The sequence below is a fragment of the Lactuca sativa genome, chromosome 9 (assembly GCF_002870075.4).
Source record: "Lactuca sativa cultivar Salinas chromosome 9, Lsat_Salinas_v11, whole genome shotgun sequence".
Classification (NCBI taxonomy): Eukaryota; Viridiplantae; Streptophyta; class Magnoliopsida; order Asterales; family Asteraceae; genus Lactuca; species Lactuca sativa.
Window position 1 is genome coordinate 193,691,178 of NC_056631.2, and position 72,089 is coordinate 193,763,266.

Genomic DNA, 72,089 nt, shown 5'->3' on the forward strand with positions numbered 1-72,089 from the left:
GTGTTTGTTTTTGGAAAACTGTTATTTGTTCTTTCGAAAAGTGCGTTATATTCCTCCAGAAAATCCAATATTTTCTTATGTAAAGCGTGATTAACCCATTCCTTCTGTGACTTCTTAGTTCATACTAGTTACGTATAAACCAATATTGGAGAGATAGTTAATTTTGTGGATCTGCCCTAAACCCACAACCAAACAAGGAACGGAGAATGAGGCGGAAACCACACATTCCACAGTCTATCAGATATTCTTCATACGTAACCCAAATACATAAACTAAGGAGTCATGGAATTAATAATGAATATTTGTTAGTTGAATAATGAATCATTCGGTTGTAAAGTACTGATGTTTATCTTGGAAAATCCTATATTTTCCCTAAGTATAAGTTGTTGAATTATCTGTTCCTATTCATAGAGTATAAGTATCTACCATACTTATGTTGTTTAAGTATTGTTATGTTCGAAAACATTTGTATGAAAACCCTGGCTACCCCCAGTAATGTATAGTAATGTTATTACAAAAATAAAACCAGTTGAAAACGTGTTGTACGGTATACTGAAAGTGTTGTTAATACCCTCCTGTGATCACTTAGTACATACGAGTTATAGAAATCTAGATCGTACAGACAGTCGATTGGATGATTCCGCCCTAAGCCCATAAATAAACAAGGAACAGGAAATGAGGCGAAGTTCACACATCCCATTGCATGTCAGATGTTAATGTCATATTACCCTAATGTATATACTAAGTCATCACATAGTTACTAACCATGTTGACTGTTTGTTAAGTATATTATTACGTGAACGATTCGTTGTTTCACCTATGGATTCTTATAACCATATTGATGGACGAATACCAAAACGACGTACTTCGAACGTCGAAAACTGAACAGACTTTTGTCACCCTCGGTTGATTGTAGCTTAGAGTCAGGGTGCGGGATTGTCAGTCCCGTATAGATCTATACACAAACTCACGCTCTCCCTCCGGGAGACTCTGGTTACAAGGCATCTCACACCGTAGTTCTCTCAATGAATCCACGAATAATACTAAGAAAACCCTTTTTGTTATTAACACGAATCCTTATAAAATAATATCTTTTATTTTATAATTCATAAGTTTGTTTCCTTTGTTCTGAAATCTGCGTTTGCAACGTTTATATCTTAACATGTTTATAAAGCTGTCCGCAAATCTAGTAGTACTATGTTCATCATGTTTAGTAAGTTCTATGTCCATTGTATACTAATAATAAACCAAATTATATTTTTAAACACAAGATTACTTGTATCCCCCCTGAAAGCATTAAAAACTCAGAAACATATAGGGGTATGAACTTACCTGTAGTAAGCGTTTCAAATGAAGGTTTGTGTAAGGATGAGAAGTTACACGAATGAATTCCCGAGACACAAACGAGTCTTAAATGACATATAATGGCATATATAGGCATGTAATTAGTGTTTTGGACAACTAACATGCAAGGAAACACCCTTAGGGACTAGGAAACACTTGAAACTAAGTGTTACAATCACATGTGATTGACTAAAAGGGGTTTGCGGCCACACAAGAGAGTGTACGGTCATACACCCATGGAAGAAACATGAAAAAGGGTGATTTGATCCACGGGGAAACTAGTGGGTCTAATGTTTAAACGAGTAGATGGGCAAAACACTTGATTTGGATCCCTTTTAGGGTATGTACGGCCAACCTATGAAGGTTTTACGGCCGTACACCCTTCAAGGTCATGAAGGTGATGCTGAATCATGAAGAATCAAGGCATGTAGCTAGTGTTCTTCAAGTATAACGAGTTTAAGGTTGAAATACTTATGTTTTTTGAGCCTTGGGGTGTTCACGACCGATGATAGTTGAGAGAGAATGGGAGTGATCACGGTTGGGAGGAGGAGAAAGGAGGAGGAATTGAGCACTACATATATATATATATATATATATATATATATATATATATATATATATATATATATATATATGTATATATATATATACAGAGAGAGAGAGAGAGAGAGGGTGGTGTACGACCGTAGACCTGTATACGGCCGTACACACCTTGTGACTGGTTTTCCGGACCAAGTCAATCTCTCCAACCTCAAGTAAGCACTAAGGTTAGAAGCTCTTGAAGAGAAAGGAAGGAATATGATGCACATGGGGGTGAGTTCACGTCCACCTTGAGTGTAAGCGTTTGGCTTGAATGCAACTCGATGAACTTAAAATAACTCTTCCCCATACCCAAACCTTGGATATACTAGGCTTAGAACACTCGCACAGACTCTAAACAATGCTAAAAGATAGCAAAAATGAGTCTGACTTTCAATGATCGAAGTAACTTAGAGATAGAGATATTTCGATTGTCACATATGTCCTCTCCATACTCTCAGACTAAGGACGAATGACTAAGTCAAAACCATGCTCTCGGATCAATTATGAGTTTTAAAGTTCTACTCTCCATGTATAGCTCACTCGTACTTATAAGGAGATATTACTTAATATTCCTCTTAATTAATTTAGGTTAACTTTGTATCCTAAATCATCATATTTTATCATATATGCTCTTAACGTATTTCAGTAAACATCAAATATTTCACACAAAAACATATATATATATATATATATATATATATATATATATATATATATATAATACTTTAATCAATACTTGTATAAAAATCATGTTCATGAAAGGGACTATGCACTCACTTGTTAAAGTGATGATTCCAAACTCAGGCAGCGCTTCGCTTCTAACAATTCTATTTTCCTTCGACGAAACCTAGTATCATTACCTCGAGATTTTAGTCTAATATTTATAGCGACTATTTACAAGCGACATTGTTTTATAAGTGTTAAACAATAATTTTCAACCACTATGTACAAACAGGGGCCAAACATGAAACACTGGAGGGTGGGACCATTTTGGCATTATAATACTTCTGAAATCCAACAACCTTATGCAGCCCTTCAAACCAAATTTCTCATACCACGAGTATTTAGAAGATTTTGTAATAACTCTTTTATATTATATTTTATAATATATATTTTTTATAAGTTCATTATAACAATAATAACTTAAACATAAGCTATACTTAGAGTAAGGTAAGCATATCTCACTTACCGGGGGTTTGTCTAGGAATTGGGCTCTGCGGGGGCAGAACTTCCGAGCCGAAAAGCTATTCTTCTTGGAGCCTTCTTGCTCTTCGGGACTCGTCACTTAGCACTTGGGAAGTAATAAGGCTCTGGAGAGGTTTAGAGAGAAGTTAGAGAGAGGGGGGATTAAGGTTTGAAGAAAAGTGGCAGCCCTCGCATGCTATTTATAGGGGCCATCCTCGGCGTATGTTGGCCGTACTCCTCTGAGTACGTTGGGTGTACTTCGGTACGCAGAGCGTACAAGGGTATGTTGTGCGTACGAGGGACAGATGCCAGATATCGGATGGGGCAACGTTGACGTTTTGGAGCCAATTGTGCGAGACCCCGGGGCGTACTCTCCATCTATGCGGGGCGTACTCACCCTCAAACCAAACTCTTCCAACTTCTAAAGTCCATAAAGTTCGCATAAGAGCTCCTTTTTTGAAGTTCTATATATTCATGCATAGGTGGAGACGTACTCTACAACTTTCGTTTAGACTTTGTAAGCTAATTTTGACTTTATTTTTAAAGTTATATTTTAACAGACCAAGACAGGTAAAGTTCGTTAAAAATTCATAACGTTGTCATCCGATGTCTGTTTTCGTCTGTCTTTTTATCGTTTAGCTCTTATTAACGAGATATTCGATTCTCGTTTAGGTTGTATCGGCTAAAAATCGGTCGATCTAAAATTCGAACGTCAGGTTGTGCACTAGTATGTTAAATTTTAGAAAAATCATAACTTCCTCATACAAAATCAGATTTGGCGTTCTTTTTCTGCATGCTCTCAGTTTAACGTATACTACGAATTTCGTTTAGATTGATAAGGCTAGAAATTAGTTTATTGTAAACTCATTTTTTACGTCACACAACATCGTGCCGGTTTTGTCGCGAAACCTCGACATGTCATAACTTCTTTGTTATAACTTGGATTTCGGTGCTCTTTATATGTACGAACCCCTTGAGGAATATACTATAACTTAGTTAAGACTATTTATTCTAAATAATCTTCTATCAAAAACTCATTTTTTTACATTTATCATCTCTAAATTGACTAGCCCGAATATGCGGGCGTTTCAACTAACAACTAATCCATATGGAACTTTCATATATACTTCCTCATTCCATGCAAAAATGCATTAGTTACATCAAATTGATGTATTTCCATCCTATTTTCACTACTAAGGAAACCAATTCTCTTACTATATTAAACTTTACAACATGGGAAAAAATCTCATGGTAGTCAACTCCATGCTTTTGTGTAAATAGCTTTGCCTCAAGCCTGGCTTTGTGCATTTCAACAATACCATCTGATCTATATTTACTTTATAGACCCATATGAAAGAAATAGGATTCTTTCCTTTTGGTAATTTGACTATATCCCAAGTATTATTGGCTATTAAAGCATCATTTTTTTTTGCATTGCAGCTTCCTATGCAAGATTCCCTTTGGATTGATTATAGAAGGTTAGTTCAGGTTCATGAGTAGAAGCTTGAAAAGCAAACTAAGAATGAGTTGAAAGAGGTCATGTTCCAAAAATATTTATACACAAAATTGGTGATAGTATGAGAGCATGAAAAATGATTTGTAATTGTGTCTCTACAAATGTAATCTTTAAATCTTGATAGTGGTTGAACTATTCTGGTGGATCTTCTCAAAGGTGGAATGAATGTAGATATGGGTTCAGTAGGATCAAGATTATTGGTGGGATGGAATGAATGAGCATCATTAGAAACTGATTTAGGAAAATATGAAGAATCATTTGCATTAGAATGTTTATGATCCAAGGGTAATAATGGAAACCGAGGTTCAAAAAACTTTACATCCCTTGAAATGAAAATATGTTTGGTTTGCATGTTCAATACTTTGTAGCCTTTCCGAGCATACAAATATCCAACAAAAACACATGGATATGATCTTGACATAAACTTGTCCCTTATACAGGAGAATAAAAAGCATAATATAAGCAACAAAATGCATTAAGATAAGAAAGGTCTAGCTTATTTTTGAATAAAATTTCATATGAAGTTTTATTATGTAGAACTTTGGTTTATGTTCTATTTATCAAGTGAATGGCAGTTGTTGCACATTCTCCCTAATATTTAGAACCAACTCCTAATTGAAAATAGAGTCCTTTTGCAACCTCCAATATATGCTTGTGCTTCCTTTTAACCAATCCATTCTGTTATGAATATAAGGAAAAACGCTTGATGAATAATTCCATGTTGTTGAAAAAAATTGTAAACCTTATGTGCTTGATCCTAACTCATATGCATTGTCACTGCGAATGACTTTAATGATTGTCCTAAATTAAGTTTTAACAAGATTGGCAAACTCTTTTATTACGAAAAATTCATAACTATTCATCTTTAACAAATGTATCCAAATATATCGACTACAATCATCAATTGTTGTTAAGAAATATTGCCAACCATCATGGTTAGGATGTTTGTAAGGACCCCAGATATGAATATGAATAAAATGGTTTAAGAGACGCTTAAGTACTTTTTGGAAAAGGAAGTTTATTTTGTTTTGATTGAGAACATGTAAAAAATAAAATCAAGAGAATGATTATCAACATGAGATGGAACAAGCATTAAGTCTTTGAGTTTATTGATTGGTACATGCCCAATTCTATAATGCCAAAGTTTTATACTAGACAAAGAAATACAATCTGTATTATAGAACCTGAAAACTGAAAAACTCAAGCTAAATGAAAGATCATATTTAATGTATTGATGATCAAACACGTAAAGATCATCGAACCAATTTCCAAAAACTCCTAGAACAAGGTCATTCTTGGAAGGGTCCTGCATCAAACATTGATAATTAATGAATATAACAAATGTATTCAACTGTGCCGTGAGTTTTAGAATAGAAATGAAATTGTACTTCAAAAATGGTACATACAGAACATTTTTTAGAAGAATGGAATCATGAAGTTTAACATTACCATATTATGAAACAAGAGAACTATGGCCATTAGGCATACCAACCGAATGTGGTTGACAAAGTTTATGTAAAGAAGAGAAAAGGGGCTGGTTAGAACACATGTGGTCTGTGGCTACAAAATTCACAATCCAAGAGTTATGAAGTTTTAGGAGTGATGATGATTTGTAAACATTAGCAATGAAATGTTTAAAAGAGAATGGAATACCTACTCGATTCATAAAGTCTTCAATAACAATAGAATTGACTTGATTGACTTGACTTGGTTGAGAATGAATGCTATTGTTGTTCAAAATATTAATGAGTTGTTGATATTGATCTTGGGATATTAAGGGTGATATAGTGACATTGTGAACAACAGTCTTTGAATCTTCCTTCTTATCCGTGGTGAACATAAAATTTGAAGGAAAACCATTAAGACGGTAGCATGGAGATTTTGTGTGTCTAGAATTTTTGCAATGAGTACAATTCATCGATTTCTTGTTGTTGTATTGTTCTTTTTAGGCGAGCATATCAACAAATTCTAAATTCACCATAGACAAAGAATGAATTTCTCTTTGTCATATTTCTTGAAGTAATAGAGAATATGCAGTGGAAATTTTTGGAAGAGGCTTTATCGTCAATATTTGGCCTCGAGTGACTTTATAAGAGTCATTGAGTCCCATTAACAACTAAATTAATTGTTGTTCATCAATAATTTATGAATGCTTGCAACAACTCTATAAGAACAATTTGGCAAGACTGAACAATATGTAACTAATCCCAGATCTTTGACAATTTTGTAAAATACATGAAAAATCCATCAGTACCTTGAGAAATCGAATAAATCTGCTATTGAATTTGATAGATCATTACTCCATCTGGTTGAGAGTATCGTTGATTGAGTTCATTCCAGATGTCTTTTGGAGTAAAGAGAAAAAAGACACTATCTACAATATTCTTTTAAAAGAGCAATCGTCATTGACCGCTTCCATGATAAGAATCCAAATCCATTAAACACATTTGAAACGAGCATAGAACTTGGATTATCATATGAAATGAGAAAATATGGACTCGAATGATCAACAAAATTATTTTGAATTCCGTTGTTAGATTGTAGAATCGACATGATGAAGAATTAAACTTAGAAATCAAACCAATTTGAAAGAAAATGATGAACGGATTAAACCCGCTTTGATACCATATTACAAAAGAATGAGGAAGACGAAATGAGAAGAAAATTGTTTCATTGATTTGATTATCATAATTACAAATGAATCAATAGAAAACAACTTATATACAACTATCTAACCTCTCTCAATAACTAAAAACTTAACTTAATTGTTGCAACTAAGTTCTAATAAAATGTGTAACTAACATGACATGTGGAAAATATAACCAACAAAACTCATGAATCGTAAAACTGAAAAAATACCTAATAAATAGACTATTCATAGCCTAAAAATCACAACCAATAAAACCAAAACCCATGCACTATCAATATCAAAATCAAAATCAAGAACCTTTGTTTTTTAAAAAAAAACTATCATCACAAACTAAAGCATTGTGGTATTGTTTTTAATGTTGGGAAATATATATTAGAAAACCATCTCCACAGTTCATCATTATATATATAATATTAGTTATCAACATGCAAGGGGTTTTATGCAATTTTACTACAATCAGATGGCTTTGACTGATATCGAGTTGGTAAAGGTATGTGGTAAAACTGTCAGTTCTCCCGATACAATGATTGAAGATATTGATAAATATAAGGATGGGAAGATTGTGATTAGAACTTGAGGTATTGTTTATCCGGGAAAGATGATAAAGGGTAAATAGAGACATTTGTTTTTCGAGGTTGATCAAAAAGAGAAGCCAACTACCACCATTCAAAGTCTTATGATATGAATCTCATCTTGCAGTCTGAATTCTGAGAATGATATAAGAGAAATGAAGTAAATTCTTACATAGTAGTTGGTAGTGCAGGAGGCTTTGTTTAGTGTGACTCATATCTGCAAGTAACTTTAGTAATCCATTGACTCTTCACAAAGAGGGAGAATGTGGAGGTAAAGTTTTGTTGTGAAGCAGTTTGAAGGCACAAAGTAATTGATGTTGAAGACATGAAATTTTTAAAAGATGTTTTAATTACTTAAGTAGTCTGTAGAGATTATTAATTTCCTTTGGTATTTAGTTAACCATGTGGGCTATTATACTCCTAAAAATATGTGTATTTTAGTCTAAGCAGGGAAATCTCCTTAAATGTTTATCTCAACGTGTGTTTATGGTTGATTGTACCGAACCTCGTCTATCTTATATATAAGAGATGTTAGTCCTTATTACTTGGAAATGTTTTTAGTCTTTATGTACGTTCATAACATTCGTTATTTGAGCTAATATTGTAATAATGTTTTAGGTCCAGTCAAAGAGTTTACTTCGTTAATAGTTACATAAATATGTTCATTCTATTCATCTTTTCTAATTCGTCATTGATTTCTTGACTCTTCATTGTTCTAGGTGTTTTTCCATTGTTTCCCTTTTACTATTTATTGTTTTTGCATGTATTTCCTCAAAGTGTATTAGCGATTGTTTGTCCACGTCTAATGTGCTACTATTTGCGTATTGTTGAGTATCATACAATGCACACATTTTACCCTTAACTCTCTTTATTTCTAGCCTTATTGTATATACCTTTTTCATTCCCATGTAATTTATTTGGTTATTCATTTATTTTTATTGGTTGATGGTGGACTGATATTGAGTTACACAGAAGATCATATTCAATGAAAATATGTTTTGTCTTTACACCTTCATTTGTAACGCCTGGTTCCTGGTATGCATTTAATTATAGCTTATTCACTTTTGTAGAGCTACTCGACGAGTTGGGAGCACCAAACTCGTCGAGTAGAAAAAAGAATGGACGCGGGATTTTAGGTCTCCTACACAACGAGTTGAGAGCCTCGACTCAATGAGTAGGGCTGCCAGGATGAAACCCTAATTTCAGGGTTTTGCACCCTACTTAAGCATCTTAATCCCCACTTACTGGCCTCATTTCCATCCTCCTAGTCCCAAACCCTAGTTTCAGGAACCCTAATCCATTGTGAGCTTGTGTACTATTTTTGAGTGATCTTTGTGTGTCTTTGAAGCTTGTAGAAGAAGAAGCTAGAGGATTCAAGGAGAAGATAGTGTTGGAATATATGTCTAAGCCCATAACTATAATTGGTATGTACTTGACCCGATAGTAGCATGGTCCATTTTGGGTTGCCTTCACCAGAACAATTTGATAGATGGATATTTGAGAAAGATGTTATTTATGATTTATTAATATATTATAAGTATAATATATTAATTGAGAAATCATATTATTTAATTAGTATTGTTCAAGAATTAATTCGGAATTAATTTAGTGATCAAAAGAGACTGATTAAATAAACAAGGACTGATTATGTAAATCAGTGATACATATGATTTGGGATAATGATTCATGAATGATTTGTGATGAGCTTAGCTTACGAGTTAGTCCATAAAGTGTTAATCCAAATCATTTTTTGGGTCATAAGCTTAAGTATAAGAATTAGGGTTAAACATATGCCACTTGGAATTCTACACTATAAATGTGTACCCTAAGCTCTAAAATCAGTTACCACTTTCATTCCAAGAGAGCATATCTGATTTTGTGTCTCCTAAACCTCTCTCATATTCATCTAATTGTTTATTGGTGTTTGTGACTTGTTTGGGGCGTCACACTTGGGGTGCTAAGCTCTTATAAGACCAATATTCTATAAGCTACTACACAAGGTAATCTTCTAACTAGTTTTTATGATACATATATCAAAGTTGCATGCTAGTTCGGCTTCATGCTTTGGAAAATGAATGTTGCATGTATAATTAGAGAAAATTTAGATCCAAAGCATTAGGATTGTATATGCACCATAAGGATGTTAGAGTACATAAAACCCAACAGTGGTATCAGAGCCATGGGTGTTTTCTATTATATTGATGCAACTATGTGATTTTCAAAGTTGAAAAATTATGATTTTTGTTGTATGACTGTTGGACTCATCAAGTCCATCATGGAACACGACGAGTTGGATGATCTAACCATGAACTCGACGAGTCCATGGCCTGGCTCAATGAGTTGGATCATCAGTTAGCAGAATTTTCGAGGTTTTGGCCTATTTTAGATTAGGATCATTACCACAAACTGTATTGGTTCATAAAGTTCCTTTTTAATGAGATGGTAATGGTTATCATCATCCAATAACATGATTGTTGTCAAATTTTAAGATAATTACTTGATTTTGTGAAAAACTAATTATTTGTAGAATTTGAATTATCTTGCTATATGAGCAATATTAGGTCAAATTGGTAAATGGTAAATTGTATGATTATTTTTGCTCGTTAAATTTGATCTAAATGTTTCTTGAAGAGTTTCATAACTTGTCCTCAAGTTGTGCAATATGAAAAGTCTCATTCATGAAACTTTAAGTCTTTAAGTTATGGAATTGCAAAGGCCTTGAAGAGTTTCATAACTTGTCCTCAAGTTATGGAACTTGGAAAGTCTCTTTTATGTAACATAGATTATAAAACTCAAGAGGTTTTGAAGAATTTCAAAACTTGCCCTCAAGTTTTGAAATTTGAAGAGTCACATTTATGAAAATTTAATTCCAAACCCTATAATTTTAGAAGTTTAAAATCCAACCCTATACTGTTATAATATTGAAGTTTAATAATTATATAAAAGTATAAGTCAAGTCAGTCTTACCGTTAGTAGGCCTCATTCACGAAGCCGGTCTATAAGGGGGTATAAGGAAATTGCTTATAAAATGGCGATTGAATGGGTGTCCATTCTCACCCACCGTTTCCTTGACTGGTGGAGGGTCGTTAGCCGAACGGGTAAGATAGGACATTAATCCTCATTAATAAGTATAATGATATTATAAGGTGTCACACCCCAAAACCGGAACGGCGGAAATGTTCAGGGGTGGAGGACGTCATGTACAGTATCACAACAATGCATAGTAGTAAACAAGCAACAACATCATCCATTGCATTAATAATATAACTTTAATACAAGTGTGTTCTGTGGAGTTTATAATACACCAAAAATGTAAATCAAAATAAAAGATGAGTCTTGCATGAGCTCCATCTTCTCAAAATCTGGCACCGGTACCTGTCTACTGGTGACCTGAGAATACAAGTTATTTTGACAGAGTTGATCAGCTTTAAAGCTGGTGAGTTCATAAGTATTATAGTGTCATTGTTTGTATGAAAGTGTTTGTATGTACTTGATGTAAATGTTTGTATCTCCTAGAAAATCCTATATTTTCTACTAAACGTAGCCTTCTACCAAGGCATCAAATGAAATGTATGTTTTTTTCTTGTAAATGTGTGTATTTTCCCAAATATGACTATGATTAACCAAAAATATAGCTTTTACATTACCGTTCATTGTGTGAAGATCACAAAGTGAATGCAATGGGGAAATAATAAAATACTATAGTGTTGTATTAGGTAACTACTGTTGTACTAACTACCTTAAACCAATTGTTATTTAAAGTAACATGTGATATGCCTGTACCATACTACCGACTAAAAACATGACAATGAAAGACGTCGGAAAAAATGAGATTTGGCACCCGTAGACTTGGAAGTCCCAGTATAGCGAGCAGCAAGGTGTAGGATAGTCAATCCAGTATAGATCTATACACAAATTCAACACTCTCCAATTAAGGGGACTTTGGATACAAAATGAGCCATGACAGGTGATGTTATGCTCCATTACGTGGCTCACATAACTGTTGTAATGTTCTTGTACATGTATTGTATGTACTAGCTGTATTGTATGTTCTCTCTCTGTCTAGTATGTATGTATGTTCTCTCTGTTTCTCATAATAGTATGTTCTCTTGTATAATGTATAGTATGTATGTATGTATGTTCTCTTTGTATGTTAATGTTTGTTTCTCATCATAGTATTCTCTATCTATTTCTCGTTATAGTATGTATTGACTCATGTATGAACTGACTCATTGTATGTTTCGTTGTTATTGTAACAGTATTTGTAACTTCCTAAACCATACCTATTATAGTTTACTAGTAATGTTGTTTGTATGTATGAACATATTTGTGTATCTTTGCTACCCAAAGGTATTGAAATGAAAGAAGTAACTTTTATATCTATATACATATACATAATAGATAACTAGGATTCAAACGACCTTCAGACAAATAACCGATACCCTAAGTCTACAACCAAACAAGGAATAGGAAGCAAGGCGATCTATCAGTCCTAAGTCCTTTCAATCCTACTGATATAACTATATCTATATAGATACATATTTGAAAAAGTATAAGTTTAAAAGAGTTTAAGAAGAGTATTTAACATGTAAAAGAGTTTGCAAAACAGTTTGAAGTAGGTTGTTTGATAACATAGTTTGAAAAGTAAGCAAATCCATATGTTTGATAGTTAATAATCACATGTGATTGATATAATAACTATAATAGTTCAACTTGTATCCCCCCATAAAAGAATTTAAAATCATTTAAAAGGTTGATTAAGGGGTATGAACTCACATTTAGTGAGTGGTTTGGATGAAAGGATGGTATAGGATGCTAAGTGTCAAGTGAAGACTTGAACACACACATTGATCATATTTAATATATAATCACACATATATGTATCCAATTAGTCATTTAACAACTAATTAACCAAGTTGATGTTGGAATAATGTCTAAGGCTGCAACTATATTAGGCAAATATTTGACCCGATTGTGCATGGTCCTTTTGAGTTGCCTTCACCATAGCAACTTGACAGGATGATTTATTATGAGAGAATAAATATTATTAATATATTATGAGAATAATATAAGGTATAATAATATTATTATTTGGTTAATATATGTCATAAATTAATTAGGAATTAATTTGGTGACTTAAAGAAATTAATTAAATAAAGGGGTATAAACTGTCAATTGTTTGATAGTTTCACTTTGGGCTATATATCCTTTATGGATAAGGGGTGGACGATTTCTAGGGCTAAGGATAGCCATAAAATCGTCCAAGGCTTATCATGAAAGGGATTTGGATTGCTTAGGGCCTAAGTTATCCAATTAGGGTTTAAGGGTGAAACCCTAGGAGCCTTGCAAGTATAAATAGACCCTTAGGGTCAAGAGAAATTGGCACTTATGCTTGAAAAGAAACCCTGGCCAAATTTCTCTTCCCTCCTCTCTCTCAAATCATCCTCCTTGCTAGTTGGTGTTTGTAAGCCATTAGAGGAGTGACAATTGTGACTCTAAAGCCTCAAGGACAAGAAGATCAAGCAAGTGTTTCAAGGTAAACTTCTAATCTTTGATTTCATATTGTTATTATATTATATTAGAGAAACCTAGATCCAAGCATTAGGGTTGCATGTGCACACAGGAATGTTCATATGGCTAAAACCCATCAGTGGTATCAGAGCCATGTTGGATTCTATCGAATTGATACTTTGATTGCTTGTTTGTTGCTGAAAAAATCGTTTTTTTTGTCCTCTACCTGATGAACTCGGCGAGTCCCATGGTGGTACTCGGCGAGTAGGCTCAACTCGGCGAGTCCATCTGGGTACTCGGCGAGTTCGAGCGTCAGAAAGAGCAATATTCGGGATTTCTTGTTGTTTATCTTTGAGATACTTGCCTTAATCATATTAGATCAATATAAATCCGATTTTATGATATATATATGAGTATATTCTTGACCTAATTGAAGATATTTATCAATTAATAAAATATTTGTTTCCTTATGTGATAATAGATTAATTATTTTAATTAAATTGGTAAATTGTTTTGCAAGAAATCATTAAATAAATCAAATATGGATAATTATAGAATTAATTGTTAATTAAGATTATTTGTTATTTGATCCTCTATGTTTTTTAAAAGTTTAAAACTTGCCCTAAAGTTTTGAAATTTATGTTTTGTGATTAAAAGTTTAATTTCGACAAATTAAATTTCAAACCCTACATTTTACAAGTTTAAAATCTAACCCTATACTAATATAATATTACAAGATTAATATATATATATATATATATATATATATATATATATATATATATATATATATATATATATATATAATTAAAATGCTAGTATTATCGTTAGTAGGCCTCATTCATGAAGCCGGTCTATAAGGTGGGTATAAGGTTGCTGCCTATAAAATGGCGCTTAATGGGTGTACACTCACACCACCGCTTGCTTGATCAGTGGAGGGTCGTTAGCCAAACGGGTAGGATAGGGAAACCTCATATCTTCATTAAAAGTATAATATGAAATACAAAGTAACTACATGTTTTTCAAAATTTCCCAATCTTAGTTACTTTAGGAAAAGTGAATTGATGCAATCCCATGAAATTACACTTTGCACCCTTGCTAAGAAGTTGGTGGAGTGTGTGTGGTTTACTGGCACACTAATTGGTTCTAAGAAAAGGTGGCAAATGGTGATTCATTGTTTATCATAGTTCGATGGAGCGTGTGTGGTTTACCGGCACATCGAATAGGTGATCGTTACAATGAAGGCACCATGTAAATTTGCATGGTAATTCACACCCACTTTGTGATCCTCGGTATCCCAGTCACAAACGAGAGGGGCATATCGAGATTTAAACATGCCATTGAAAAGTTTTCAATGAATCTCATCCAAACCTAGGAATTCTCAATACATTTAGAACTTAAAGTTATGTTTTGTGGTGGAGAATTAGTAAATCGCCATTCACTTACCTTCAAATTGTTTGCATGTTAGATTACGGCATCCCTTTTCTAATATCTAAATATTGTTGTTGGATCCTAGCCCTAATTTTTCTTATTGGGTGATAATTAGGGATTCATATTCTAATCTATCTTTGTCTTTTCTATTTGTAGATGTCGAACGCAAACAACGCTGCTGCTAGTTCATTCACATTGATGAGCCTTTGTCAAAAGGTTACTTTCGATGGGACGAACTTTAGCGAATGGATAAGATACATTCGCACGATTGCTCGCTACGAGGACAAGGAGTATGTCCTAGATGAGAAGCTCGAGAATATCAACCCAGAAATCGCTACACCGGCTGAAATGACCGCTTTTGAAACTCACGAGCGTGATGCAACGAAGGTACATTGCATCATGATAGCCACCATGAATGCCGAATTCCAAAAGTCGTATGAGGACATGTATCCGTATGAAATGCACCACGACTTGTTGGAGAGATACCACCAGAACGCGAGGCAAGAGCGTTACGAGATTTTCACTAACATGATTTCCGCTAAAATGGGTCATGGAGAATCTCTTACCATGCACCTGCAAAAGATGCAAAGGTATGTCGATCGTCTTCGCAAGTTGAATGTTGACTTTGGGGAAGACTTGGCGATCGACATGGTGCTTCACTCTTTGCCTCTGTGTTACAATCAATTTAGGATGACCTACAACATAAACAAGAAAGAGGTCACCCTAAGCAAGCTCCAAGGTCTCCTTAGGGTTGCTGAAAGCAACCTCAAGGACAAGTTTGTTGCACCCACTCCCAATCCACCCGCTGCTCCTGTTTTGGCCATTGGGAAAGGAAGAGGCAAGAAGAGGAAGGCTCCGTCTAAGAGCCACCGCAAGGGAAAGTCCCGAGATGGTTCCTCTTCTAGTGGGACCAAAGTTGATCCTGCTAAACCCTGTCGTAACCCTAAGGAGGCAGAGTGCCATCATTGCCATAAAATAGGGCATTGGAAGAGAAGCTGCCCAGACTACCTGCAAGCCATAAGGGAAGGAAAGATCAAGCCATCTTTCGCAGGTATTTATACAATTAAATCTAATGATTCATCTCATGCTAATTCTTGGGTCCTTGATACCGGTTGTGGTTACCATATTTATTCCGATTTGCAGGGACTAAGAAGAAATAGGGATGTGGAGCATGGAAGAATAAATCTAATCATGGGGAATAGAAGATCGTTGCCTGTGACCAAGATTGGAGTGTATTCTTTAGTGCGTAGGAATGGTTTATCTTTAGATTTGAACAATTGTTGCTATTCGCCATAAATGGCTAGAAACATCATTTCATTTCATGGTTTGTTTAGACAAGGTTTTAGATTTTCTTTTAATAATGAGAATGGTGCTATTCTTGCTTATCTAAATGGTGTCTTATATTTTGAAGCTATACCATGTAATGGAATTTATGAAACTCTTATGATTGTAGATAACTTAGGAAATGATGTTTTATGCATGGATTCTTCCAATGGTGTGGATAGAGCATCCTTGTGGCATTGTCATCTTGGACATGTCAACAAGAAGCGCATAGCCCAACTCCAAAAGGATGGAGTGTTGGAGTCATTTGACCTTAGGGAAGATGACACATGCGAGTCTTGTTTACTTGGAAAGATGACTAAGTCACCCTTCACAAGTACATGTGAAAGGGGTGAGGGTCTATTGGACCTAATACATACCGATGTATGTGGACCGTTTAGATCAACCACGAAGGATGGGAACCGCTTCTATGTGACTTTTACCAATGACTATAGTAGATATGGGTATATCTACTTAATCAAGCAAAAGTCAGAAACATTTGAAAAGTTCAAAGAGTTCATGAATGAAGTGGAGAATCAATTGGGCAGGAAAATCAAGATGCTTTGATCCGATCGAGGAGGAGAGTACCTAAGTCTTGAATTCGACGACTATCTCAAGGAGTGTGGAATAGTTTCACAATTGACGCCACCTAGGAAACCGCAGTTGAATGGTGTGGCAGAAAGGCGTAATCGAACCTTGTTAGACATGGTTCGCTCTATGATGAGTCGTGCTTCACTACCTATCTCTTTTTGGGGGTATGCCTTAGAGACTGCCGCCCATATCCTTAACCGAGTCCCTACTAAGAAGGTTGCCAAAAACACCTCACGAGATGTGGACAGGGAAAGCTCCCTCGTTGGCACATATGAAGGTTTGGGGTTGCGAGGCTTTCGTAAGACGAGATACTCACGACAAGCTCGAACCTCGTAGTGAGCGATGTATTTTCATCGGCTACCCGCAGAAATCCTTTGGATATCTCTTCTATAGACCGAAGGACAATGTTGTCTTTGTTGCGAGGAGAGGAGTTTTTCGAGAGCGAGAACTCATAAGCCAAGGAGACAGTGGGAGGCAAATCGAACTTGAAGAGATTCAAGAGTCGATAGATGAAGGAACCTCTACCGCTGGCGCTCAACCCGAGGAGGAAACTCCGGTTGAACCGATTGACGAGTCCTTACCTCTTAGACGTTCCGAAAGAGTTAGAGTTCAACCCCAGTTTTATAGTTTTCATATTACTACCGAAGGGGTCACGTATATTAGTGATGGTACACTAATAAATCTAGATGAACCTAATAGCTATAAGGAAGCCATGGCAGGGCCGGAGTCTGCGAAATGGAAAGAGGCAATGGACAGCGAGATCCAATCCATGTATGACAACCAAGTTTGGAATTTGGTTGATAATGTGCCCGGACATAAAACCGTTGGGTGTAAATGGATCTTCAAGAAGAAGACCGACGTGGATGGAAACGTACACACATATAAAGCGCGATTGGTTGCGAAGGGCTTTACTCAAACTCCCGGAGTTGACTATGATGAGACCTTCTCACCAGTTGCGAAGATAAAATTTATTAGAGTGATGCTAGCTATTTCCGCATTTCATAATTATGAGATTTGGCAAATGGATGTCAAAACCGCTTTCCTTAATGAGAAGTTGGCTGAGGATGTTTACATGGATCAGCCAGAGGGTTTGGTCGATCCGAAGCATCCGAATAGAGTGTGTAAGCTTGAGAAGTCCATTTATGGACTTAAGCAAGCGTCTCGCAGATGGAATCTTTGCTTCGATGAGAAAGTCAAAGAATTTGGATTTGTACGAAGCGAAGATGAATCGTGTGTATATGTCAAAGCCAGTAGGAGTATAGTAAGCTTCCTCGTTCTGTATGTCGATGACATACTACTCATAGGAAACAACATCCCGACTCTGCAGGAAGTTAAGTCCTGGCTCGGGAAGTGCTTCGCTATGAAGGACCTCGGAGAGGCTTCCTATATTTTGGGAATAAGGATAGTGAGAGAAAGAAGTAAGAGACTAATAGGACTTAGTCAGAACACTTACTTAGATAAGGTACTAAAACGTTTTAGTATGGAAAACTCGAAGAAGGGAGAATTACCGATACAAAGTAATGCCAAGTTGAGTAAGAATCAAAGTCCGAGTACTGAAGCTGAAATAGCAGAAATGAGCCGAGTACCATACGCTTCCGCAGTTGGCTCAATCATGTATGCTATGACTTGTACTTGCCCTGATGTCGCCTTTGCTTTGAGCATGGTTAGCAGATATCAAGGGAACCCTGGCAAAGCCCATTGGATTGTGGTCAAGAATATCCTTAAGTACCTTCGAAGGATGAAGGAATGGTTCTTAGTCCTAGGAGGGAGTGATGACTTGAAGGTGCGAGGGTATAGTGACGCCAGCTTTCAGACCGACACGGACAACTACCGTTCGCAGTCAGGCTGGGTCTTTACCCTGAATGGAGGAGCAGTAACTTGGAAAAGTTCCAAGCAGGAAACCCTAGCTGATTCAACGTGCGAATCAGAGTATATTTGTAACAACCCGAAGTTGTTCATCGCCGAAAACCCATTTCTACCCGTATAACTCGTCGGAGATCGAAATGTCCCGATATCATTTTTGGGCTTAGTTAACTAAGATTATATGTTTATTATCATTCAATGAGGGTCCAAATCATTTAGGAACTCATGAATTTAGCCCAAAACATTTATTTCATAAGTTTTAGAAATATCCTCGTTGGATGACGGAAACTCAATCGAGTGCGACCTAAAGCTTCGTTTAAGGCCGGTATCGGGTAGAATTCCACCGTGTCCAAGTTTTAGGAACTATATAAACGTGTTTAACCTATCATTTGAAGCTTTTTCCTTCTCTCTCTACTCTCTCTCTAACCTTTCTCCTAAATCCAAAGATTAAGGGTCCAAAACTCAATTTTAAGGCCTCAAATCCTTAAGGTACCTTCCTAGCCTTAATCTATAGCATATTTGGCTTCCAAATTTGACATTTAATCATGAAATTGGACATCATATGTGAGTTTACGGCCCAGGAGGCTGCCTAGGCCGTAAACACCATTTTGAAGGGTTTTTAGCCCTTAAACTCCTTCCTAAGCTCATTTGGACTTTAGATATGGCTAAGGGACTTCAAGATATGGACTCTAAACAATTAAAACATGAAGTTTGTGAAGTTTGAAGGAGTTTACGGCCAAGGATCATTCTTGGGCCGTAAACTCATTAAACTAGGGTTTTCATGCCCTTAAACCCTTCCAAATCACTCATATGCCTTAGTTATGAATTATAGAACATAGATCTTTGCATTTGGACACTTGAAACATCATTTTTGGGGGACAAACAAGAGTTTACAGCCAAGACATGTGCTTGGGCCGTAAACTCCTCTAAAAGGGGGATTAAGTGCCCTAAAACATGTCCAAATGCCCTGAAACTCTACCAATGATCTTGTGGTAAATTCTAGAATCATCTAAAAATAGTTTGGTCACCTTAAACACAATTTTTGGGGGATTTGTGTGAGTTTACGGCCAAGGCATATGGTTGGGCCGTAAACTCCTTATAAGTGGGTATAAATCCAATTCTAGGGTGTTTGAAAGCCATCCAACACCACCAAAAGCCTTGGAATAAATCAAAGGACCAACCAAAATAGTTTTAAGGCTTTACAAACATCAAAAACCCACATTTGAGAGTTTACGGCCATAGAACATGTCTCATGGCCGTAAACTCATAAAAGGGTGTCAAATGGTGCCCTAAACTCATTTCTAGGCTTGTGGGAATTTTTAGAATCACATGTGATTGATTTTAACACCTTAAAAACACTAAATCTTGGAGAATGGAGAGTTTACGGCCAAAGACCCCATGCCTAGGCCGTAAACTCCCTTATGTATTGTAAATGATGTTTTAATTCAATCCAAGCCTTAAGAAAAATTAATCCAAGCATTTCCAAGTGTCCATATCCATTTATGACCCAAATTTGCACCATAAACCACCCTACCATGAGTTTACGGCCGTAAACTCATGGGGAATGGGTGTTTTGGACCAAAAACTCTTGTATAAGTTTATTCATGGGGAGTAAACTCAAGTCCCAAGTCCCTCGCTTCAATTCCCGTCCTTAAACGCCACCCGGGTCCCTCCAAACACTTGTATCGGAGTGTTTTCGCGACTTGAAGCAAGTGTCCCTATCATATGAATAAACTAAGTCCTAATTAGATACAAATGTGTATCTTTACATCATAATTAGGAACCTCGTGTGTTTACAAGTTCCGGATCAACTCTTAGCATCCAAACCGTCTCATATCTCGTCCGGTGTGTTCATACCCCTACGCCTTTTCCGTGTTTTTCAATGTTTTCAGGGGGGGAATACAAGCAAAACTATAACTGTTTTCGAATTATAACATTGATGTATTTCAAATAATATCTGGCAAACTTATAAACTCTTTTACTCCTTATGTATTATGTTGAGCATAAGGAATGATTTATCGATTTCAACTAAATGGATTTTAGTTAAGAAAATAACCAAACTAATCAAATTATTATGGGAATAATTTGGGGTTCTATATTTCTCTTTATATCATGTACTGATATCTGTATAAAGTTATTAGATAAACTATGTCTGATTCAATTTATCTCCGTATCATTTGAATGTACTGCCAGATAGTTTCCTGTATGTAACTATTTTCACTGTATCATGTCTTAAAATCTTTGTATGCCTGGTATCGTATGAGAATCCTGTGAATAGTTTAATACTAGCTTGTGAGATAGTCACTACCCTTTATGGATGATCAAGTAAATCCTCTCCGAAAGTGTAACCAGAGTCTCCTGGAGGGAGAGCGAGGAATTTGTGAATAGATCTATTCGGGACTGACAATCCCACACCTTAACTGCTAGCTACAGTTAGGCGGGCACGCCTGGGGTGACAAATTCTGTATATCATTCGACGTCTGACTAACGTCAAGGAGGTCTCGTTGTCATATCAGTATGGTTACCCGACTCACAATACGTATTAATATAAACTTATTCACAGCTAGGATTTTGTTTAGAATCTATATCTTGTTCGGGATGATAATCCCATGGTCTTGTATCTATATCTCGTTCGGGATGGTAATCCCATGGTTTTATGTCTATATCTCATTCGGGATGATAATCCCATGATCTTGTGTCTATATCTCGTTCGGGATGGTAATCCCATGGTTTTGAAACTAAATCTTATACGGGATGGTAATCCCATGATTTTATCAATCTATCATATATCTAGTTTCGGGATAGTGATCCCATGGTTTATCAAGCTATCTTATATCTATTTTCGGGATAGTGATCCCATGGTCTTTATCGAATTATCTTACAACTGGTTCGGGATGTTAGTCCCAAGATTTTCAAAATACTTTCTATATACAGTTCGTCTAAATTATAGTTTTGTATATTAAACTATACTCTGTATTATTCAATCAATCTTGCATTTAGGAAAATATGGGATTTTCCTGGGGTTAACTTATAACTTGTAACAGAACTGTAACGAAAGATAAATTAACTACTTTACATAAGAAAATATGGGATTTTCTTGGATATCAACTCTTTTCAGAAAACTAAAGGAAACCGATACATTTTCACAAAACAAAACCGCTTATGAACTCACCAGCTTTATGCTGATTTTCAAACTGCTTGTATTCTCAGGTCTAAGTTAGACAGGTACCTGGCGATATCTTTTGGTGAAGACGGAGTGCTCTGAAGACTCGTCTCTTTTGTTCATATGATATATATATATATATATATATATATATATATATATATATATATATATATATATATATATATATATATATATAACTTTTGTACAATTTACTTTTGAACCAAATGTAAACTTTCATATATATATGTAATGTAATGGTTGTTTACTGTGATTACTATGTACATTGGATTTGATACTCAACGTGGAGTCAACCCCGGGAACGTTTCCGCCTTCGGTTTTCGGGGTGTGACAATATTGTAGCGAGCGAAGCGTCGAAGGAGGAAATATGGTTAAAGAACTTTATCGGTGATCTTGGAGTTGTACCCGCCATAAAGGAGTCCATGGAGATTTTATGTGATAATGAAGGAGCGGTTGCCTTGACCAAGGAACTGAGGGATCATGGTAGATCTAGACATATCGACAGAAAATATCACTTTATTAGACATCGTGTAGAAGAAGGACAACTCGTAGTGAAAAGGATATCATCAGAAGTTAACCCAGCAGATCGGCTTACGAAGGGACTGAGTAGGGTTAAGCACTTGCAGCATGCTAGGAGTATTGGGCTGAAGGATGATATTAGTATAGATTAGATAGTAGTAGAAACGTGTAATAGATAAATGTAATTAACATTTGATGATTAAATAAAAGAGTATTATTTATGAGTAATGTTACTGTCTTATGTTAATTTTTTAACTATTGTTTCATTTTTGCATGTTTTGACTTCCGGAATAATTGAGTTTATTAAGAATAATCGAATTGTTCAAATTGTCCACAATCGTTCATATGTTGGAAGTAGGTATGAATGAAGATTGTCATGAATTGGTGTGTAGATTGTCTAAATGGTATTAGACATAGCAAAAGGTTGCTGCAACGTTAATGAGTGCTTATGAACTAGTTTTGAGCATTGGAACAAACCCGCGCTTGCTGGAATCACCTTATGGAATGTGATAGAAAGGGTGATTGCAAGACGATAATATCATATGGTCTTAGAACCAAGATATATGGTTTGTTATTTGTTAATTGGTTGTACATTGATAATGCGAAACCGCATCAGTAACTTGATGTTATAAAACACATTATTGTGTATAGTTGATTAATGAATAAGTAAATGCATATAAGTCGAAGTTTATCTGTTACTTTTATCCTAAGAGGGCAAAAGCGATATTTTGGCCGCTCGATGATTTGATTTGACTTATGTGCCGGGCCCGGTCAGAACTGAATTGATGTGTTCGATTAAGTTCTATGTCAAATAAATCAGAGATTGAGAAACCAAATGCTAGACAAATTGTTCCATAGAATTGTCAGCATGATATCTAACAGAGGACTGTACGATCCCTTATCTAAAGCACAAGATTGATTAGATCAGAGTTTGACAGCATCTTTGAGAACTACGATTGCAAACCGGATTATACTTGTGCATATAGTTACTACACTTATTCAAATGGGAGACTTTTGGAATAGTGTCTAAGGCTGCAACTATATTAGGCAAGTATTTGACCCGATTGTGCATGGTCCTTTTGGGTTGCCTTCACCATAGCAACTTGACAGGATGATTTATTATGAGAGAATAACTATTATTAATATATTATGAGAATAATATAAGGTATAATAATATTATTATTTGATTAATATAAGTCATAAATTAATTAGGAATTAATTTGGTGACTTAAAGAAATTAATTAAATAAAGGGGTATAAACTGTCAATTGTTTGATAGTTGCACTTTGGGCTATATATCCTTTATGGATAAGGGGTGGACGATTTCTAGGGCTAAGGATAGCCATAAAATCGTCCAAGGCTTATCATGAAAGGGATTTGGATTGCTTAGGGCCTAAGTTATCCAATTAGGGTTTAAGGGTGAAACCCTAGGAGCCTTGCAAGTATAAATAAACCCTTAGGGTCTAGAGAAATCGGCACCTGTGCTTGAAAAGAAACCCTGGCCGAATTTCTCTTCCCTCCTCTCTCTCAAATCATCCTCCTTGCTAGTTGGTGTTTGTAAGCCATTAGAGGAGTGACAATTGTGACTCTAAAGCCTCAAGGACAAGAAGATCAAGCAAGTGTTTCAAGGTAAACTTCTAATCTTTGATTTCATATTGTTATTATAGTATATTAGCCATCAGAAGTCTTGGATTCAATGTATGTTCAATTAGAGAAACCTAGATCCAAGCATTAGGGTTGCATGTTCACATAGGAATGTTCATATGGCTAAAACCCATCAGTTAAGACACCCTAGGACACGGAAAACACTTTGATTCAAGTGCTATAAGTACCAAAGGGTTGCATCTAAAAGTTGTATGGCCTCACATTGGAGTTTACTGCCCAAATGGTAACACCATGTGAGTTTACGGCCAATGGTCAATTCCCCCATGAGTTTACGGCCGTAAACTCATGGTAATTAGTATCCTATGAGCAAGTCCAAGCCTTAGGAAGTAATAGTGGCACAATTGCACCACCAATTAGAGTTTACGGCCCATGGTCAAATCCCCATGAGTTTAGTGCCGTAAACTCATGTGTGCTTGACTCTTTTATTTTTTTAGGGTCCTATACTCCTCAAGGAAGTGATCTAGATTTGTATCCAAGGCTTAGGAAGGGACTAGGGCTCATAATGGCCCTTTCATTAGAGTTTACGGCCCAAGGAGATTGCCTTGCCTGTAAACACTTATGATCATGTGTTTCTTGATGTTTTCTAGTTGATTAACAAGTGTAACATGCCAATAACAAGATAAGGTAAGAGTACTTACAATATAGAAGCTTGTAAGGGTGTTTAAGGTTCAAGTACACTACTGTGTGTTCTTGGTGAAATGAAGAACACTTGAAGATGTATAAAAATAAAGAGATTTCATGGATGAAATCATGTACAATCACTAGATGTTGTAGTATATCAACTAATCAAGGAAGGAAACACTTACAAAGTTGAAGATCAAGAAGGAAAATCGGATGATACTTGAGAGAGAATGAGTTCTTGGCTCGAAAATGGTAAAAAGTGAATAAAATGACTAAGTGTCATATTATACTCCTTAGAGTTTACAGCCGTAAACTCCATGTTTGGGCCGTAAACTCCAAACCCTTGGTGTTTTGGGACTTAAATGTTGCACAAATAACTCTAAATCATACTTCCTATGTTTACCCTTTGAAGTACTAGGCTTTAGAGCACTTAAACTGACTCTAAACAGCTTAAGAGTTAGTAGAAACAAATCTGACTTCTATTGAAGTGAATGGTTGTACAAGATAGAAATTTCGTGTTGTCACATAGTGTAACTTAACTTTTATAAATTCCCGATCTTAGTTACTTTAGGTAAAATGTGAAAATGGTCCTATTCCATGAAATTGCACTTTGCACCTTGTTAAGTCGTTAGTGGAGCATGTGTGGTTAACCAACACACTAATTTGGGACTAACAAAGATGGAAAAGGGTAGCTTGATGTTAATCATGGATCAATGGAGCGTGTGTGGTTAACCGACACATTAATTAGGTGATAAGTGGCATTAACTGTAGAAAGCACATTTTCATGGTTGTTCACACCTTGTTTGTGATCCTCGGTATCTCAGTCACAAACCTGAAGGGCATAATCGAGATTTACACATGCCATTGAAAAGTTAAATGAATCTAAAAAAATCTAGGAATTTTAGTTCATTTAAAAATTAATCTTCATTTTCGTTTTTCATGGTGGAAATTGTTAAATCGTCATTTACTTACCTTCAAATATTTTTAAATTGGATTACGACATCCCTCTTCCGAATTGTAGAATATTGTGTTGGATCCTAGCCTTAATATTCCATTTGGGTGCTGTATTATCTAATCTAAACTTTTTCTTTCTTTTCAGATGTCTACTTCAAACAATGCTTCAAACCCAATCCCTTCCGGCTCTTTCTCCCTCATGAACTTATGTGGGAGGGTCATTTTTGATGGATCGAACTTCAATGACTGGATTCAAAACATTCGAATGGAGATTCTCTATGAGGACAAAGAATATGTCCTCGATAAAGAGCTAAAGGAGATTGATGAAATCACTGCTATTCCCGAACATATTGCTGAGTATAAGACTCTTAAGAGGGACGCGACAAAAGTGTCGTGTATCATGATTGCTACCATAATTGCAAAGCTTTAGAAGTCTTATGAGGACTTTTGGCCTTATGAAATGCACCAAGATTTGATGGAAAGGTACCATCAAATTGCTCCAAGGAAAGGTATGGAATCATAGCCTCCATGATTACAACCAAATTGAAGGATGGAGAGTCTATCACGGCCCACTTGCAAAAGATGCAAAGGTTTGTGGACCGCTTGCTGAAGTTAAATGTTAATTTCGATGACGAGTTGTCTATTGACATTTTCCTACACCCTTTACCTCCTTGTTATGATCAGTTCAGAATGACCTACCATATGAACACGGAGGAAGTCACTCTAAGAAAGCTTTAAGGTCTTTTGAGAACTGCTAAAAGCAGTTTGAAAGGCAAATATGTTGTGTCTACTCCTACTAATGCCCCTGTCTTGCCAATTGGACATGGGAAGGGAAAGAAGAGCAAGGCTCCTTCTAAGAGTCACAAGGGAAAGTCCCATGATGGATCCTCTTCTAGTGGGACCAAAGTTGGTTATTCTAAACCCTCTTCCAAAGAAAGCATAATGCTTTCATTGTCATTAAAAAGGGCATTGGAAATGAAGCTGCCCCAAATACTTGCAAGACATAAAGGATGGGAAGATCAAGCCCACTTTTGCAGGTATTTACACTATTTTGTCTAATAAGTCATCACATGATAATTCTTGGGTCCTTGATATTGGATGTTGTTATCACATTTGTTCTGATTTGCAGGGTCTAAAAAGAAGTAGGGATGTGGAGCATGGGAAGATGAACTTGATCATAGGGAATAGGAAAATGTCGTCTGTAACCAATATTGGAGTTTATTCTTTATTGCTTGGTAGTGGATTAAATTTAGAATTGAATAGTTGTTGCTACTCGTCTGATATAGCGAGAAATAGTATTTCATTTCATGGTTTGTATGAACAAGGTTTTACCTTTTCATTTAATAATGAGATTGGTGATATTAATGCTTATTATAATGGTAAATTTTATTTTGAAGCATTACCTTGTAATGGTATATATGAAACTGTGATGGTTGTAGATAACTTAGGAAATAATGTGTTGCATATCAATTCGTCTAATGATTTGGATATACCATGCTTATGGCACTGTCATCTTGGACATGTCAGCAAGAAGTGCATAGCCTAATTCCAAAAGGATGAAGTGTTGGAGTCATTTGACTTAAAGTCGGATGAGACATGTGAATCTTGTTTACTTGGAAAGATGACCAAATCACCCTTCAATGGTTGTTATGCAAGGGGTGAGGGTTTTTTTGGATATCATACACACAAATGTGTGTGGACCTTTCAGATCCGCCACAAGGGATGCTAACCGCTTCTATGTGACCTTTACTGATGATTATAGTAGATATGGGTATGTCTACCTAGTCAAGCATAAGTTAGAAACCTTTGAAAAGCTCAAAGAGTTTAAACAAGAAGTGGAGAATCAATTAGGCAGGAAGATAAAGATGCTTTGATCCGATCGAGGTGGTGTGTATCTTAGTATCGAGTTCTACGACTATCTTAAGGAATGTGGAATTGTTTCACAATTGACGCCACCTAGGATACCATAGCTTAATGGTGTGACTGAGAGGCGCAATCGAACCTTATTAGACATGGTTCGTTCCATGATGAGTCGAGCTTCATTACCTATCTCATTCTGGGGGCATGCTTCAGAGACTACCGCCTATATCCTTAATCTAGTCCCAACTAAAAAGGTTGCCAAAACACCTCACGAAATGTGGACAGGGAATGTTCCCTCGTTAGCACATATCAAGGTTTGGGGTTGCGAGGCTTTCATGAGACGAGAGTCTCACGACAAGCTCGAACCTCGTAGTGAGCGATATATTTTCATCAGCTACCCACATAAATCCTTTGGATATCTCTTCTATAGACCGATTAACAATGTTGTCTTTGTTGAGAGGATAGGGGTTTTTTGCAAAAGAGTACTCATATGCCAAGGGGACAGTAGGAGGAAAATTGACCTTGAAGATGTTCAAGAATTAAGTGATGAAGGAACCTCAAACACTAGCGCTCAACCCAAGGAGGAAACTCTTGTTGAACCGATTGACGAGTCTGTACCTTTGAGACGTTCCAGTAGAGTCAGTGTTCCACTTGTGTTATATGGTTTTCATATAACAACTGAAGGTGATACATTTATCAGCGATAGTACACTGGTAAATTTGGATGAACCTAACAACTACAAGGAAGCCATGGCAGGCCCTGGGTCTGCAAAATGGAAAGAGGCTATGGACAGCGAGATTCAGTCCATGTATGACAATCAAGTTTTGAACTTGGTTAACAATGTACAAGGTCATAAGACGGTCGGGTGCAAATGGATCTTGAAGAAGAAGACCGACATGGATGGGAAAGTACACACTTATAAGGCGCGATTGGTTGCGAAAGGCTTTACTCAAACTCCTAGAGTTGACTATGACGAGGCCTTCTCACCAGTAGTGAAGATTAAATCTCTAAGGGTTATGCTAGCAATAACTGCATTTCATGATTATGAAATATGGCCAAATGGATGTCAAAACCGCTTTCCTTAATGGGAAGTTGGATGAAGATTTTTTACATGAGTCGGCCAGAGGGTTTTGTCAATACAAATTACCCTAATAGAGTGTGTAAGCTTGAGAAATCCTTTATGGATTAAAGCAAGCATCTCACAGATGGAATCTTTGTTTCGATGAGAAAGTCAAAGAGTTTGGTTTTTCGAGAAGTGAGGATGAGTCTTGTGTATACTTCAAAACTAGTGTGAGTGTAGTTAGCTTTCTGGTATTGTATGTAGATGACATACTACTCATAGTAAATGACATTCCAACCTTGCAGGAGGTTAATTCTTGGCTTGGAAAGTGTTTCGTTATGAAGGACCATGGGGAAGTTGCTTATATTCTTGGGATAAGGATATTGAGAAAGAGGAGTAAAAGACTAATAGGACTTAGTCAAAGTACCTACTTGGACAAGGTGTTAAAACGTTTCAGCATGGAAGATTCCAAGAAAGGGGAATTGCCTATCCAGATCAATACCAAACTGAGTAAGACTCAGAGTCTCAGTATTGATGCTGAGATAGCATAAATGAGTCGAATACCATATGCTTCTATAGTTGGCTCGATCATGTATGCTATGATATGTACTCGCCCTGATGTAGCCTTTGCTTTGAGCATGGTTAGTAGATATCAAGGAAACCTTGGTAATGCTCACTAGATTGCAGTAAAGAAAATTCTTAAGTACCGGCGGAGGACTAAGGATTGAGTCCTTACTCTCGGTGGGAGTGATGACATGAGAGTGACAGGGTATAGTGATGCCAGTTTTCAGACCGACAACGATAATTTCCGCTCTCAGTCGGGCTGGGTATTTTTCCTTAAATGGAGGAGCAGTGACTTGGAAAAGTTCCAAACAGGAGACTGTAGCTTATTCAATATGCGAATCAGAATACATAGCAACAAGTGAAGCGTTGAAGGAGGCAATATGGGTAAAGAACTTCATTGGAGACCTTGGAGTTGTACCAGCTATCAAAGAGCCTATGGAGATTTTCTATGACAACAAGGGTGCGGTTTCCTTAGCCAAGGAACCAAGGGATCATGGTAGATCTAGGCACATCGACGGAAAATATCACTTCATAAGACATCGAGTAAAAGAAGGACTCCTTGTAGTGAAAGGGGTAGCGTCAGAAAAAAACCCACCAGATGCTCTTACGAAGGGACTGAGAAGGGTTAAGAACTTGCAACACGCTAGGAGTATCGGGCTGAAGGACGATATTAGTTTTGTTGATTAGATAGATATTTAGAAACTTGTAATAGTTTAAATGTAATTGACATTTGATGATTGATTAAAAGGAGCTTTTATTTATAAGTAAAGTTACTATCTTGTGTCAATTGTTTGCTATTGTTTCATTTTGCATATTTTGACTTTCAAAATAATGATATTATTCAAACTATCCACAATCGATCAAACTCTGGAAGTAAGTTATGAAGGTAGACTGTCATGAATGGGTTTTTGTAAGACTGTCTAAGGAGTTAGACATTGCAAAAGTTTGCTACAAACATTCATGAGTGCTCTTGAAATAAGAATTGATTATTGGACTAAACCCACGCTCACATGAATCACTTCATGGAATTTATGCCGAGTGATTGTGAGACGATAATATCTTATAATCGTCAAACCAAGATACATGAGTTGTTGATTACGAGTTGGTTGTACATTGATAGTGAAGGGTTTTGGTATACTACAACATCCTATGGTGCACATACAACCCTAAATACCTTGGATCTATGTTTTCACTAATTATACATGCAAATAGTTTCCAAGGCATTAAACATATAACTAGCATGCATTCTCATATACCAAATAAGATATTAGTTAGAGTAACATACCTTTTGTGTTGTAGCTTGATTCCATGGAGCTTAAGAGTCGAGTGCCTCAAGTGTGACACCTCAAATGGTTCACACAACACCTACAACAACTTGGAATAACATGAGAGAAAATTCCTTATGCTGTAATCAGTTAGCCCTCTCATATGAACCCCTTAAGGTGCGAATTCTTGAGCCATGGGGTCCTTATATATTGTTGCTATTAGGTTTACACTATGTAACTCATGTCTTTCCATATTCTTCATGCTCCATGGGTTACTCCATGGGTGTAGGCCAACATGAAGAACTATGGATCATAAGCCCACATATATAAGAATGAATGATTTACACAATCAATCCCCATATATTTAATTAGTGTCTTTTGATCACAGAATTAATTCCAAACCAATTCTTGATCAATACTAATAAAATAACATGATTTCATATTAATATATTTGAACTTATAATATATTAATAAATCATATATATCTTTTTCTCACAAAAGTCTATCCAAATCGTTCCAATGCCATGCAACCCAAATGGACCATGCCAAGTCGGGTCGAATACATACCAATAATAGTTATAGGCTTAGACATCTAATCCAACTGTCTCCCACTTGGATAAGTCTAAAACTATTATTACGTATGACTCCAAGATCCTGACTAGCAATCGTAGCTCTTAAAGTCGCTGCCGTACTCTGAACAAATCAATGACGTGTCTATTAGATAAGGGATCATATATTCCTCCATTCTATATATCATATGGACTGAGACATGGATTATAATCATTCTATCTGTCCATTTGTCGTTTCCTAATATTTGACTTATGATGACTGACTAATTGAACAAATCAAATCAGTCCAGGCTTGGCCAAGCACATAGGGATGTCATCACTAAATCATCGAGGGGACCAAGATCTAAGTTCTAGAGAGTTTGGGTGTGAGCCAAACCCATCAAATGAGGGTATTAACGAGTAAAGATGGAAACTTTACCCTCAAAAGGACGTTTTCAATATGTATGAGAAACAAAAAGCTTCAATCTGAAGTGTAGGGGCTTAATCCGTTAAGATGGCCCAAACAGACGAAGGAAGTCGTCGAGTCCATAGAGGAACTTGACGAGTTGAGGCGAATTGTCCCGATGCTGAATATGGTAGAACTCGACGAGTCTAAGGATGACTCGACGAATTGACTCGCTTAATCGTGATTATGAGTAGCCAGGGAACTCAGCGAGTCAGGGGGATGACTCGACGAGTTGGATCGCGATTTCAGGGTTTTGACTTATAGAAATCGGCGAGTTAATGGAGTAACTCGGTGAGTTGAGTCAACCCAGAACGTTAACTTTGACCAAAACGTTGACTTTGATCGGGGGTAAAATAGTCATTTTATCCTAAGAAGGATTATCAGCTTTTAACTAAGAGTTATTGTGATAATGATAGCCAGGGAGTCGTTGGAGCAGCCGTTAGAGATTCCTCACACGAGATTTCACAGTTAGCTTACGAGGTGAGTTTTCCCCAAGTACAAACGGGTCGAAGGCACCAATGTCGACTCGTTTATGTATGTTAGCATATGTAGGACTTAAGTCCGATGTTGGGGTTAGCCCGATGTAGGTTATATGTATCCGGACATTGGTCTGATGCCGAGGAAAGCCCGAGGAATGTTTAACTTATATGTTATGTGTTTATGTTATATGCATGTTTGATATGTTATATGTATACCAGACTTTGGTCCGATGTCTGGCGAGGCCCGACGCCGGGCGGGGCCCGATGTAGTGTGCAAGGCCCAATGTATGCTATTATGTGATTATGTGTATGGTATGCGGTAGTTTGAGGAGACTCACTAAGCTTCGTGCTTCAAGTTTTCAGTTTTGGTTTCAGGTACTTCCGCTAGCACGAGGAAGAGGTCGAGATGGCTGTATGACACACACCACAACTTTTAGCCTGGAAGGATTCACTCTAATGTTTTGACATATGATTTTGCTATATTGACAGATGATACGAGATCTTTGAGATACACGATTTATGACTTTTATATGTTAAATGATACTTTTGGTTTTTATTACTAAATTAATATGAAATTTTTGGATAATATTTTAGAATGTTACATTATTTTTCATTTTTTTCTTTGTTTGTTGAAGGTCTTCTCTTGAAAGAGGTTCGACTGCCCATCATATTATCCATTACCCCATTCTTACAGGACTTGAGGTTTTTTATTGTTATGGTTTATATTTTGCAATAACATATGTTCGAGATGCATTAATGATTCAGAATGATTAAATAATAATGGACTATTAGGACGTACACGATGCTTTGAAAAAAAATACTAATATTCATGTACAATATTCGATTGGTTAAAGAACATATATCGATGTGGTTTGAAGTAGTTCATTATTCAAAATTGAGAAGAAACATACAACATATAGAGCTCCACTACGCAAGTATAAAAATTAGCTAGTTAATGAAATAAAACAAAAGCTACCACTAATTACTATTATATACAAATTTTACCCTGAAACATACTCTAACATTTTAAGTTCAATTACGGCAACATTGAGATGCATAATGACAACTTTAGTGCCATAAACAGACAAATGTTGAGACATAGTTTCAACAAAATATTGTTTTCGCATAAATCTTTTATTCTCGGGGTAATCATACTTTATGTTTAACTGCATAGCATTAGAGGTCTCAACCGTTATACTTAGGGAAATTAAGTAATCTAACAAAATTTTACAATGTTTTTAAAAATAATAACCAATTCTGGAAAATGATAAGTCTCTTCAAAACTCGACAAGTCCAATACGGTAACCCAATGCCATATATATGGGGGCCACGCCTAAAATCGAAATAAACATTCTGGAAACTGAAATTCCGAAGTTGTTGCTACCGGCATTTTAGACACAAATATTTAAGGATATCTACCATGGATTCAACAAACCATGTGAAATCTACTCTTTAATTTACTTGGATTTTATTTTACACGTGATTTTTATATTCAGAAATGCGTAGATCAATTTCAGATTACGAGAAACTAGTATGGGGTATCCTAGTTTTTTAGTTTACCCATTAAAGGTGAATCTCGAATGATACTAACAACCCATAATCCGAGAATGCAATGTGAAATTCGAAGATCTATTTACTTACGGTCCGGAATACCAAATATATATATATATATATATATATATATATATATATATATATATATATATATATATATATATATATATATATATATAAATTAATTTTTGAACTAATTTGCGTTAAACTAATATCGTATATTAGTCCGATGATCAATTTGCATGAATGTTGTTAAAAAAATAGGTTTTATGGACAAAGGAATTATTCTTCATTTATAAGAGCTTTATTTATAAGAGTTTTGAGAATTGTGATCGATAAATGTAAACTTTAATTAAAAAAGGTTATACATAATTCATTTTTATGTTACTATATTTAAATATTAGTTGGATTGTTTTTTGCTGATCAAAACACTTGATGTTGAATCCACCAATGACACCTAAAAAATCAAGAAGGAAATTAGAGAGTGTATTAAATCTTTAAATTGAAAGCATATAGAACTCTAAAAGATGAGACCGAAGCAAGTTTAGAAAAACCTGTTATTTTAGACTAGTTGTCATTTTATATTTTTGTTATGGATACATTTCTGCTAGTGGGTTTTATTTTTGGAACATTTTAAATGCATTTTAATATTTTTAATTAAAGTCTCCAACTAGGCATGACAATTAGGCTGAGTTTGGATTTGTGGGTCACAGGTTGGCAGATCATAATATATTGACCCAACCCAACCCAATCTATATAATATATGGGTTGGAGGATTGGAAACATCAATCCAAGCCAACCAATATAACCCATTTGAGTATATGGGTTCGAGGGTCGGTGGGTCAATTTCGGGTCAAAGAGCAGACAAGTCATTTTCGAGTAACTTTTCACATGTTAAATTTATACGAATTATATATGTCTCTAAATTAATTAACACTTAGCATTTTGCATTGACTAGTATGAAATGAAAAACCGAATGCCAATCTAACTATCTAATGTAATAGCTTAATAACCAGCACATTTAAAAAAAAAGGTTCCCATCTTCAAGTTGTAAACATCCAATGAAATTGAAAATATTCATGCAAAGTACAATTATGCAAACATATAAAAAAAATTCAATAATTCATTCATGCTATAGTTCTTATTTCTTCCTCCAACACTGATTTCTTCTTCATAATGACCTACAAATAGAAACAATATGTAATTTAAATTTATGATCTTTTACAGCTATATAAATAATTTTAAGTCTTCCATTAAGGCATAAATTCATAATTTGTTTATATATATTTTTTAAAATATAATATATATATAGTCGGCTTGGTAGGTTGACCCACAAACCCAAACATGTAACCCAACCCAACCCATGAAATAAATGGGTTGGCGGGTTGATGGGTTAGCGGGTCAGAAATCTCAACCCAAACCCATTTATTTTTCATGTCGAGTTATGGGTTAGGTCAAGAATTTTCACCTTATCTCTAACATCCAGTGACTCGATTAATGAGGACGCGTTGCCAATAGAATATGAAATACTACATATTAAAAATGAGTAACGACGTCTTGTTACGAATGCATTAGAAATGATTCATGATAATCAAAGTGTGAAAGAACGAAAGGTAATACTGGAAATCTCATTACCACTTTCTGCAACCGAGGAGCATAAAAAACTAGCATTATATAATATGCAAATCAAAGATCTTTATGACCTAGAGTCGTTATAGAATGATATTTGCTAATGACATATGATCCTATAGGATCACACTGTCATACCCCGACTGATGGCGGAAACGCTAGGGTTGCGACACCAACGTTGGATCACAATTAACAACACATTGAATAATACGAAGTTTTATGAAACATTACATACTTCCATAAGTCTATTACGAGGAATTACATTGTTTTCAATCTTAAAAGATGATAATTACTAGAACAAGTTCTACAAAATGTAAGTCAATATGAAACAAAGAGACATAACATATCAGCCAACCACTTAAAACAAGGAAATACATTATTCCATGGATGTGGTGTGTCTTCTGGTTCCTAGGTTCAAGAAGATACATACGTTTAAAATACGTCAACAATAATGTTGATGAGCTTTACATGTTTTGACTTCGTATATTTTTATAATCAAAAGTGTGTTTAGACTAATGAATTATAAGAGTATAAATTGCAACATATTTTACTCTTGTAATCCCATACAAGTAAAAGAAATTTGTTTGTAGTTTTGACTCCGGGTGTTTTTATAATCAAAAGTGTGTTTAGACTAATGGATCATAACAAAATAAAGTGTAACATGTTTTACACTTGTAATCCCATACAAGAAAAAGAGATTTGTTTATGGTTCTGACTCTGTGTTTTTATAATGAAAATTATGCCTAGAATATCGACTTTAAAAAATGCACATATTTTACCCTTGTAATCCCATACAAGTAAAAGATATATGTTTATCTACATAATTTGTTAAACGTAAGTTATAATTTGATAGAGTCTCTTGTCGATCCTTTGTGAAGATTTATTTGTTTAATTAAATCAATATTTGACACTTAACAATTTGAATAAATCATTCTCATTTTATTCTTGCACATTCTTGAATGGAATTTCGGGGTTTTATTATAAGCCTATAACCAAACTACGGATGAGAAGCCTACAAGGGCATGTCGATATCATCACTAATGCTTCATCAACATCATGAAAGTATGAAGAGAATGAACAATTACGCCTATTTAACTCGTCAGATAGCGGTTGTAGCTAGCAACCAGAAGTATGACTGTCAACCCGTATAAATCTATACCAATAAATTTCACACATATTACAGATTAACGGTTATAGAACATAAGGATTTTACTAAGATATCATGTTCTTAGTGGATGATGAGTATAAAACTTATATAAAAGGTTCCCGTAATTATCAGATCTAGAATTGTATGTGTGTATGTCTTTAAGACCTAAATTTTAATTGACTAACTAGTTCAAATTGTTCAAGATAGTAAATCAAACTTTAAAACTTAAGTTGTAAGGTTTTCTATGTTTAGAGTTTATGTTTTATAATTAGATTTTATGTCAAAAAATGGGCATCATAAAGGCTGCGTTTTGAATATATCTTACACTATTTTGGTCTTAATGAAGTTAAATCCATCTTTTATTTATGAAGTTTGTGTTTTTATTCAATTATATATAATACACACACATATATATATATATATATATATATATATATATATATATATATATATATATATATATATATATATATATATATATATATATATATATATATATATAATAAATTCTTTTGATAACAAAATAAACATATATAAATAAATAGTCTTTTTGCATACTAAAAGCGTGTATATATATATATATATATATATATATATATATATATATATATATATATATATAGGAATCAGTTCTATGGAAAACAAATAACTAGGACAACATCTACCGGAACCAATAATCAAATGACACGTGTCCATTTCTTTCTTCACAAGTAATGTATTATGGAAGTTATTGTGGAAGTGATGTGTTGTCATGTTTTCATTGGTTCAAATATATGTTGCCCTAATCATTCATTTTTCATATAACTCTTCCCTATATATATATATATATATATATATATATATATATATATATATATATATATATATATATATATATATATATATATATATATATATATATATATATATATATATATATATAGCGGAACGTTCAATCGAGAAGATTTTTATTGTGAGAACAAATTTGAAACATACAATTTTTTAAAATTAAAATCATCAAAAATATTAATATAAATCAAACAATAAGTAAAAAATTAGAAATGCCAATTAACCAACACACGAACAACACCACCCACCACCAACACAACTACCCATCACCACCACCCGTCTTCGCCATCCATCACAACCGCCCCCATCCACCACCCACGAAAACCACCACCCATCACAATCATCACCACCCAACACCGCCAACCACGACCACCATCACCATCGACCACCACCACCCACCATCACCACCCGCCACCACCACCCCCACCCACCACCAACCGCCACTTCTACGCCACCCACCACGCAATAGTACCCCCACCACCCACGACAACCACCACACACCTACCTGCACCACCCATCACTACCACACACCATTATGACCACCACCCACCGCCAATCACCACCACCTATCACTATCACCCACCACCATGACCCATCACCACCACCCGCTTACACCACTCATCATCACTACTCGCCACAACCATCCCCACCCACCACCCATCAAGACTACCACCACTTACCACCACCACCACCACCTATCACCCATAACCACCACTTGCCACCACCTATCACCACCCCAACCCACCGTTATCACCACAACCCGCCACCCCCACCCCCACCTACCACCGCCACCATCACCACCACCCCCACTACCCATCATCATCATCCACCATCCACCCACTACCCACCATTATGACCATCACCTACCAGTACCACCACCAACCACCTACCACCCATCACCACCACCCCCACCCCCACCCATCACCACTACCCTGCCTACATCATCCATTACTACCACCCGCCACAACCAACCCTACCCACCACCCGCCAAGACCACCACCATCACTCCGATGACCGACCACCACCACCACCACTCACCTCCATCACCCATCACCACCACATGTCATCATCACCCCACCCATCACCCATAAAAACCACCATCCGCCACCGCCACCTACCTCCACCATCCACTACCCCCACCACCATTACCACCACGACAACCACCCATCACCACCATCCACCCACTACCAGCACCGGAAACCAACACTAACACCCCCACCCCCACCACCACCTATGATTATATGTATACATATGATTTATATGCATAAGATTGGTTTTTGTCTAATTAAATCATATGTGATTAGATACCTATAATAACCTATGATTAAATACACGAGAATAACAAAAAAGTATATTATCCACATAAATCACATGTGATTAGAAATATATAATCACATGTGATTATATGTTTTAATCCCATATGATTTATGTGAACACCATGCATTTTCCCGTTGTCGATTCGTTAGCTGTTATCTTATATTTAATTACATGTGATTATATATATATATATATATATATATATATATATATATATATATATATATATATATATATATATATATATAATCAAAACCCCATTGTATAACAATACTTGAGAAAGAAGATGAAAGTGATGAATACATGAAGAAATCGATTTTCGATGATGGGCTTTCAGGTGCACATCAGATTCTTAGGGTTACTTAAGGTTTGGAAAGTTAGATCTTTCAGCGAGTTCAACGGTAAGAGAGGGATACATAATGCGGTGGATGGTTTTTGATGGCGACCGCTGCGATTTCCGGCGAGAATTTCCGGCAAGAAAGATGAAGTAGAGGCACACGAGAAGTGAGATGGTGGTGAGAACTGGGAAGAGAGGCCGATTGGGAAGGTTAAAGTTTCGTTGGTTGTTGCCTTGAAGGTATGATGCAGAGCCCATATTCTTACTAAACTATTTGATTTTATTGATTAATTGTAAATAAATAAAAAGATTAATTAAAAAAGGAAAATACAAGGGAAGTATAGTCATCTTAAATCGGTCGGGGACTATAACCGAAACAAAAAGAAAATACAGGGATGGTCCGAGTGCAAAACAAACGTTAGGGACCAAAGAGGAAATTTTACCCAAACCACAGGGACGATTTCAATAATTTACACTATATATAAATATATATATATATATATATATATATATATATATATATATATATATATATATATATATAAGAATATTATTTGACACCATTTTATATATAACCCATATATGAACCTTATTTTATCTCATTTTATATAACACATACTCGTATATATAACTCAAGATCTTTTTGTGTCCTAAGACGCAGACACACCCACACACACACACACACACACACATATATATATATATATATATATATATATATATATATATATATATATATATATATATATATATATATATATATATAAAACACAAAAAGGGGTTTCCAAAAGGGTAAAGAAGTTATAGTGGTTAGAGAAATTTCGTCTCCTAGTTCTCCCGCCTCACGAAAGAGAAATGCTTTAGATGTGGTTCAAAAATATTGAAGCAAAAGCAAACTCTTGTTGAGGATAAGATAGATAATGTAGTTGTTGAATCAGATCATGACACTGATGGTACCAATACAGAAATGGGAGGTGAATTTCATGTGTCACCACAAAGGGATACCTCTGTTATGTTGACTTTCGAGGAGACAAATAATCATGATGTCAATGCAAACATATCTAATACGGATGTAAACATCAATTATGGTGTACAACAAAGTATAACAATGTCCAAGAAGACGAAATTCATACCATTCAAGGGTTCAAATATTGTGTCCAATTTAGAGGAGGTCGAAACTCCAAGCATCACTGCGAACTTATCTGATAAGGACACACTTGTCAATATGAGTGAAGGGATGAAGATTGTCGAAAAAATAACTACAATTACAGTAAAAAAACTACTATTCCTCCATCATAACCATCATCTCCACCACCTACATCTTTTCCACCAATTTCTTCTACAGTTCTTTCTCCAACATTTGCTGGTGTTATGTAAGAACCGATTGTTACTCTGTTCTCATCTCAATCTACTGAACCTGAGAAGACCATTACTGAAACTTATAATTTAATCCTGAAAAAGAAGATATACCTGATGAGTTAATATGTGGGGTAAACAATTCAAGATCCTTATTTCTAAAATGAATTATTTTCTTTAATTTTTGGTTGATACTGGAGGCAAGAACTATAATAGCGGTGTTGAAGTTGAATATCTTTTGAAACCTCAAGAGTATCGAATGAGAATTTTGATTGAGGATGTTGATTAGAAACATGAAAAGAGAATGGCTAATTAGTCTTGAAATTTTAATTACGAGATCACTAAGCTTTGTGAAGTTGCTAAAGAGCTTCATGAACTCTTTGAGAAAAAGGTGTCTGAAACGAAAGCTTCTATTGAACTCAAGGTTAATGAGCTTCGAACCTTGATGTCTAAAGAGGTTAAGAAGTTAAATGCCATCTACAACTTTTTGCATGAAAAAGTTGATGTCATAGCCAATGCAACAAATTGCTTGGTAGAACTCAACACATATTATTCAAAAGATCTCAAAGTCAAGACTGAGAAGGATGACAAAGTGTTTGAGAAAGTTGAAGAGTTTTTATTTGGCTTTAAATAAACATTATCGAAAGTAGATATTTCGACTCAATCTTCTGTTTTTCAAGATTCTATTACTACAACTGTTTTGAACATTGAGTCAAGTATCAAAGCTGAGTTGGCTCCAATCCTTAATTCGGGACTTCGTTTACCAACAAATGCTCCACGTCCTGCATATGTCTCACAAGGGGGAAAAAGAGGAGTTAGTTCGTCCAAGGGATCTCGTGAAGAGATAGGAGTAGTTGTGGGGAAAGTTATGTCAACTCAAATTCCAATACCAATCCAAAATGAAGCCAGTAATCACATCATCAACAACAACCACTACAAAAGGGAATCTTCATCAGTAGAAAGTCCAAACAAAAGGGATTTCGATAAATGAAGGAGTTGGAGGTTCAAGTTTTGCCCCTGTCAAAACAGTATCTAATTTTGATCCAAACAATTAAAGGGAAACTATTCAAGTTCAACAATCAGCAGAAGCGAAAAGTATAGATTGCTAGTTTTTGCACTTACTTCCAACAAAAAATTCATTGACCTTAACCAAAAACATGGTGAAAGTGCATTTAAATCAGGACCTTGGTGGATTTGACATAAATATTTTGACAGCTCAATTTTTTGTGTAATGCATTTGAAAGAAACTGAAAATGTGAAGGTTTTCTTTTAATTTACACACTTTTTTAAGACAAACCAGTAACCTATGTACCTTTAGTACATTGGTTTGTTATTTGCAAAGTTATGATTGCGATGAAACGACCAAAATGTTATAAAATCAAGAGAAATACTTTCACTAAAACCGTCTACACTTTCAGCTTTGGTAACTTCCTTTCTAACTCCTTGTATCTCTTTGACATCTACACCGATTAAGCAATTATGTCATAAAGACATTTAATGAAATAAACTTTTATATACCGATATGAAAATGATTGTATAGTTTTTTAGTTATAAATCATAATGTCATCAGTGGCCATAAGAACCCGATCAACATTTTATTATATAATATGCAAAAGATGATGGAACCAGATCAAACAACTTTATTTATACCTTAAACTTTCATCATACTTTAAAATTGACAATTGATTATACTCTTACAAAATCCACGGATTGATTTCACGTATCTAACCTATAATTAAAAGTTACCATGGTTCATATCAGGTAAGGCTTTAGCTAAACTATAGACTTTAGAAGTGTTCCTTCCCCAACAATAACCATAGATTTACATAAATTGTATGTCTTTTAAACCAAATATGGTGAAACTCATTCTCCTTCCTTTCACTACCGTTCCCTGTGTCTTCAAAAATATTTGGAAGATCAACTTTGAGCCTAATAAAAAAGACCAGAAACCAATATATGAAAATAAACCACCAAATGTTACAAAAAAAACAACTTATACCTCATCAAGGATAGAAATCATAAGTGATACATCACTTACGGTCGCATCTGCCAAAAACAATATTAAAGAGGTCAAGAAAAATGCAAAAAATTAGAGAAACCAAAAGCAAATGTTTTAACCTATGATTATATTTGAAAACGACAAGACCTAAATGATTTAACTTATAAATCTTGGTTTGTGATTTCAAAGATGGGAGGTGGCTTGGATAAATAAGGTTACCTGCTTCCGATTTATGTGGTGAACACCATCTCATCAGTTAAATCCATATCGTCTCATTAAATAGTGACCTTTTCTGAATATAGAATTCATTATTTATACTTTGGAACAAAAATGACCACATATAAATAGGATCCCTATTTGGAAAATTAAATCACAACATCTAAAGCACATGATTCTTCATTTTATCATCTTTAAACCCCACAAATCTAATCACAAGCTTAAAAAAAATCATAAAATCAATACTCCGATGCTATTTATAAATGGTAAAGCATAAAAAAGAATTAATTTAACATTTAATAACTTGATAAAAAGAAAAAAAAATAAAGTAAATGTTGTAATAGAAGTAAGTAAAAGTAAAAAATTATAATTAACAAGTAAACAAATATAAATTGCTAGTTTTTGTACTTACTTCCAACGAAAAATTTCTTGACCTTAACCAAAAACATGGTGGAAGTGCATTTAAATCAAGACCTTGGTGGATTTGACATAAATATTTTGACACCACAATTTTTTGTGTAAGGTATTTGAAAGAAACTAAAAATGTGAAGGTTTTCTTTTACTTTTTTTTAAACAAACTAGTAACCTCTCTATCTTTAGTACATTGGTTTGTTATTTGCAAAGTTATGATTGCGATGAAACGACAAAAATGTTATAAAATCAAGTGAAATAATTTCACTAAAACCGTCTACACTTTCAGCTTTTGGTAACTTCCTTTCTAACTCCCTGTATCTCTTTGACATCTACAGCGATTAAGAAATTATATCATAAATAGATTTAATGAAACAAACTTTTATATACCGATATGAAAATAATTGTATAGTTTTTTAGTCATAAATCATAATGTCATGAGTGGCTATAGGAACCCGATCAACATTTTATTATATAATATGAAGAAGATGATGGAACCAGATCAAACACCTTTATTTATACCTTAAACTTTCATCATACTTTAAAACTGACAATTGATTACACTCTTACAAAATCCATGACTTGATTACACGTATCTAACATATATTTAAGAGTTACCACAGTTCATATCATGTAAGGCTCTAGCTAAACTATAGACTTTAGAAGTGTTCTTTCCCGAACAATAACCATATATTTACATACATTGTATGTCTTTTAAACAAAATATGGTGAAACCCATTCTCCTTCCTTTCACTACCGTTCCCCTATGTCTTCAAAAATATTCAGAAGATCAACTTTGAGCCTAATAAAAAGGACCAGAAAACCAATATATGAAAATAAACCACCAAATGTTACAAAAAACAACTTATACCTCATCAAGGCTAGAAATCACAAGTGATACATCACTTACGGTCGCATCTGAAAAAAAAAAAACAATATTAAAGGAGTCAAGAAAAATGCAAAAAATTGGAGAAACCAAAAGAAAATGTTTTTACCTATGATTATATTTGAAAACGACAGGACCTAAATGATTTAACATATATATCTAGGTTTGCAATTTCAGAGATGGGAGGAAGCCTGGTTAAATAGGGTTACCTACTTTTGATTTATGTGTTGAGATGGTCGATTGTAGAGGAAGACGATGAAGAATTTGTTTTATATGCCTTTGAAATGAAGAATCGATTTCAGTTGGCCGGTGATTTGGTACCACTAAATCATAAGGATACAATTCCCACTAGAACCAGATCGAGAAACATACTTGTTGGAGAGAAGAGACCGACAAACATTGTTTTCGACTGTGGAAGGAGTAGAGTCGGAGGGAGGTGTGGAGAGGCATCGATCAGTTATTTCGACGACATTCCAGTGATGCGAGAACAGATGTGGACCATCTAATTATTAAGATGTGTGGCTATAATTAATTATTATTTTTCTAATTATTAATACATTTAAAATTTAAATTTTAAATTAATGTAAATTATAAAGGGTATTAAGGTAAATAAACATTACCCTAATTTTGTAAACTCCTATAGTTACTTTGTACCTCTCTATTTCGTTGACCTAATATCATCATCAGACCTTGCCATCACCAAAACCCTCCAAGTCGTCACTTGATGGGATCAGAGAAAACAAAGAATCGAAAGCAGCATGGTCGATGAAAGACGTAGGAAGGAAGTGAAGGCAGTCGGTGACGTTTGTGGTCGGCCGTCGTGATGGCGAGGGGAGCGTCTCCAGGTTCGATGAGGCTGAAGAGGAGGAAAAGAGGAGGCAGCGAGGGGTGGTTCGTTGGTCTCGGTGGATGCAACAATGCGATCGGGGTGTTTTTGGTTTGAGGTGGGTTTTTGGGTTTGCTTTTTAACAGAAATTGATGAGCTTAATCAATAGATTTTAGTGGTGTTTTGTTAATTGAAATAAATAGGAAGAAGATAAAGAACGATGGTGTTTGTCTTTCTTGTTCGATGGAAAAAAGAAGGATAAAGATGTTTGTGGTGGTGACAGTCCAAGCATGATGGTGGCAGTCCTTCAACCGTCTATTGTTTATCCAGTGATCCAATGGTAAGATTTATAAATACGGCAACGACAGTAAAGGGAGTGACGGGAAGGAAGCCTTTAATCCACCTTGGGCTACGATGAACTCAACAATACCAATTCACTCTTAACGTTGTTGTAGTCGATCGACATTAAAAAACGGATCATGAAAAGGGGTGCGTGAATGGTTGTATTTATTTATGAATAACACGTGTATTCATTTATGAATAACAGTGTAGTTATGTATGAATGTTTCTATTTATTTATTAATAGTAGTGCATTCATATGAACAAGTGTATTTATTTATGATTAGATGTATTCATTATATGATAGAATGTGTATTAATTTATAAATAACAGTGTATTAATTTGTCAATTGCAATGTATTCATGTGTGAATGATTGTATTTATTTATGAATAATAGTGTATTCATGTGAATTGGTGTATTTACTTATGATTAGAGGTATTCATTTTATGAAGAAATTATAATTTTTACACTATTTTTATTTTTGATTAATGAAAAATACATTGAATTATTTGTAATTTGATATGTTTTAATTTATGACTGGAAGTGTATTGATTTGGGATTGAATCTTTAATCTTTTTTTTTTTTTTTTTTTTTTTGAAAAACAAAAACGTGAAATAGTAGAAAATAATAATTTTTTTAAGATTTTCTTTTCAGATTTAAAATAAAAGGAAATATTAATTTTTTTAGGTAATTTTTTTGAAACGGTCATAAATTATTTTTGGGAAAAATCATAAAAAAAATATTTATATATATTTCATTAACTAAAAAGAAATATTAATTTTTTAGATAATTAAAATCATTATCCCTACATTTTAGGAAATCATTAATTAATATTTATATAAAGTTAGTAATATACCCTTATAAAATGATTAGTCCAGAAGTTTTCGCGCGTTCTTAACTTTTTAGGTGTTCTAATTTGATAATATATATATATATATATATATATATATATATATATATATATATATATATATATATATATATATATATATATATATATATATATATATATATATATATATATATATATAATGGACAACTAAATCATATGGGCTCAAAATGTTGGGCCTAATGATTCGAATGATAACATGATTACATGAATATCTAGTACATATAGCATCTATGTTCAATTAAATAAGTCTTATCCTAATTCGATGAAAGATTATACATTAAATTTTACTATAAATAAATACATACATACATATTAACATGTATACGTAGCTCGCAAGCCTTATAAGAATTCACGTGTTTTATATACTTAAACTTGTTTCGACTAAATTTTGATTACTTGATAGTTGATAATACTTCAGCTAGTTATGATGTTAATATATAAAACAATTATTTAAATATCATTAACAAACCGAAAGGGTTGTTTGTTTTTGTTTTCCACAAGATGCAAACATGGGAAAAGAAAGCAGTTTACATGCCTTCCTTTTTCTTATTTGGGATGACGACACACATTATATACTAATTGACTGATTGGGAGATTTGTAGTTAGCTATTTATTTAAATGATAATATGATATAGTTTTCTTTTTCAAAGTATGTTATTATCGAAAAAAATGCTCAATCAAATTCAAACATTGTAAATTTCCTATCATAAGGATAATAGTTCAATCAAAATATATTTTTGAATAAAGATAGATCAAAAATATTTAAAATTTTATGATATAAGTTTTTAAACTTATGCGAAGATCCATCAAAGGTAAATAGAAAAACAGAAACTATAATGCACAACTCGTATAAATTTTTTATTTAAGAAAATAACTCAAAACTACAAAACAGTCAACATTACAGGAACATATACATCTGACTTTATACTAAACAGAAAACATATTAGTATACGATTAGGATTCTATAATGGAACACTTAAACTTTCCATATAAACCATTGCTTATTACTCAAGGATTATAGAACTTGAAAAACACTCCAAATTACTTGGACAACACTCCAAGTCATCGACATCTGGACCAGATCACGCCACCTAGCCACTTTTGATCTCAGACAATTCGCTAACAATCACCCCTTGAATTTCTAAGTGAAGGGTATTCTTGCACGCCAAGCAACGATCTCATTTATGTGAACCTTTTCCGAGTCAAGGCCTTCGTAAGTGGATCTGCACGTTGCTTGTCCCTGGAAACATGTTCAACTATCACTTGTTCGTTTTCAACACGTTCTCGAATAAAGTGATATCGAGTGTGAATATGTTTGCTTCTTCCATGAAAGACAATATTCTTTGACAGTGCAATTGTTGATTTGTTGTCTATTCGAATCAGCACCTTTTGTTTCTTCATTCATGTCAGCTCATCCAACAACTCCCTTAACCAAACCGCCTAACACGCTGATTAAATAGCTACCATGAACTCAACTTCATACGAGGATAATGCTACTTATCTTACTTTTAGGAGCACCAAGTGATGGGTGAGTCACTAAGGTAAAAAAACATTTCCTGTTATACTTCTTCCATCATCTACATCAACATTATGACTGCTGTCACTGTAACTTAGCAAGCTTATATCTTTACATCGTTTATATATTATCCCAAAAGATGTTGTACCACATATGTAACGAAGAATTTGCTTAATAGCATGTGTGTGAGATTCTATTGGACTTTGCATGTAACAACTAACTAATCCAACCAAATATGCTAAATATGGACGAGTGTGCTAGAGATATTGTTAATAACCCACTAATTTTCGACAATAAGTAGCTTCAGCTTCAGGTTCATCTTCAGCTTTAGACAATTTTAGTCCCGGCTCCATCGGATATTGAGTTGAATTACAGTCTTCCATACCTACTTATTTTAGAATTTTCATGGCAAAACCCTCTTGTTTTACCTTTACACAACCATTTTCTTGCAATACTTCAATACCCAGGTAGCAAGTTAGTTCTCCAAGGTATCACATTTCAAATTGCAATGCCATCAATTTCTTGAATTGATTTATAAACTCTATACTTGTTCCTATCACGAATAAATCATCTAAATAAATCAAAACAATTATAAATTTTGCATCTGAAACCTTTCTATAAACAACATTTTATTGCATGCATCGTTGAAAACCTATATTTTTCAATGTATTAGTAAGTTTCAAATTCCATGCTCTTAGAGGTTGTCAAAGAACATATAATGCTTTTGCTAATTTGTAGACTTTTTTTCTTCACCTTTCTTCACAAAACCTTCAGGTTTGTTTACATACACTTCTTCTTGTAACTCACCAAACAAAAATGTTGTTTTTATGTCCAAGTGATGAATCTTCCATCCGTACCTAGTTGCAAGAGCAATCAAAAGTCTTATTGTCTCGAGACGAGCTACCACCACAAATACTTCATCAAAATCATTACCTTTCTCTTATGCATAGCCTTTAGCAACTAGACGCTCTTTGTACCTTGTAATTGATCCACTCATATTTCTTTTAATTTTGTACGACCATCTTAAGCTAGTAGGTTTGGCATCTATAAGTGGAGGATGAGTTTCCAAGTGTTGTTCTTCTTAATGGAATCAATTTCAGCCTGTATTGCTTCGATCCATTTCTTGTTTATTTTTGCTTCATTGAAATTTCTTGGTTCCTCATCGAAACTTAACATTAAATGGTCAACATTTAGTTCATAGTCATTCAACCTTTGTGGTAGCATAGGAACACAGTTTGAACGTCTCGCGAGCATTACTACATCGTTTGGCCCGTCAACAGATTGGGTTGGGCTGCATTATTAGATTAAGGTGTCTAAGCTCAGAACTAAATTGTTATATACTTGTAATTAGAAGCAAAGTCCTTTTTCGGTTACCTCATAACTAGAACTTGGTTAGAATGACATTTGTAGAGAGAAGACGATTTATTGATTTATTATATGATTAATAAACTGCAATAAATGATTTGTTAATATATTATGTGATTACTATATTAATTTGAAAGGCTAATAATTAATTAAAAATTAATTGGAAATAATTTTAGGATTAATTAGAAATAATTAAGAGTGCAAGGGCTAAGTTGTATTTGTTTAATAGTTGAACAAAATGAGAGGTTCCAGAACCTTACTATAGGGGACAATATTGGAGACCCTAATTAGGGTTTCTGGAATCCTCCATAATGATAAGGAAACTAGATAACCATCCGGATTTGAAATAACAATATTATATGTTCAAATTAGGGTTTCTAGGGTTTCCTGAGTTGGTATAAATAGGGCCCTAGATTTTCCTATTCTTGGCCACTCATTCTCTCAGAAGAATAGCCAATTTTTTCATCTACGTCCTCTCTCCTTAATTTTCTTCAAGTTCTAGGTTTTGGGTACAAACCATTAGAGGCATTAAGCTTTTGGTGCTAACTTCTCAAGATCTACAAAGGAAGGATCGAAGTGATTTTTTTGCTATAACAAATGTAAGGTATGTAACCATAATCCATGATTTTGATTATCATAGGGTTCATGTTAGTTTTCTTCTTCATAATATGTTGCATTCAAAGTGTTAATACATATACCCTTATAGGTTGCATGCGCCCTTCTTAATTATTAAGTGATTTTCCGCATTGTACATGTAGTTATAACCTATAAAATCCATCAGTGGTATCAGAGATATATGGTTGTCTAACACTGAAAGTGCATATGTTGAATCAAACAAAACTTTTTTCGAAAATCTGTTCTCACGGCATGACAGTGCCTTTGTCACGAAGTGAGTTCAACTCAGAACAAAATGTTTGGGATTTTCTGTCTAATCTGATTTTCTCGTTATTACTGGTTTTCTCGTCTTTTTCAAAAGTTTTTGAATCTCTCTTTTCGATTCAAAAGATGTCCGCACTTTTGATTAAGAAAACTTGTTCTAATTGATTGATTGTTTCGATTCTATAATCGGTTTGATAGATCGAGTGTTTTCTGATAGATTCATTTGTTAGATCTCTTTTTCTTAATCTCGTCGTCACTTTTGTCTGTACAAAAATGGAGAATTTCAACATGAACACTATGTCAAGCTTTTTTCATCCTCTTAGATTTTCCACGAAGATTATAATGCTCATTCCAGAGTATTATGAGTAGTGGGCGGATCGTAGGAGGTCCTTTGGCCTTAATGTTGAAGGTTTCAACAAAGGACTCTGAGATCGAAACTACTAAACAAGATGGTTATGAAGATGAAGGATTTCTGGTGAACTCTGAGGATGAGGTTGTGGCATAGTACTCAGACAATAAAGTGAAGAAGTTCTTCAAGAAGCCTTTTAATCCAAATTACAAAAGCAACAATGAATTCAAGGGTAACACTTCATCTGGAAAAGGAACAAGAGTGGAATCAAAGGAAGAGAAGAAAGAAAGCAAGAGTGTTGTTGAGAAGAGTGAGAAAAAGATGAAGGGAGATTCACGATTTGATTGTAACTACTGTAATGGTGTACATAGTCTTGCAATAGACTACATGCTGAGGAAGAAAGAAGAGAAGAAGTAGAGAGTTACAGATGAATCATATTATGTTCAGAGACTGGAGGAGGTGAGAGAAAAGACCAAAGGTTTGTCATTGGTCGCGAAGGGAGGAAATGAAGGGGATGGAACTTACTAGGTATAGTTATCTGGTTTAGATGATGAAGAAATGAGAAACCCCACCCATTGTTCGTTGTTTGCACAATTCGAAGTGGCAGTTTAGAAGAGGAAAAAGTCACTGGGAGATGTTTTGTGTCAACAGGAGCTGATAAGTCACCTATGACATCAAAGGTACATTCTCTTCTTAAATCTTTTAATATTCCTTTAAGTTCTTATCTTATAGTTTTATCTGATTTTGATGATACTCTTTCTTATATTAATAATGTGCTAATTTATGTTAGTAGCAAAGCTGAGCATTCGAAAAGAATGTTGTTAGATGCTCAAAATCACTTAGAATCTAAGAAGAGTAGAATAGATAGTGTAGAGCTATAGTTGAGAAATATCACTCTAGATAGGGGTTCGGTTAGGGCAAACAATATTTTGTTAATGAAACATCAAAACATTTACTGTAATAGCGCTAAAAGATTGTATGCCAAATTAACTGAACTTCATCACCCATTAATATGTCGATTACATTTCACAGGTTATGGATGCAAAACATAAGCCCATTCTCGTAAAGTTGAATGATGTTACGAGTAGCAAGGCTACTTCGCAACAAGGGGGAGATAAAAGAGTGTTTCCAGAAGTCAACATCAAGAATCCTTATCAAATGGGTCCAGTGGAAAAGAACAGTGAGAAAATCCGTTTAGAGAGGAAAACTATGGAAGAAAAATTGAAGAATTTACAGGAAAATAGAATTGGCCAAAAGAGTAATGAAGATTTTGGGTAAGGAAAAGGAAATGTGAAAATTATCGCTGACAAGTTAGATGATTTAGATCCACCATTGAAAAAATAAAAATAAGAAGATCAAGCAAAATGTGACGTATTTTTGGATGAGGTTAATGCTTTGAATGCAAAGCTTAATGCTTTGAATGCAAAGCTTAATGCAGAGGAAGCTAAAAAGAAGAATGCAGCAAGAAATTCTTGCAAACAAGAAAGCTCTATTTCCTCCATGGAAAATCGAAAGAATTGAAGAAAAAGCTCTCAGCAATCCAAAACTCTATTGGTTGGAACCTCAAACCTCTTTCTCAGTTGATAACAATGTTGATTTTCAAATGGATTTTCCTATCACTGCGAAAGCTTAAGGATGGGGATCCCATAAGTTCTACGAATGACGTTGGTGCTTTGATTGACTCAAACTTTTAGGGATTTCTCGATCAAGTGAGGTTAAGAATCTTGAGTTTGGTTTGTTACATGATATTTTTTGATGACTTATATCATTAGCTTATTTAAAGATCATTAATTTGATATGGGCATTTGAAATTGGATTGTGATTTATCAAATTGTGATTGTTGATTATACTTGTGGTAGAAATATGAAAGTGGGTATATCATTTTTAGGCATTGATGAAATTTAGGACGTGGATCCCATAATTTCTACGAGTGACCATGGTGCGTTGATTGACTCTAACTTTTAGGGATTTCTCAATCAAGTGAAGTTGAGAATCTTGAGTTTAGTTTGTTACATGATATTTTTTGATAATTTATATCATTATCTTATTTGAAAATCATTGTAACTTGGAGGGGGAGTTCTTTAAAGATATTAAGTGATTTGGCTTCTCAATTCCATAATAGGTTTTATGGTGGGTTTGGCTTTCTTAACAATCATTAGGATTACATTAGAAGATGAAGTTTGAAAATATTACTTCTAGAACCCCTTTCAAAGACTATTGAAGAATCAAGATTCGTAGATCACTTTGATGCCTTGTCATGTGTTCTCTTCTTATTTGCTAGATGCTTATTTAGGAATATGAAGCCTTTTCATGCATTCCATACTTTGAGGGGGAGAATGTAAGGTTCAAAGTCTTCCATGTATGATAACAAGGAACTTTCTTTATGACATGTGGGTTAATTAGCTAGACTTGTTTGTACACCTATAAATAGACATGGTATATTATTTTAGTGGGTATGGCAAGATGTAGTGCTTGAATGAGTTAAGAGTCTTTAGGTTAGATTAGTTAGATTGCAATCTTCTGTTTTTGTATTTCCTTATCATATTTGAATACAATATCTTGTTCACCAAATACATCTTCATGATTGTGTTCGTTCTCTCATTCTAAATCATTAAATCATTATTATTTCTCAGCACAAAGCTTAGTGAGTTCCCCAAAATACCACATACCATACATACAATTGACATGGGCTACCTCCCGGGTCTTACAAGCAATAGCCATGGGTTACCCCCATGGTCTAACATCCAAGTGACATGGACTACCCTCATGTCCATTCATGCAATTGTCATGTCCTACCCCAATGGTCTTTCAAACAAATGCCATGGGCTACCCCATGGTCTTCCATGCAAGTTTCACAAAGACAATTAGCACACTACACAATCCAGTGGGCAACATTAGTGCCTTCGACCCATAAGTAAAATGAGAAGATTTACATGACTCACAAAGTCGACTATAACATAGCTCAATGTTACACCGTCCACAACTATCAAATATCCCCCATCCAACGAATGGGCCTTGAACACTTCCTAATAATTCATACTAGGTGAACCATAAGTCTACCTTCTAAAGATAGATATTTGACCAAAATTTAACCTATGCCAAAAGTCAACGATCAAAGTCAGTGATAAAACTTGACTTTAGTTGACCACTACATCATGGCCCATAAACGACAACACAAATGGGAATTTCCCCAACGTCACGCCATGAAAACCTAAGGCCACACAATGTGCACTGGGTCCTTAACAACTTTATGGGTAAGCTGGTTTCTTCTATTCTAAGAGCTCTAAAGCTCAGATATGCTCCTTCCTATGTTATAGATGGATAAAGTTTCCAACTTTATCCTTTAAGACCATCCAAGAGATCAAGATCTTAAACCCTAGGTCCAAATAAGGCAAAACATGTCATGAACTTGATCATTGAGCACTAAATCTTGAATGTTTCTTGTCAATCGGTTCTAGAAGAGTTTCTAGCACCAACACCATCATAAAAATTCATGCATTACAGACATGCATGTCCAATGCATGTATTGAACTCATTATTAGTTCAAAATAATGGTTTTATGACCAAACATTCATGCATGACACCAAAAATCATTCTTACATCAGATCTCACGCCTCAAACACCCTTAATGACCTAGAGATTCATAAAATTGAAAACTTTATGAGACTTACCAGTCCAACCTACCAACACGTGAAGAATAAGGGACAAATGTGGAGATCTAGCAACTTATCAATGTAAAGACTGAGTCTTAGACACTCACCAAGCTCTAGAAGATGTGCTGGAATATGAAGATGATGCTTGCAATGTGACCCACCACACCGAGAGACTTCTTTATCCTTCAAAGATTAGAAGATGTACCAACATGAGCTAACAATATGCAAAGCAGGCTAGGGTTAGGGTTTTTGAGATTGAGAGGGTTATGGAGGTAGAATGATCACAAGACCCTTGTCGTAACGTCCTTTAAATAGCGCCCAAAGCCTAAGGATTTGGGTTTTCTCTAAAAACAGTTGCCACACCATGGTACCATTTGCCACGTTGTGGCAGATCATTAAATCTTGTGATCCTAAAAATTATTGCTATGTTGTGGTGATGCTCCACCACATCGTGGCCATCCAAAATGAAAATTCAAAATTAGAGATTAACTCATATCTGAAATGGGTGTTACATGAAAAGGGATATGGAGTGATGTTGGTGAGTGAAAACTCCTATTTATATTCAAACTCCCATACCTTTCACATAATCATTGTGGGAGAAAAGGTGTCGTAAATATCTTGAATCCTAAGGTAACAGTTTGCATTCTTATCCTCGTCTGAAAGTTACAGTTGAAGAGTTACCATTTCAAAATAGAGTATCACATGTTGGAGCATAAGGTATCAATGTATCACGAGTTGCAGCACAAGCTATCAACATATCACAAGCTACATCGAAATGATGGATGGGTTAGTGATGTCCCCTAATAGTATGTTGTTATACTATATATCATTGACATAGTATTGTGAAATCTCGTTGGCGTATGGTTCTATATGCTGAATCATTGACTTCTTTTATTAGAAAAAAAGAGTGTGGGTAGGTACGTGTAATATACCCTTTAAAAAATATACTCCATGAAACAAGATATACTTATCGGCATAGATTTTTCTGGTTCTCATCAAGGGCTGGCATCTTATGTTGATTCATAAAATTTTAAGAAGAAAAATAGGGTGAGAAAGGGTTGGTGCGTATGATAGACTATGATACATAGTCTAACCATCGACATAGAGTTTCAAACTTTCATCAATGTATGGTATTATATACTGAATCCATAAGTTCTATTTTAGAATACTTAGAGTAACACTTTGTCAACTAAGGACCTTTCAACTATATCTTACGCTGATGAAAATGCAATCAGGGTAAGCCATTGGGTAATGCTTAATGTTTCAGCATAATATGAGACTTAATGCATACGACAAGCATGCTTCCAAGGAAAAAGTTTGTATGAACGATCAATCATAAAAGAAACATGCAAGCCTTATTATAATTTTTTATAAGGACTAGGAAATCTCATGCAAAAGGATATGTCAGTGCATAACGGTCAAACACTACAAGAAAAAGACCCTTTTACGACGTGCAAAACACGACGCTCTTTGATTTATGTTACGCATTAGAGAGCGACATTAAAAAAGAGTCATCTGTTCAAAAGTTTTAAGAATTTAGGTCGCGCATTACTGAGTGACCTTAAATTAGTGTCTAATCCAAAAAAAAAAAAAACACGGAGGGCACCTATAATAAAATGTGCGTCGTCTATGGATGTCGCTTTATAAATTTAAATGGAACGCGCGTTCCATCCCTTAATAACCAGGGGGAAAAATGAAATCCTAAAAAATTAAAATCCCCACCTTCCTTTTTTTCTCCTTTCCCTCTTGCCCTAATTATCGACGCTCAAATGAAAAGGAAAGACTAGACGCAAAGTTGAAATTGAACGGAGAATACAATCTACGATGCAAAGTTGAAAAGGAACGACTCAACAAAATCCGTAATGCTGCGATAATGCTTCTAACTCCTGAGGACAAAGATCCACGAAGAATATTCAAATGCAAAGCTCTCATGAGGAGGATGAAACGATATGGTTTGTTCGATGAACGTTCTCGCCCTCACTGTTGAAAAATTCATTCAACGTCGTCTTCTAACCCTCGTCTTCATTGAATAGACTATTTATCTTATCAAAAAATTAATGGGACCATTATCTAGGGCTTTTTTCAAGGAGTGCTCTCTGAAACGTTCTCTACCTCGGCTCTTCTCACCTGCAAGCGAACTTAGCTCACCTCTTTCCACCGGAGACCTTAGGCTCACCTCACCTCACCGGAGACTGGAATGACTGCTCAAGTTTCCAAGCCCTAGGGTTGATTAAGGTATGTTTATCATGATTTCGACACACCTCAACAACACCACTTCAACTCATTCTCAGTCGTTGACTTACTCTGCTGACCAATGTTCTCCATATCGCCTACTTCTTGCCTTCCCATGGTTCGCTAATCAGATCCGATTCGCCAATGCTCACGACTCCATGTGAGTTCATCCCTTTGTGTTGTATTTGAAGAAATTAGAAAAGTTTATTATTAATGTTCATGAGAATTACTTGATTTACCTGATTGAAATCACTCTCCACAGACAAATGATTTTAGCACAAAAAAAGTGAATTTGGAAATTTTTTATCTGTTCACTCGTGAACCATGAGAGCAGGTAACCTGTTTGAATAAATGCATATGAGATGTTACTTTTATAATTTCTGATTGTGACAGAAAAAAGAAGAAACCTATAGAGCATGTAACCTAGTTTCATATGTAATTTCATTAAATTATTTAGCATACCCAACTAATTCAGGGTTAAATGTTTGTTTTCATTACTGGTAATCTATTTTGTTTATGTAAAACATTATCTTTCATTAAGTTAGTTAGTTTCATATGTAATTTCATTAATTTAATCTCATTAATGTTAATCTCATTAAGTTATTTATCATACCCAACTAATTAAGTTATTTAGCATACCTAACAAATTGAGGGTTAAGTGGGTTGGTCTCCAAATGGCGGCCTAAGGACCGGGTAATCTAGTGTTTCCTGCATTTACCCATTTATCATTTTCGATTTCCTTTTGCATTTTTATGCTTATGAGATAATCTGCTATTAGACAAGATGTATTCCTGCATCTGTCCGACCTATTAGTTTCCTACTAATACTGATTAGATGAGTAGGGTGACCTGTTATCATGTATGCTTGCCACATAAAGCTGTATTTTGCCATGCCTGAGTGTCTTGCACCAACAGTTATTAATAAAAAACTGATAGTGGGTGATTTAGTTTTATTAGTTAGAGTTCACATGGTTATCAAAGTAGTTCGCTTTAGAGATTTGCTGGAGGCTGCTGTTGCTATATGCCAAACCCAACAACATATTGTTGTTGCTGTGATATACAAATCTTATCATGTTGTTCTTGTAACAGTGGTAATTCATTGCTAATACAGCTATGCATTTGAAAACAAATGCTATGTTGGTGTTGGGTGGTTATTGGTAGTGTATTTCTTTATAGTTAGCTCTGAAATGATGTTTTCTAATAACTGCAGATGAAATCTGGATGTGTTGGTCTTTTTCTATGTTTGAATATCAGCGTGGACCCACCCAATGTAATAAATATTTCACCTTGTACCAGAATGGAGTGTTGGATAGGTATAGTTATGAGTTTATGACATTCACATTCTCTTTCTCTTTATTAACACATCTGTTTCTTCTTCAAGGCTGTCAGTTTTGTTTTAGTTATATAGTGCTTCAGATGTTTATATTTAAATGTATTTGATTTCATATCCATTTTCTATGGCCCCACAAAAAGCTCTTGAAACAATCGGAAAACATTGAGTTTCTAGTATGAAAGGTGGCAACCCAAGGCCAAATACAAGATTCAGTTAGATCCATTTTCTGCTGCAGGGATGATTACCAATGCCTTCATAGAGGTATTATTAACTATTTATTTCTTGACAACATTGTTATTATTGTTTAACTAAATGCTTGAATATCATTTATATGTATATAGCTCTAGGATTGGACTCCCTCAAGTTCTTCTTCAGGAACTTCACCAAGAGACTGTATTCTACTTGCAACATGTGAAGCACATGAAACCCTACCACAAAGTCATGAGTTTCCTGCTGACGTCTTCACTTCTTGCCTTACAACTCCCATCAAGATTGCCTTAAGATGGTTTTGCACTCGATAATTACTACATGAATCACTTGATTATTCACTTATAGACATAATACCTAGGAGACAAAATGATCGTAAGACACTTCTTGGTGAGCGGAACTGGAGGTCATCTGCCTTTATTACTTATTCACTTGATTGTTCTCCTGTATCTTATCCAATGTTGCCTCCAACTCATCAACACCATATGTGGTAATAAACACATGAACTTGCTTATGATATAATTCTTGAATCTTCATTATTTTGGTTATGGTTTGACCACGTACCATTACAGGGATGCATGGGATATGGCTGCTGAAATTTGCCTTTCACTTGATAGTTCTCCTGTATTTTATTTTATTTTATTTTGGTTATGGTTTGACCACGTGTCATTACAGGGACGTACATCACTTAGAATTTTTCATCTTATTCATTTCTACATTATGACAAATCTATAATTATGAGCATACTTCCATGTCTTGCTTGCTTTTCAGTTTTTTGGTGAGTTGTGCACAATTTGATGTTGTGAAAGCATCTGGATTGGTTCCTCCTGTGATGCGATCATACAATAATAATATTAATGGGGATTGGGATTTGATAGAAGGTAAAGTGATGACATGACAGCAGAAAATCCTAGGAAATAAGGGTATCTTGGTCCGCTGGAATATACTTCATATGCTGATTGCTACAAGCAAAAGTAAGCATTCAAGTCTTGTACTGTTTCGTTTCTAAACTGTTGTGATCCAAAAAAAAAAAAACAAAGAGAGGAAAAAAGGAATAACTATATTTTAAATTTGTAATCCATTAAGTCAGAAAAGAGACATCCCCTTCCCTTCCCTTACTTGTTGTTCAATTTTCTTTATGTTGTACATTCCAGTAACTGATTTTTCTTGTTGCAGGTTCTGTTTGAAGATTTGAGCTCATCAGATGTGTTCTTGATTTGATATTTTTCATCATTGTTTTTCTTAGCAACTTTAAGCAGGTTAACTCTGCCCTCTTCACATTTTATTTTCTCACAACATTTTGGCATTGAAGTTTAACTTTGGTGAGAAACTTAATGCTCCAAGAAATAATGAGGTTCTTTATCACTCAATATTATTGGCTAGCACTTTGTATCTCTTTCAAGCATGTATATCTTCATAGTGGCATGACATGGCCATTCTTGATCCGCTTTATTCGTGCCAGAGGTTTAGATTTTTATTTATTTATTTATTTATATTAATAATTTAACCCTTTAGTACATATATATATATATATATATATATATATATATATATATATATATATATATATATATATATATAGGTTGCACTTCAAGTTTTGGTTCGAAGACAAATAGCTCGGTTGTTGGATCATTGTCTTCAATGTGCTAGACTTGTATACAATGAATTAGTAAAGGTATTATCTTTTTTTTCTTTTTCTTTTTCTTTTTTTATAATTCAGAATAAGTATATATTTGGGAAATATTTAGTTGTCTAGTGCATAAACTACAATAGTTTCCTGTTCTTAAGATGCACATTAATGACATTATTTGGAGTTTTTTGTTTAAAGGTCTTCAACCTTCAGAAACAATGATTGGACACTTAGTAGAAATGGAGGTATTATTCAGAAGTACTTCAATTACGATTTTTATACATACATGTTGTCACACCCCGAAAATCGAAGGCGGAAACATTTCCGGGGTTGACTCCACGTTGAGTATCAAATCCAATGTACATAGTAAGTAAAGTAAACAACCATTACATTACATATAATAAAGTTTACATTTGTTTGAAAGTGAAGTTGTACAGGTGTGATACATAGTATATATGAACAAAATTAAGACGAGTCTTCAACGCACTCCGTCTTTGCAAAAAGGAATCATCGGGTACCTGTCTAACGCTGACCTGAGAACACAAGCGGTTTAAAAATCAGCATAACGCTGGTGAGTTCATAAGTGGTTTTTGTTTTGTGAAAATGTTCATGTTTCCTTTCTGATTCTGAAAAAGTTACACACACCAATAAAATCCCATATTTTCTTAAAAGGCTGGTTAATGGTTCTCAAGATGTAAAGTAAAGTTGTACACTGAAAACACGTTTACTCTTGTGAAATGTAGCTAGCAGCCAGGTGTGGGGTAGTCAGCCCCGTATAGATCTATACACTCAAGTCACACTCCCTATCCAAGAGATTCTGGTTACGAGTGCAGTCCTCCACTCGCGTATCTCTGTGAAGTGTTCACCGAGGACGTGTCTCCAACCATATAAGACTAACAAATTTACTAGTAATAATATGATAATCCTCCACTCACGTATCTCTGTCGAGTGTTACCGAGGATATACAGTGTACAAGTTTTATGTTTCAATGGTTTTAATGTCATGCTTTTAACTGATAAAACGTGATCTGCATGTTCAAACGGTTATCAGTTGTATCAATCAGTGTTAAAAGCATATAAAATAAGAAACACACACACGAAAACAAGTTTTGAGTACAAGTAATCCCTTGTACTTTGCTTGTGTTCCCCCCTGAAAACAGTGAAAAACAGTGAAAAAGGGTAGGGGTATGAACTCCCCGCTTAATGTAGAGTTCGAGTGTCAACGGATGCCCTGAACTCCTATGGCCCCTATTTTTCATGAGACGACACATAAATGAGTTAGATCTAAGGTGTTTCATGACTAAACATGTTGGGAAAACATCCTTAGGGCTTGGAATTACTAAGAATAAGTGTCCTATGATCCAAAATTAATGATTTATGCAAGTTTAGGGCCAAATATGGGTATTAGAGTGGGTGTATGGTCTTGAAAATGAGTGTGCGGCTGGGCAGTGCGGCCAGGAGTGTGTGTGAGGCAGCACACAAGAGTGTGTAGCCGTACAGAGGGTGTGTGCGTCCGTACACTCCTCATTTGAGTCCATATGTTGATTTTCGAAGTGTATGCTCTTCGTACTTAGGAGTTTTTAATGTGTGCTGCCCCGATATGAAGGTGTGCGGCCATACACCTTCATGGGATGATGAATATGATGAACATAATGAGTTTTAAGCTTGGGATTCAAGTGTTGACCACTATACTTAGCTTGAAGATGGAGTAGATCACGATTATGAAGCCTTCCAAGTGTTCTTGGTTGATGATTTAGAGAGAGAAAGTAGAGAGAGGGAAGAGAAACATCTTAATGAATGACTGAAGGGGGTATCCATCCATAAATTGAATTGGGTGTGAGGTTGAGGGTGTTTGCGGTTGGGTGTGTGGCCGTACACATAGGTGTGTGGCCGCACACACAAGTGTGTGGCCGCATACGCCTTATTTAGTGAGCTTGGCCCGATATTGTGATACTAAACACTCTCCAACCCTTCCTAAGACTCATATCTAGATTATACTAAGTCTAGAGCACCCATATGAAACCACAAGATTTAATAAAAGACAATGAACTCAAGTTTTAGTGCTAGATCAATTACACGGGTTAGAAGTTTCGGGTTGTTACATTATCCCCCTGTTAGAGGGAATTTCGTCCCGAAATTCAGAATTAAGATACAAATCATGGACTTGGAAAGAGGTGCGGATAATTCTGACTCATTGAGTCTTCATGCTCCCAAGTGAATTCCGGTCCTCGCTTGGCATTCCAGCGAACCTTCACTATCGGGATGTGACTTTGTTTTGTACGTTTGACTTCTCGATCCATGATTTCGATCGGTTCCTCCACGAAGTTGAGGTTTTCATTGATCTTGATCTCGTCAAGAGGGATCGCAAGGGTTTCGTCTGATAAAAACTTCTTAAGATTAGAGACATGAAAGACGGGACGAATGTTACTGATCTCATGGGGTAAACGAAGTTTATAGGCTACCGGACCGATCCTGGTGAGGATCTCGAAGGGTCCAATGTACCTAGGGTTAAGTTTCCCATGCTTTCCAAAGCGTATCGTGCCTTTCCAGGGCGAGACCTTCGATAGGACACGGTCTCCAACCTAGAATTCCAGAGGTTTCCGACAGTTATCAGCGTAACTCTTTTGGCGATCTCGTGAAGCTTTCAATCGTTCCCGGATTTGGATGACCTTTTCAGTGGTTTCGCAAATGATTTCAGGACCAGTGAGAGCACTGTCGGGGAATTGACTCTTGGCTAGCTGCGTGTCCCCTATCTCAGCCCAGCACAGAGGGGATCTGCACTTGCGACCATAGAGGGCTTCAAACGGAGCAGCCTTGATGCTGGTGTGGTAACTATTGTTGTACGAGAACTCGATCAAAGGTAGATGTGTGTCCCACGACTTTTCAAAATCAATGACACATGCCCTAAGAATGTCCTCCAGGGTTTGGATTGTTCTCTCACTTTGTCCATCGGTCTGAGGGTGATAAGTTGTACTCATGTTTAGTTTAGTTCCAAGAGCCTTCTGGAGTGACTGCCAAAATCTAGAGGTAAACCTGCTATCTCGATCAGAGATAATGGACGAAGGTACACCGTGCAGTCGGACTACCTCTTGGATGTAAATTCTCGTGAGTCTTTCCATCTTAAATGATTCTTTGATTGGGATGAAATGGGCGGACTTTGTCAAACGATCGACAATTACCCAAATGGTGTCGTACCCACTCGGACACTTGGGTAACTTGGTGATGAAATCCATAGTAATCATCTCCCATTTCCATTCGGGTATCTCAGGCTACTGGAGCAGACCCGAGGGTTTCTGGTATTCGACTTTCACCTTGGCGCAAGTCAGGCACTTGCCCACGAATGTAGCTATCTCAGCTTTCATGTTTGGCCACCAGTATTGTTTCTTGAGATCCAGGTACATCTTTTCCGAACCCGGGTGAACAAAGTATCTTGTCTTGTGCGCTTCCTCCATGACAATCTCCCTGAATCCTCTGGACTTTGGAATCCAGATTCGATCCATGAAGCAGTAGACTCCGTCACCTCTGATCTCAAGTTTCTTTTCCATTCCTCTCAAGGCTTCGTTTGACACATTCTCGGGTTTGAGGGCTTCTAACTGGGCTTCTCGGATTTGCATAGATAAGTTGGAATGGATGGTCATCGTCAGGGTCGTCACCTTTCGGTTTGAACTCTCCTTTCGGCTAAGGGAATCTGCTACCACATTGGCCTTGCCGGGATGGTAACGGATTTCACACTCATAATCACTGAGTAGTTCTACCCATCGCCATTGCCTCATGTTCAAGTCTTTCTGATCAAAGATGTGCTGCAGGCTCTTATGGTCAGCGAAGATCGTACACTTGGTTTCGTAGAGATAATGTCTCCAAATCTTCAGAACAAAGACTACAACTCCTAATTCCAAGTCATGAGTGGTATAGTTGACCTCATGTGCTTTCAGCTGTCTAGAAGCATAAGTAATTACCTTTCCTCTTTGCATAAGCACACAGCCTAAGCCTTGATTAGACGCATCGCAGTAGACAACGAAGTCCTCTGTCCCTTCGGGTAGGGACAGAAGAGGCGCACTGCACAAGGCTTTCTTCAGCGTCTGGAATGCAGTTTCTTGCTTATCACTCCAACAAAAGGGTACACCTTTCTGTGTTAGAGTGGTTAAGGGTTTGGCGATTCTGGAAAAAATTTGGATAAATCTCCGATAATAGCCGGCGAGACCCAAGAATTGCGGATTTCTGTGGGTGTCTTCGGTGCCGACCAATTCTCTATCGCTTTAATCTTGGAAGGATCTACATGAATACCCTCCTCGCTTACCACGTGACCGAGGAAAGTTACCTTCCGAATCCAGAACTCACACTTGGAAAATTTCGCCTACAACTTCTCGGATCTAAGGGTTTCCAACACTAGCCTCAAGTGTTGTTTGTGATCTTCTTCGCTTCTGGAGTAGACAAGTATGTCATCAATGAATACAATGACGAACTTATCCAGATAAGGACAACACACCTGGTTCATCAGGTCCATGAACACTGCCGGTGCGTTGGTTAGACCGAAGGGCGTCACTACGAATTCATAGTGTCCATACCGAGTTCTGAAAGCTGTTTTGGAAACATCACTCTCATGAACCCGTAGCTGATGGTACCCTGACCGAAGGTCTATCTTGGAGAAGTAACTGGCTCCCTGGAGTTGATCAAAGAGGTCATCTATTCACGGAAGAGGATATCGGTTTTTGACGGTCAACTTTTTCAGCTCACGGTAGTCGATGCACATTCGGAAGGATCCATCTTTCTTCTTTACAAACAATACCGGAGCTCCCCAGGGTGAGGAACTCGGTCTAATGAATCCTTTATTGAGCAACTCATTGAGTTGACTGGATAACTCCTGCATTTCTGCTGGAGCTAAGCGATACGGAGATTTTGCCACAGGGGTAGCTCTAGGAATTAGGTTAATACGAAACTCGACCTGACACTCGGGAGGAATTCCTGGAAGCTCTTCGGGAAATACATCAGGAAAGTTACAAACTTCGGGGATGCTCGCGAGGCCTTTAACTTCTTGTTTCTCGTTGATTACATGGGCTAAGAATGCAATGCACTCCTTTTGCAGGAGCTTTTGAGCTTTGATGCAGGAAATGATACGAAGATTGGAACTGAGTTTATCGCCATAGATTACAAGAGTTTGATCCAAAGGAAGGTTGAGACGGATGGCTTTTTCGAAACAGAGGATATCGGCATGATTGGGACTCAACCAATCCATGCCAATGATGACGTCAAAGCTCTTTATGGAAACCGGCATGAGATCGATAGGAAATGAATGGTCATTCAGGGTAAGGGTACAACCTACGAATATCTCGTTATCGCTTTCTTTCTCACTGTTAGCCATCTCAACGGTAAACGTTTCAGTTAAAGGTTGGGGATTATATTTTAGGTTATGTTTGAACGCATGACTAACAAAACTCCTTTCAGCAACCGAATCGAAAAGAATACTAGCATATGAGTTGTCGAGAAGGAACGTACCCGAGACAACAGTGGGATCGGCAACCGCTTCCTCCCGTCCTATGGCTAGGACTCTCCCAGTGTTATCGGATGTAGAATTTTTGGGGCAGTTCCTTTTAAAGTGCCCAACTTCACCACAGTTGTAGCAGGCTTGATCAACACCTGCTCCTGTAGACTGATTGACCGATTGGGCCGGAGCTTTGCAGAATCGAACCGTGTGCTCCTTCTTACCACAATTGGTACATGATAATTCTCAGTAGGGGCCGGGGTTTTGATGGTATTTGCACTTGTCACACAGAGGGAGATTACCAGCATACCTGCTGGTAGGAGTTGGAGTTGTGGATCCCACAACAGAAGCAGCAGCAACGGGGGTAGTAGCAGCATGGACTGCTACAGTTTGCTGTCTCTTGGAGGATCCTTGGGAAGATTGACCCTTCTTCTTCTTCCAGAACTTTCTCTTCTCACCACTGCTTTTAGTTGGCTCAGAAGCGGTGGTGGTTTCCTCGACATCATCACTATGATCAATTAGGGTTTGGGCTAAAGTTTTGGCACTATCATAGGTATCCGGACGAGCAGCTAAGACATGACCCTTTGTTGGTTGATTTAACCCCCAAATGAACCTCTCGATCTTTTTACTTTCAGGAGTGACTAGTCCGAGGTAGAGAAGTGCGAGATCATCGAATCGGGAAGTGTATGCAACAATGTCGGAACCTTTCATCTTCAGGTTCCAGAGCTCGTGCTCTAGTTTCTGCATTTCACCACAGGGGCAGTATTCGGCTATCAGGAGTTCTTTCATGGCTTCCCAGCCCATGGCGTTGGCTATGGGTAGGGTCAGAGATTTGACTCGGCCATTCCACCAAGTCAAGGCTTTTTCAATGAAGGTACAAGCTGCGAACTTGACCTTATTAGATTCCGCACAGGCACAGATTTCAAAGATGGATTCCATTTTCTCGAACCATCGGGATAAGGAAATGACACCTCCAGTGCCATCGAAGGATGTTGGTTTTGCATTCATGAAATCCTTATAGGAACCCTCTTTTCGGTGTCCCTGATTGCTTTCTTGATCCTGAGTTTGAGTACCGCCTCCCAAACCACCGGAACCACCGGTGTTCAATTGAGACATAGCAGCTGCCACCGCGGCGGTAACAGCTGCCTGAAATACCACGGGGTCAAATTCAGGAGGAGGAGGTGGCGGAGGGTTGTTGGTCTTTGAGCTGGGTCTCTTTCTTGGAGGCATCTTGATCTAATAAGATCAAGAAAGAGAGGATGATAAGTCCTCTAAATCGAATCGAGAGATATGACAGATATATATTCCAAATAAGCGATAAAGCAGGGAAGAGTTATTAAAGCAGGTAAACTATCGCTAATGGAATGATCAAGGATCTATACTTGAATGAGGATTTCTACAAAGGATTGGCTCGAGAAATACTCCCATAGTATTTCATGATTCGCTACGACACTGGCTCAATGTTTGTGGTATTAGGGTAAGTTTTAGGCATGCCGCATACCACAGTCACTCCCAAGCACATGTTGGCCGTGTCTCGAACGAATATAGTTGGCCAGGCTATATTGATCCTAGACACGACTACATAACTGCCCAGGTTTAACCGTAGTACACAACACCCATTTACTTATGTTTTGTTCTACTTGTAGTTACGGATCTCGACGGTTCGGTATACTTGTATACTTTTGAAAATACTTGTAGTTTGAAGATACTTTTAATTCAGAGCACTTAGGCCCTTTAGTGTTTATAGTTTTATACCATGTAAAGTTTGGTATACTTTATTCACTATAAACAAGGGCTCTGATACCAATCTGTCACACCCCGAAAACCGAAGGCGGAAACATTTCCGGGGTTGACTCCACGTTGAGTATCAAATCCAATGTACATAGTAAGTAAAGTAAACAACCATTACATTACATATAATAAAGTTTACATTTGTTTGAAAGTGAATTTGTACAGGTGTGATACATAGTATATATGAACAAAATTAAGACGAGTCTTCAACACACTCCGTCTTTGCAAAAAGGAATCATCGGGTACCTGTCTAACGCTGACTTGAGAACACAATCGGTTTAAAAATCAGCATAACGCTGGTGAGTTCATAAGTGGTTTTTGTTTTGTGAAAATGTTCAAGTTTCCTTTATGATTCTGAAAATGTTACACACACCAAGAAAATCCCATATTTTCTTAAAAGGCTGGTTAATGGTTCTCAAGATGTAAAGTAAAGTTGTACACTGAAAACACGTTTACTCTTGTGAAATGTACAGTTAGGTTATCTGGTTTGTTATACTATTCTGGTTATGTACAAATGTATTCTCAGGAAAGTCCCATACTTTCCGAAATTGTTGGTTACCAATTGTGAAAGATGTATACTGAAAAACATATTTACCCATATGAAAATGTAAAGTTATCCGGTTTGTTACACTTTTCTAGTTATGTACAATGTTTCCCAGGAAAGTCCCATACCACCCTGATTGTTGGTTATCAAATGTAAAAGATGTATTTTGAAAAACATGTTTACCCTTATGAGATGTAAAGTTACCCGGTTTGTTACCCTTTTCTAGTTATGTACAATGTTCCCCAGGAAAGTCCCATACTTTCCTGACTGTTGGTTACCAATGTGAAAGATGTATACTGAAACCTGGTTATCTTGTGAAATGTATTATGTTTTTCATTATTACTATTAAGTAAATCTCTGTTATCCTAATTGCGAGTTCCATAACCATACGATAGACTAGATATGGCAATAAGTAGTCCACATCACCTTATGACTTTCGTCACCCTTGAACCATTTCGGTTCGGCTGTAGCTAGCAGCCAGGTGTGGGGTAGTCAGCCCCGTATAGATCTATACACTCAAGTCACGCTCCCTATCCAAGAGATTCTGGTTACGGGTACAGTCCTCCACTCACGTATCTCTGTGGAGTGTTCACCGTGGACGTGTCTCCAATCATATAGGACCAACAAATTTACTAGTAATAATATGATAATCCTCCACCCGCGTATCTCTATGGAGTGTTACCGAGGATATACAGTGTACAAGTTTTATGTTTCAATGGTTCTAATGTCATTCTTTTAATTGATAAAATGTGGAAAACCATTTGTGAAATATATATAAAACATAACAGTTTAAAGTCCATTTCATAAATATATGTTTACGTGATCTACATGTTCAAAAGGTTATCAGTTGTATCAATCAGTGTAAAAAGCATATAAAATGAGAAACACACACATGAAAACAAGTTTTGAGTACAAGCAATCCCTTGTACTTTGCTTGTGTTCCCCCTGAAAACAGTGAAAAACAGTGAAAAAGGGAAGGGGTATGAACTCACCGCTTAATGTAGAGTTCGAGTGTCAACGGATGCCCTGAACTCCTATGGCCCCTATTTTTCATGAGACGACACATAAATGAGTTAGAAATAAGGTGTTTCATGACTAAACATGTTGGGAAAACATCCTTAGGGCTTGGAATTACTAAGAATAAGTGTCATATGATCCAAACTTAATGATTTATGCAAGTTTAGGGCCAAATATGGGTATTAGAGTAGGTGTATGGTCTTGAAAATGAGTGTGCGGCTGGGGAGTGCGGCCAGGAGTGTGTGTGAGGCAGCACACAAGAGTGTGCAGCCGTATAGAGGGTGTGTGCGGCCGTACATAGGAGTGTGCGGCCGTACACTCTTCATTTGAGTCCATATGTTGATTCTCGAAGTGTATGCTCTTCATACTTGGGAGTTTTGAATGTGTGCTGCCCCCATATGAAGGTGTGCGGCCGTACACCTTCATGGGATGATGAATATGACGAACATAATGATTTTTAAGCTTGGGATTCAAGTGTTTACCACTATACTTAGCTTGAAGATGGAATAGATCACGATTATGAAGCCTTCCAAGTGTTCTTGGTTGATGATTTAGAGAGAGAAAGTAGAGAGAGGGAAGAGAAACATCTAAATGAATGAATGAAGGGGGTATCCATCCATAAATTGAATTGGGTGTGAAGTTGAGGGTGTTTGCGGTTGGGTGTGTGGCCGTACACACAGGTGTGTGGCCGCACACACCTTATTTAGTGAGCTTGGCCCGATATTGTGATACTAAACACTCTCCAACCCTTCCTAAGACTCATATCTAGATTATACTTAGTCTAGAGCACCCATATGAAACCACAAGATTTAATAAAAGACAATGAACTCAAGTTTTAGTGCTAGATCAATTACATGGGTTAGAAGTTTCGGGTTGTCACACATGTTCCCGTTCATTAAACCAAAGTATTTATGGTGTCAGGTTACTTTAGTAAAAACTTGTAGTTGGTATTGACATTGACTATTAATTGACTTACTTTTTCTGTTTGATGCAGAGTCAACTGGTAGGGAAATTGTTAATTTTTTAAAGTAAAACAAAGGGTTTATTGAACGAGAGAAAAGAAAACACCAACACTCCATGGCTAATAAGAATAGAAAAAAAAGATATGAGGCAAAAAAGGTAAAACAAACTCGTATGTATGAATATGATTTGTATGGTAATTAAATTTATAGTGTATGTATGTTTTGGTTTGCATGCAGTCTTTGTTTGGCAGCTTGGAAAAACTTTGTAGCACCTTGTCGTCCATGCCACTCTTGGTAAAACAAATTTATAGTGTACTTCTTCCATTCATGTTAGTAATTTCTCATTATGATGTGTTGTTTCTTGTGCAAATTTATTTTTAGGAGGTATTTTACTTTATTAAATATTTAAAGTTACTGGACATGTGTATTGGCATATCATGGAACATTTTAGGGCAGTTGTTGGTTTTCCTCTTGGTGATCCATCAATGAAGTGGCCAACATCATGTAATAACATTTTAAGGGAAGATGTAGGTATATGTTTTTTTAATGAATAATGTAATCATATGTACGAATATGAAATAAAGTTTGTTATTTGTATGACAATAAATTTTATGCAATGGATTGTATTTTTTGTATATGGTATTTTATTTTCTATTATGAGACATTAAATGCAAATTTGATTTAAAAATTAGTAAATCTGTAAATAATATTTTTTTTAACATTTAAAATTATGATACGCAAAAATGTGTGTCATCTTCATTTATGACATGGCCTTTCTTGACAGGGGCTTCCTTCATACGCACTGCGTGTCATAAACACGCGCGTCGTAAGGTTACGACACGCAAATGCGTGTCGTATTCCTTTATGACAGGGCCTTCCTTGATACGCATTACGTGTCATAACCGCGCGTCGTAAATGCGCGTCGTCTCTCTTTATGACAGGGCCTTCCTTGACGCGTATTTGTGCGTTGTCTGAGCATTTTACGATGCGCAATGAGCGTCGTAAAAGGCTGTTTTTCTAGTAGTGAAGATGAGTGGGTGACTCATTTTCATCTCAACAAATGGTATGATGAGATACTTAGAGACATTTTGTCACATATAGAAGCATGCTTCTAGGGACAGAGGATTTTCAAAAGTTTAATACTTTCAATTCATTAATACAAGAAATAAGAGAAAAATGATGTTGAAAATATAAAAAGTATTTTGCAATCAAGAAAATGGAGTTTATGTCATTGAAAGCATGCCAAGTTTAGCGATCAACTTGTTCAGGGTCTTTTCTTCCAGTGCCTTGGTAAAATATCGGCCAATTGATCCGTGGTTGGAATATATAACAACTTAACTTAGCCTTTCTGAAGTATATCATGGATGAAATGATGATGAATGTCGATGTGTTTGGTCTTAGAATGCTGAACTGGACTCTGTATCATCAAAATTATGTTGGTGTTGTCACAACAGATAGGAGTCTTGGTAAATGAGAATCCATAATCTTGAATTTTATTATGAATCCAAAGAATTTGAGCTCAATAGCTTCCAATGGCAACATATTTCGCTTTAGCGGTAGAGCAACCCATTTACATCTGCTTCTAGCTTGACCAACTTACAAGTCTATTTCCCGATAACTGATCTCCTCCCGAAGTACTCTTTTGAGTAATACAACGTCTACCACGATCAAAGTCAGTGTAACCAACCAACTTAAATAATGAATGATGTGGATACCATAACCCAAGATTGGTGTATGCTTCAGATAACTGAAGATTCTCTTTATAGAGTGAAGATGTGATTCTTTATGATTGTCCTGATAGCGAGCATACAATATGGTGGCAAACATGATATCCAGATGACTGGCGATGAGTAGAGCAGAGAGCCTATCATTCCTCTTTACATTTTCGCATAAACGTTTGTGCCATATGGAGCAGCGAATATGGGTATAGATGGTGACATAGGGTATTTGTTGGTTTGCCATTAGCGAAACGAAACTTCTTTAGTAGATCAGAGATGTACTTGGCTAGAAAAAAAAAAGATCACGTCGGTGAGTTGCTTAACCTGTAGACCGTAGAAAAAAGTTAGTTCACCTATCATGCTCATATCAAAGTTCTTATCCATGACTTCAGTGAATTTAGTGCTCAACGTCTCATCTGTAGATCCAAAAATGATATCGTCCACATACACTTGAGCAAGAATAAGATGAGACCTTGACTGCTTGATGAACTGAGTGTTATCAGTAGCCCCACGTTGTACCATTATCCAGGAGATAAGTGGCAAGCGGGTCATACCACGCACTGGGAGCTTGTTTCAATCCGTAGACAGATTTGGCCAGACGATACACGTGATTTGGAAATTCAACACTTAAAAATCCTGGAAGTTGTCTCAAAAAAACTTCTTATTGGAGATCCTCATGCAGAAATGTAACGACCCAATTTTTCACGTCCAAAAATTTCGTTTTTAAAACATTACTTTAGAAAACATTAATAATTAAAACATTTCTTAATTAAACCATTTCACATCGAAAACCAAATTTGAAATCCATAACAGTTAAACAACCAAAATATCAGAGTATCAATCCCAGGGTAAACTCATAAATGCGGAATCAAGGAGTGTGTGTGATGAGCCGCTACCGTGCCTGCTCCTTCCCATTGGCTGAAGAGGTACCTGAAACAAAAACTGAAAAACGTAAGCACAAAGCTTAGTGAGTTCCCCCGTCGTACCGCATACCATACAATACATAACATACATACTGACAGGCTATTCTGGGGCGCCTGACTACCCGGTACGGCCATTCTGGGGTGCCGACTACTTGTGCGGCCATTCTGGGGTGCTGACTTACCCGTGTCAAGCCATTCTGGGGTGCTGACTACCCGTGTCAAGCTATTCTGGGGTGCTGACTACCCGTCGGTCCTGGCAACCGATCCTCGGGGACTAGTCCCCTCCTACTACCTCTATTTCATATAACATAACAAGCCCTCATGCAAACATATCATCACATACTGTCAGACATTTCTGGGGTGTCTGTACTACCCTTCGGTCCTAACAACCGATCTCTACTTCTATCACATAAATATGTCATGCTAGCATATAACATATCAGGTTGTAGTAAATCTAGATGTCATCACAAAGACAATCATCTAACATACGACTCCTACTGGTGGGCCGACATTGTAACCGTAGACCCACCACTACTGGAAGGTAACTCACCTCAAAGTAGCTGCTGATCTGATCGAGAACTGACTGTCTACTGATGCTGCTGCTCCGGAAATCCTCTGGCTGTAATTCCATAAACACACCCAATCAATCACTGCTAATTTACCTTTGGGTAAAATGACAATTTTACCCCCGATCATGTCCTAAGTCAAAGTCAGAATCAACTTTCAATTGACCCGACTCGTCGAGTTGGCCTGCCAACTCTCTGAGTCCCTATCCAATCGACTGTCCTGGATCCCGACTCTACTCGTCGAGTTAGGCGTTGACTCGACGAGTTCTCCTTTCAGACTGAAGATCAAGTCCTTCATCCTACTCCCCGAGTTGTATGAACAACTCGCCGAGTTCATCTTCATCCGATGAACACTTATGTTATGACTCGCCGAGTTGTATGAATAACTCGCCGAATCTGTTCTTGATCTAAGAAGATTGCCTTGAACTCGCCGAGTCAGT

General features: G+C 36.1%; 2 protein-coding genes across 2 annotated transcripts; both read left to right on the forward strand.

The window, feature by feature from the left end:
- Positions 1-37,119: 37,119 nt before the first annotated feature.
- On the forward strand, positions 37,120-37,446 carry LOC128129224 (velvet complex subunit 2-like). The gene has a single exon (XM_052767863.1). The coding sequence runs from the start codon at positions 37,120-37,122 to the stop codon at positions 37,444-37,446; it is 327 nt and encodes a 108-aa protein (XP_052623823.1).
- On the forward strand, positions 37,443-37,763 carry LOC128129225 (extensin-3-like). The gene has a single exon (XM_052767864.1). The coding sequence runs from the start codon at positions 37,443-37,445 to the stop codon at positions 37,761-37,763; it is 321 nt and encodes a 106-aa protein (XP_052623824.1).
- Positions 37,764-72,089: the final 34,326 nt, after the last annotated feature.

Coding starts and splice junctions, on each gene's coding strand:
- LOC128129224 (XM_052767863.1), top strand. CDS start 37,120: ATGCCAATTAACCAACACACGAACAACACCACCCACCACCAACACAAC.
- LOC128129225 (XM_052767864.1), top strand. CDS start 37,443: ATGACCACCACCCACCGCCAATCACCACCACCTATCACTATCACCCAC.